Here is a 60,194-nt window from a genome sequence, read left to right as displayed (position 1 = left end):
ATTATTATAAATAACAATACAGTTAAAATCAATTAAAACAATAAGTAATAGGAAACAGGAAATTATTGTTATTGTTATTATTACTTTTAACCTCCAGAGGAGGCTGCACGTCTCCCAAAACCACCATTCCCAGAATTCCATAGCACCGAGCCAGGGCAGTCTAGGTGTCAAAAGCAGGACGATTTCTGCAGCGTAATGAGTGATCTTACCTTTATGCTTATTTCTAGGGCTATTTGCGGGAGTGGAAAAACGCTGAGTCACGCTTACTCGAGGGAGGGGCAGATCTCGAGGAGGGAATGCGCGCGCGCGCGCGCGGAAGAACCCCCTCCCGCCCCCTCCCCAAGTTGCGTCACAAGAAGAAAGGGCGTGGCTTCTCGGATTGTGACGCAGCCCGGGGCTATATATATCCGAGGCGCAAGGGGGCTTGGGTTAGAACGTTGTGCGCGACCCTAAGCGAGGGAGGTTCCTGCTTCAACAGTGATTGGACGGAACCCAACCCGCTCGGGCCTAAGCTCACCATCCTCCTGCTCCGCTGCAGCCTCTGCCTCGGCGCTCCCTCTTTGCCGCCAACAGACCGCTATTAACGCCGCTGCCATGGCCTCCTCTCCTTCCCAGGTGCGCCAGAACTACCACCAGGACTGCGAAGCCGCCATCAACAGGCAGATCAACCTGGAGCTCTACGCCTCCTATGTGTATCTCAGCATGGTGAGCGTTCCCCGGGGGCTGGGAAGAGGGAAGGCAGGCAGGCAGGCCTCCTCCCCCTGCTGCACTGTGCCTACGAGCCATTTCATAGGGTCTCCCTAGCAAGATTGATTCAGAGGGGGGTTGCCATTGCCATCCTCTGAGGCTGAGAGAGTGTGACTTGCCCAAGGCCACCTTCCCAGAGCGTTTACATGGCCGAGCCGGGATTCGAACCCTGGCCTCCAGAGTCATAGTCTGATAATAATTGTATTAATTATTATTTTATTAATTATATTTATTATTATTATATTTATTATTATTATTATTTTGTTATTATAAAATAATAAATACAATAATTTATTATTTTATTAAATAATATTAATAATATTAATATGCTTTATTTTATTTATTATTTTATATAATAAAATCATTATATAACAATAATATTATTAATTAATATTAATAATAAATAAAATTTGGGAATTCCCCTTGGACGCAAGGCTGAAATTGGAGGACACGTCCTGGAAAGGAGGAAGCTTTTTGTCACCCTGCCCCGTTAGCCCCCCCCCCCAGAGTCTATGAACCGACCACGTGTGTCTTGTATGCCTTCATGTTCTTTTTCTAACTTAAGAGCCTATACATGTAAATGCATGCTGCTTAGTCATGCTCAAAACAGAGGACATTTGGGAATTCCTCCTGGACAGAAGGTTGAAATGGAGGATGTGTCACTATGGGACCAGATATGTCCTCCTTTTCCAGGACATGTCTTCCATTTCAATCTTCTATCCAGGAGGAAATCCCAAATGTCCTCCATTTTGAGCATGGCTAAGAAGCATCCTTCTCTGAAGATGCCAGTCACAGATGCCTGCAAAACATCAGGAATAAACTCATCTAGAACAAAACTTTTTTTAATGGTATTTATACCCCGCTCTTCAGCCCTAAAGGCTCTCAGAGCGGCATACAATTATTATTATTTTTAATTAGATGTTTTCCTTCCCTAATAATAATAGTCCAGGCTCAAACGACTACGCCACTCAAGAGGAAGGCAATGGCAAGCCTCCTCTGAACAGACCTTGCCAAGAAAACCCCGTTAATAGGTTGATGGCCTTTGGGTCGCCATTAGTTGGGAAGGCACAGAGGAAGAAGAAGAGGTCCCCTCCAGGGCTTCCCCCCCTCCTCCTCCTGGCTGAGAGAGTAGTAAACAACAGCCCCGTCTCCGCCTCCATTTCTCAGGAAACCACGGTGGCAGTGAGCTCTTTCACCGCATGCTGCCTTGATAGGGAGCCCATAGTTGGGCAAGACTTCCCCATCAAAAACAAGGCACACTTCTGTGGCTTTTTGGGTTAGTCTGGCTTGCCCAACAGGAGCCCTGGTGGCACAGTGGTTAAATGCTTCTACTCCAGCCACTCACTCACAAACCACAAGGTTGTGAGTCCAATTCCAGCCAGAGACTCAGGATCAACTGAGCCTTGCATCCTTCTGTATGTTGCTAAAATGAGTACCCAGCTTATTGGTGACAGTTAGCTTATACATTGTAAACTGCTTAGGGAGTGCTTAAGTGCACTAATAAGCGGAATAGAAATGTATTTGCTATTGCTAACTGTGGTTTTTTTCTCCACCCCATAAACCACTGGCACAGCTATCCATCTCCCCATCCTTGTATACAGTTATTCTTGTTAAGGATTTAGCTGCCTCTTCGTGGTTTGAGTGTTGGGGACCACTTGGCCATGAAACCCACTGGGTGACCTTAGTCAAGTCACACTCTCTCCACCCCAGGGGAAGGCAATAGCAAACCTGCTCTGAACAAAATCTTGCCAAGAAAATGATTTAAAGGTGCACAATGCACACACACACACACACACACACACTCTCTCTCTCCTTGATATTTGCACCCCATGCAGATCCTGATGGGAAGAGGATGTTACTAAAATCCAGCCTTAGAAATGACGTGGGACTCCTGGCTTTCTAGCTTACTGGTGGGCTGAGCCGGGATTTGAACCCTGGCCTTTTATAAAATGGCAAAATCAAGGTTTGCTTAATATTATCAAGTCATGAATAGTTGAATCTGTGGATAAAAAAATCTGGATTCAGAGTGCTGACTGTACCTTGTGCAAAGGGATCTTGTAGCACTGTGCATCTGAGGAAGTAGAACTCGGTCCAAAACACACTGCAGAAATAATCCAGTTTGAGACTGCTTTAACTGCCCTGGCTCAGTGCTAGGGAATTCTGGGAACTGTATTTTTGTAAGACATTTAGCCTACTCTGTCAGAGAGGTCTGATGCCGCAACAAACTACAGTTCCCAGAATTTCCTAGCTCTGAGACAGGGCAGTTAAAGCAGCCTCACAGTGGATTATTTCTACAGATGCTGCAACATCTCTCATACAGTTAGTCTCAAAGGTGCTACAAGGTTCCTTGGCCTACTGATATTCCATGCTAACATGGCTGTGTCTCTGAAGACTTATGCTGTAGTGGTTGAGGCTTGATAGAAGGTGGTATTGGCTCCTGTTTGTTGTAGCTCCTTTGTGCGCAGAAGCCCTAGCGCTTATCTTTGTAGCTAAGGGTGATTGCACTTTAATTGACTTTGTACCTTTCCCCAGGATGTTTGTTTGCTGGCATTTGTGCTGGTTTTGAACATAACTAGAAGTTTTCTCAAAGCTGTTACTTGCCACTTTTGTACTCTCTAGTCCGTAACTTTGAGAGGAGGCTGAGAGGGCAGAGTGACCTTGTTGGGAATAGCAACCTTTAGTGGGATATTCAGTTGGAGCATAAGAAGAGCGCCCTTGGCTCAATCCAAAGGCATATATGTCTTGTTTTTACTGCCCTCAACTCCACTTTGACTGTCTCTCATGAATGAGAGACTACCAAATCAACCTTCAGATCACACTGTCATCAACAGCGCTCAAGACTTGTGTTAACAGTATGGTTAAGGTATGGTTGTAAACATACCTTAGCAGTTGCATGTTAAAAGATGTTTTTCCAAGTTAGCTGTATGTTAAAAGCACCGCTTCCAAACATTAGAAGAATTTGCAAATCTTAATTGGAACCAGATGGTTTTAAATACAGATTTTTTTGATACAGATAGTTAGACTTGACTGTCAGGGGACAGTCCAGCTCTTTCAGCCCTAGAGCCTTTTGTGATGTTAACTATTAATTGGCAGGTAGAATGCAACTTACGACTAACTCTTAATTTGAAGGACATATATAAGAAACTTAAGTAACCAAACTGCATTGTGCAATTAACTCCCAATAGTTCATCAGACAAATGACATCTAAAATGGAAGGTGTTTTCCCAGCACTTTTACACTTTTTTTTTTTTTTTTTTGCATAAATTGTATATTTTACAAGATCTAAATCTGATAGAGTGACTGGTTAGGAGTTTAAACCTGCTAAGTGAATGCAACAGTTGGATGCTTAGGATAATTTCTCAGACAGAGATGTTTGTTGGTAAATTATTTCCAAGCCACAATATCAGTATTGACCATCCTAACTTACTGAATTCCTAGAATGTAAGAAATTCTTACTTTATAGGCTCTCAGATCTGAGATGGCTTTCAGCACTTACTTTTTAATGCATCTGCAAGAAAGAAATTGATTTTTAGACCTGTGGCACCAGTACATCTGAAACAGTGGTGGGCAAAGCGTAATGTTGTTGGACTGCAGCTCCAAGCATTTCTTACCTTTAATGGATAGGATTGCTGTTAGTTACATTCTTAACAACATCTGTAGGGTCACAGTCTGTCCTCTTGGAAGGCTTAGTTTTATATGTTGCACTAGATACAGATCGTAGTAAACCCTGTAACACAGCTAGTTTGACAGGGTTGTTGTAAAGAAGTTGTGTGAGACAACAGGTGGTAGGAAAATACATGCACCAGATCAGTAGCAGAAAGTTCTGTTTAGTTAGCAGAAGAAATGGGGACACAGAACCGGGCCTCAGGGCTGATTGATTCCTTGAAAGCCCAAATCGAAACAATCTCTGCTTTCTTTTTCAGTCCTACTATTTTGACCGCGATGATGTGGCCCTAAAGAACTTCGCCAAGTACTTCCTGCATCAGTCCCATGAGGAGCGTGAGCATGCAGAGAAGCTTATGAAACTGCAGAACAATAGGGGTGGTCGCATTTTCCTTCAGGACATCAAGGTGAGGCAAACTGGTGTTGCAGGTGTTGCAATTGAGACATCGTTGTTGGTCTTTGAGTAAAGATCCAATTTTAAACTATGCACTTCATTGTTTACAGTACTCAGGAATTAGACATGGAGAGGGTTATGAAGAGAGTTATGTAGAGGATTATGAAAATCAAATGTGAGGGAAGCTATGCATATCAGTATCCACACTGATGTGCGTCTTTCAGTGTGCAGGAAACAGTGAGGAGAGGATTCAAAACTGGATTTGCCTGCAAGGATGAATCTATACTGTAGAAATACAGTTTGACACCACTTTAGCTGCCATGGTTCCAACCTACAGAATCCTGGGATTTGTAGTTTTGTGAGGCACCAGCACTCTGGCAGAGACTAAAGATTTTGTAAAACTACAAATCCCAGGATTCCATAGGGTGGAGCTACAGCACTTAAAGTGGTGTCAAATTGTATTAGTTCACAGTGTAGATGCTCTTCAAGTCTGAAGTGGTATAGTCTGGCAGCACGTAATGCCATGTGAAGGTGCTTAAGGTGTCCTGCCTTGATGCTATACTTTATTCCAGGGAATCATGTGTTTGATCAGTATTATTCATTGATGTATAATAACTGGGCAGGCTTGAAATACAGATTGTTCAGCACACTGTTGATTAGTGACCTTGCTTTCCAAAAGAGTGTTGGATCGGTTTACACTAGCCAACAGTGAGGCTTCTCCTGTACTGTAGACAACAGTGTTTCAGAATCCTTTGCAGTTCACATGGGTTCTTGACAGATAAGCTGACCTTGACAGGATTTCTAGAGAGAGGGAGCTAAAAAAAACACTGAATTGTTGTTGCCAGATGATATGCTCCTCTCCTACAAGACTAGCATATTCTTATGAAAATGCAGCTTGAGAATGTGGCTGCCATGGAAGCTGTAGCACTGGATGATCTCAGGGTAACTACCTAAACAGAAAGCCTTCCTAGTTCAGATACTGATACTCTGTTGCACTTCAGCGATGAACAAGTGTATTATTTGGAAGGAAAAAAAAATACCAGCAGGCTGGGAGAGCAAAAGGGGGATGAGGTTTGGGAAGGTCTGATTATAAGAAGCTTAGCACATATCAAGATTATCTTTAAAATTATTTGGTTTTTGAGCATAAGCTGTTTAAAGTTATGTTTAGCAAGCTGCTCAGCTGCCCTGCTGTTGTAGTTGGTGGCTGCACTTCCTTCCCTGAGTAGATTGTGGTGGAAGCGGAAGCGGAGATGGTTTGAGGCTGCAGTTCTTGGGAGTAGTTGTGGAGCCAGGTGTGTCACAAGGCCCTTGGGGTCAATAGAGCACTTTATCTTGGTACCTAACCTGAGAGCAACAATTCAAAGTTCTTTCTTAGCCGAAAGACTTATCAGGATACTGTCCAATTGTTCTGTAATAGTCGTACACTGTTAATTCTTGGTATTGCTATGCCTCAGAATTGATGATGGAAAGAAAATATTCTGATTATTTTATTAGAAACCAGATCGTGATGATTGGGAAAGTGGCCTGACAGCAATGGAATGCGCTTTACACTTGGAAAAGAATGTGAACCAATCACTTCTGGATCTGCACAAATTGGCAACTGAAAAAAATGACCCCCATGTAAGTATTGATTAACATAAGTTACACGCTTGGATATGTCGCTGATCATGGTGTTATTAAGAAATAACAGGTACAGCACAGTTTGGAAATGGATTTGTTAAGTGAGGCCACACATGAAAATTGAGCTAGTAGAGAAGTAGCATATCAAGCTAACAGGCAGGAATGTTTGTGCTCATTTACTCTGGGTCTATAACAGAAGTACGATTAATATAGCTGTCCATCGTTTTAAATGGTCGGTAGACTAATTCAATAAATTGATCTATGCATCTGTGATCTAATAGAGGTATTCAGATGTTGTACAACTTCAGCTCCCACTATTCTTCACCATTGCATGTGCTAGCTGGATCTCTTGAGACTTGCAGTACTTCAGCATGTGGAAGGCCATGTGATTTTTACTCATAGTGGACAAAGTGTATTGGGGAATACAAAGTTCAGCATCACAATTACTGCTCTGCGTTCATGTTTTAAAACTCAGACTGCCCACATGTTTCAGGATGTATGTACAAAGTGTATGAAGATTTCAGAAATCAAAGATTGTTATAAATAGATATTAGTAGATGTGGCTTCAGATTCCTTGTTCTTTTATGATGAACAATATGGAAAAAAAAACTACCAGCAGAGTTTGCACATGCAGCAGATGTTGGTTCTTTGGTACAGAATGTGGATTGCTTGAGTGCAGAACATTTGCTTCTTAGCATGTATTATACACAGGTCTGTGTACTGTAAATCATGTTGTACTCCTTCAGTGGCTGCCATTTAATGGTGCTTGTAAATGTTTTGTACTACATCTGCATGAGGAGAAAAAAAGAACCGGAACAGAAACTGGCAGTTCCTCCTTGGCCTCAGGCTTTGCTCATTACACTTTAAGAAGCTCTTTACTCTTGCTTATGGTGAGGATAAGTCTCGCTTTGGCTGAATCAGTAGCGACATGCCTAATGCATCTTTTCTCTTCCAGTTATGTGACTTCATTGAAACTCACTACCTGGATGAGCAGGTCAAATCCATTAAAGAGCTGGGTGACCATGTGACCAACCTGCGCAAGATGGGAGCACCAAAATCTGGAATGGCAGAGTACCTCTTTGACAAGCACACCCTGGGAGAAAGTGACAATGAGAATTAAATGCTTCCCACGAAAAAGCTTCAGTGAGACTCATTACCATCTTCAGCTGTGCATGTTTATTTGGTTTCTCCCTTAACATTGTCCATAATTGTATAAAAACAACTTTTGTTCTTTTTTGTGTTATATCTTATGCCCAATAAAGTGATTTGGTTCCAATTTTCAGTTGTACTGCAGTATATAAGGAATAAAACTGGGAAGGCTGTAAGTTTGTTTGGGGAGGGGGGGAGAAACTCTTCTGACTCACAGCACATTGAACTGAGAAGACACACATAAAACTACTGTGCTTAAACTAGTGTGGAGCATTCTACTCCCACTGCATTCTTCAGATGTCATGCCTAGGAGAAATGGCTGCCATACACAGAGACAGCCACAACCTCAGTATCTTGTATAAAGTAAGCTGTACCCTACAGGATAAATTCTACAATACATGAGAAGCCCTTAAAAACAACAACTCTGTTTTAGAGTGATGTTACCTGGTCTACAGTCTTTAGATGGCTTTTATTTCTGTGCACAGCTGTCTCCCAAGTGGTAAGCATGAGTCATTCTCCATTAAAATGCAGTAGATTAGTTACTACATTATACAGTCATCCCTTGATATTTGCGGATTTGACTATTCACAGATTTCATTAATATGTTCTCTCTAGGTCCTCCAGTGCAACTCTGTGGTCAACTTTAACTAAAAGTTGCACTGAAAGACCATTTGTAGCTACTCCAGTGCCATTCTATGGTCAGTGTATGTTGGACATTGATCACAGAGTTGCACTGGAGGACCTAGAGATTCCTAGAGAGGTGTCCTCTCAGGTAAAAACAATGTTTTTGTTATTTGCACTTTTTCCATATTCATGGGGGTCTTGTTCCCCTAACCCTAGCGAATATGGAGGGACAACTGTATATTATCCTGATGGTTTATTGTGGCCTTAAGGGTAGGAATGTTAAGACAAGTAAAAATGGGACCTCTCTGTAGCTGGTACTATATATTGCAATACAGTTATGTAACATCGGGCCCATTTCTGGCAGATAGTACTGTAGCAATTTCTGACGGATAGTACTGATGCTTTCATTGGCAGCCTGCACCCGCCCCTTTCCCAGATGGATCGGGGCCTGAGTTGCCACAGCGGCAGCCCCGGAGGCCCCAATCTGCCGCTTTTCCTGGCCCTGGGGAAACTGCAAAAGGCCGCTTCCCCGCGGCCTGGAAAGGGGGTGTCCTTGGGGCTTCATGCCCCAAGGACACCCCAACAGCAGCGGGGAGAGAGAGAAAGGGGCCACTTGGCCCCTTTCTATCGCTGGTGTGGCAGTTTAAAGGCCGCAGCAGAAGGAGCTCCAAAACAGAGCTCCTGGTACCGTTAAAAGGGTGCCACAAGCGCCCTTCAGCGGTGCCAAGACATAATGGCTGTGCTGCGCCGTTTGGCCATGACACGGCCGTTACGTCAAAATGTCTGCACCCGTGGGAACAGGGTGCCACCATTTTTTACATACTCCATACGTACTAAGGTTGCAGGCATCTAAAAGAGACGCCCCCAGGCAATCCTAGTACGTATGGAGTACGTACAAAATGGCCCATCTGGACAGGGCCATAGTTAGCTAAGTGGAAGATGTGATCTGGGCTTTAAGAGCTATAGTTTATTGCTGTTATATTCAACTGGATAGCTTCATAATAGCAGTCCGAGCTAGAAGTCAAATAGCTCCCATAAAATGGTGCCTTTCTGTGCCAAACTTTTGAAACAATGATTCATCTGAAAGTCTCATTTTGTTCATGTTTATCTCACTTTTTTCCTGAAGAGCACTGAAAGAAAGTCCTGTGCTGTGCACTAAAACAAACTGAACCACATGCCTGAATTTTTGCTGCCTTACAGAATTGTTAGAAGGAGGTGTAAGGAACTGGGGTGGGGGGTTGGATTATGCTGAGAATCCTTCATCTTGGGTCATTTGTATAATCTCAGAAGTTTCCAATAAAAACAGAAATGGGATTGCTCCCCTTCTCCAAAATGAAACTGCTCTTGTCAGGTGTTGTTAAAATCTCTACTCATGTGGAATATAGACAGCCCTGCCTATACCTAAAGCTTGCCTCTGGCTTCACCCTCAAAACAAATTGCACCCTTTGATATCAAGACTGTTCCATGACTTAAAGCCTCTCTGCACTTTGTTGCTTTCTAAATATTGCTTTCTTAGATTGTATGCCACAGGCAGGCTTTCTTTTATATATTTATGGTTTTAGTACAGTGCTGTGCAAATCTACAGCGCTATATAAATAATAATAATGATAATGATAATAATAATTCAGCTATATTCTTTCTGTAACTAGGATTAAGGGAGCAGACCATGCTCTTTCTAGGAGGACAGACTAGCTTTTTCCTTAGCGTGACTCTCTTTGTAACCATTGTTTGTGCATTTGTCTGGTGCATACTTGGACCAAAAAAGTATACTGGAAGTAGTAGGGTTTGCTCCCTTGACATCCTGATAACCAGAGCAGGGCCTTCCAGATTCTTTTGATCCTCAGCTGCTAAAAGCTCTGGCTAACATGGCCATTGTGTGAGAAATTCTAGGAGCTGAAACCCCAGACATCTAGAAGTCAAGGGTTTTGAACCACTGCAGTAGAGTTTTTTCCCCCCCAAGACTCGCTATGAGGTGAAAATAAGTTGCTTCAGATATTGCTACCTAAAATTCTACATTTACTAGTAGCAGTTGCCTGGCTGTAGGCAGCAGTTTGTTCAAGATCATAGATGAAATAAACACAATTCTGCAATTCCGAGTTCTGTATTTTAATGGGAGTGGGCATGCACATCTGATGTCATTTTGAGTTATTAGGAACTGAAACTTCTTCATTCGGCTTCATTTGTCACTTTAGTTTTAGAAATTGATAATAGACACATTTACATAAAAGCTTGATATGAGCATGACATTTCCTTTGCTAATGCTTGTTTCAGAATGGAATGTAAGTGCAAAAACCCTGTGTATAATGACATCAAGGAGTTTGGGCTGAGCAAAACCTTGTGTATAATCTGCTTTGCAACTGACCTAGGCAGCCAATGTCATGTTTATCCGGCAAAGAATTTATAACTGCTTGAGTCTTAAATCTTCCTACCCATTTATTTGTAATAAATAGTGTTGTGGTGCATACAGAGAAAAGCTTTAAGAAACAAGGTACATTTCCCCTGCAGTCTTAAAACTTAAAACATATATCACTTGCTTATCCAAAAAGATAATCTATTTCTCAAAGTGCTAAGAAAACAGTGTGTGAGGACCTGTTTGTGGCAAAGGAGGGACTGATCAGTTAAGACTATCCCCTGGCATCTCAACATCTTTTCATGCAGTCAGGTAGGTTATAAGATTAGTTTTCTAGATCCAAAGGGAGGCTTTTTGAGATTCACGCTCGCTCCTGTTATCTGTAGCACACTGCAGAGTAAGAGATCCCATTGTTTCTTTTACTCTCAGGATCCTGTGGAGGCCCACAGAATGGGAGTGAGGGAGATCAGTACTGAACTGGATCTTTCTACTCTGTGGAGCACAGAATGGTGGTAACAGCCAGGCACACTTCAGGCATTGCATCACAGGTTGGGAATCTCTGTGATATGATCTATGTACTCCAGACAGTAAAGACTGATATGCCCTTGAGACAGGTGAAATTAGCTGGCCGTGTTCCAAGCTGATTCGTTCAATCCATCTCCTCCAGTGTGATAGTTTTTTGTAAATCCTAAGGATCTGTGTTGTGCTTGGCTCTTGCTTGAAGCACTGAACCCAGTTTTTATGCTTCCCAGCCTAGTTCAAAAGTTCAAACGTAGGTTGTGCAAATGGGGGTGGGATGAAAATCATTGACATGGTTGGAGAATTAACCATGCAGTTTGGCCCTTGATCCATATCTAAAACAAGGTTCACAGCACTGGTAATTCACTTCTATTCTTTGGTACATTCAAATGGCAAAACAAAATTTATCACACACTGAAATCGGTTGCTTACTGGAATTAGAGCTATCCTACCTTGTAAGGCTGCAGTACCATGAATGGCTCTTAACATGATTGTTCATGGAAACATGTGTATTTATGGAAGGAACTATTCAGATTAAGAAAGTGGGTATTCTCAATTGTTTTTTGTTTTTGTAGTTCATAGTGATTCTGGTACCCCCCAAAAGGCTGAGCACCAATGAAGCATATTAAAAAAACACCATCCCATTGCCCTAATGAGAGAAAAAAAACAGAGAGCCCATTGCACCTAGTTATCCCTGTCTCCCTTCCCTTCATCAGCGGTGTTCTCACTGGTTTCCATGATCACTTCCATTAGGCCCACAAGGTCTCCTTCTGCTAGAGAGATGCCAGAGTCATTGGGTGATGGGCTGGCTGCCTTCCTCTGATCCTTGGTGTGATAAGAAGCAGTGGTTCCTCCACTTGCCATATCTCTCATCACGGCCCCGGCTACCACAGGGGAATCCTGCTGTGTGATTCCAGGAGAAGACTCAGAGCTGGGACCAGCATTTGCTTTGCCCAGCTGGGCTCTCTCGAGCACTGGGGAGGTCAGTGGTGTGAATGAAAAGAAAGTAGTTGGGCCATTACTGTTAGGAGTCTTGATGCCGTAGCTATGAAGGAAACTGGTGTGCTCTGAGTTTGGCGTTCCTGCATTGTCTGGAGTCCTTCGGAGCTGTTGGAGGCCTTTCATACTGTTCAAACTCTTGGCTTTGGTCTGCATCTCAGAATTGGGAGACTCAGTAAAGAAAGGAAATCTGGGACTTGCTGAGTCTCCTGAGGAGAGAGCTCCTCCTGGGCTTCCGAGAGGCAAAGCCTCTTTCGACCTATTGGTTGTGTTTTTTGCCTCCCCTTCGATGGTCACTGCCAGTGAGTCTGAAACTTGGTTCTTTTCTGCTGGCCAAACAAAGGTTTCTCTGCCTCCTGAGCCAAGGGAGTTCTGACTTTTGTCCATATCACTGGCTCTGAAGGGAGATTGGCTAGCAGAGTTGTCCCTCAAGGAAGCTGAACAGGCAGCAATACTGGCAAGAGCAGGAGGCTTCTTGCGGCCTTGACGTCTGGATGGGAAGATCATCGGAATGGAGCTGATGGGCGTTTGAGGAGCACTGTAGAAGCCGGGCCTCTCATAGAATGAGGTTGACATGAATGCATCAAGCTCTCTCAGTTTACTGGCTGTGTTGTCCCATTGATCTTGGGAACTGAAATCTGGTGGGGAGCAATCTCCCCTTTGCTGGTTAATACTTGTGGGGCTACCAGGTTTCCCCACATCTGGGTAAGCATAATAAGGGGAAGGAGGCACATTTTCATTTCTCCGACGCATCAGGTTCATTCTTGATGACCTGGAGAAACTGGGGGACTGGACATTCAAGAAGCGGCCAATGTGGCCTAACAATGGTGTTGAGTGATTTGCTTCCTCATTCTCTTTAATCTGTTCAAGGGGTTGGAATTCCATCTCTTCTCTCTGCATACTGAAGAAAGAAAAAAAAAAGGCCATGACATATAGTGATGGATATGCAAAACATTTTAAAAGTGAGATGACTTAAAGCTGGATTTCAGAGAACTTTTGTCCAATCAGATATTTTGGACTTCAATTCCTAGAAGGCCTAGCCAGCATGGTGATTGTAAAGGATTGTGGGAAATGTAGGCCAAACAATCAGGAGGGCCAAAGTTTCTCCACCCTGCTTTAAATTTTTATAGCTCCGTTCAGGGAAGCATTCCCAGGCATTGCATGATTGTTATCTGATGTTATTTTAAATTGTTGTCTGCCCTATTTTATTGAATGTTAACATTAACTAATATGTATTATTTAATTGTTTTTTGTGGGTTTTTTGGGCTATGTGGCCATGTTCTATAAGAGTTTATTCCTGACGTTTCTAGAACATGGCCACATAGCCCAAAAAACCCACAAAAAACTATGGATGACGGCCAGGAAAGCCTTTGACTTCATATTTTTTCATTATTTGCGTAGAATGTATGCCATAGGCAGATTTATTTTATCTATTTTAATTGTATGTACAGTGCTGTGTAAATTTACAGCGCTTTATATATAAAGCTTAATAATAATAATAATAATAATAATAATAATAATAATTGTGCCAACACCAGGTTTTGAAGAGCTCTCAAGAGGAAAAATACCTTCAATGGGTCCCTTGACTGTCACTATTGGTGATCTCACTCTGGAAAGACCACCTTCCCCTTGCAGCTACTGGAAATGCTACTGTTGTAGTGTTCCTACTATTGCTGCCAGTTGCTCACCAATCACAGAGCCAATGATCAGACAGTAGGTAGAAGCAGCCCAATTTAGGAATGTTACTTTTTGGGGATTGATACTCCCAGAATTCTCCAGTTGGCACTAACTGAGGGATTCTGTGACTTGCAATCCCCAAAAGGAACATTTCTAAATTCTTTTAATATAGTTCCCCATTCTTCCTCACTACCATGGCTTCTCATGCATCTATTCATCTACTCTGGGACAACGGAAGAAGTGAGTAAGCAGACAGAGGAGTTTATCAAATGGGAGGAATTTCTCTTAAATTCGAATGAAAAGAAAGTGGGACCAGAACGCATTCACTTAAAGTCGCTAGTTTCGCACAATTACGTGAATACGCATTGCATTCGAACTGGCTCTCCATTGCCCGAAAATAGCATGCCATTGCCCGAATTTGCATGTGGCAGTCTATCACGCAATAATGTCAAATCACATGATTGCATTCGGACTGACTTCCCATTGCCCGAATTTGCGTGTGGCAGTCTATCATGCAATAAAGTGAAATCACATTCGGACTGACTTCCCATTGCCCGAATTTGTGTGTAGTGGGTTATCATGCAATAATGTTAAACCCCATGATTGCGTTCAGATTGCCATCGGATTATACTTCCAATTCCCCTTGTCTGATAAATTCCAGAGAAAGCAAGAAGAAGGAGGCACAGAATTAGAGGCCTCTCATCATTGGTCATTAATTGGTCACTGGCTTTGGTAGGATCTGACCGTGCCAATCCGTCAAAACATGCCAACCCCTGATTCCGGTGCCCAATATGAATTCAGTGCTCTTTGATTATAACAGGCCCAAATTAATTGTTGCCTATTGCTGTCCAAATACGTTTTTTCTAATTCAAGGAAAGAGGAACAACGGGGAAAGCAGCAAATGATATCCCTCCCCATTTTTAAAAAATTGAAACTTTGTATCTTGCTTTTTTTTCTGAGATGAAACTCTGCATGTCTTGAAACTGTAAAATATTTACTGTTATTATGTGCCTTCAAGCCGACTAAGCTTAAGGCAACTTTCTCATAGGGTTTTCTGGGCAACATTGATTTAGAAAGGGTTTGCCATTTCCTTCTTCTGAGGCAGAGTGTGTAACTTGCCTAAGATCACCCAGTGGGTTTCCATGGCCAAGATGGGTTTATGAACACTGGCCTCCCAGTTTTCTAGTCCAACCCAAACCACTCCACCACACGGGATCTGAACATTTTGTTTCCATCTGGAATGGAACGGGACCTTTCACATGTGTGGTAAACATAGTAACCAGTACACTCCAGAAACCCAACCTAAACAAACCAAACTGAAATTTTGCATCCAGAAAAGCTGGAGTGCATGAAAATGTTCATCTCTTTCTTAAGACTCAGAGCACCATTCTCATTCTAGTCCCCCAGGGATGATGAGATAAGTGTGTGGCACAACAGCTTATTTCCCAGTCAACGCCTTCATAACTTTGAGCAGTACTAATCCTTTTACTGCCTGCAGACAACAAGGTGAGGTGCTATAAACGTAGAGCAAAGGATAGGGCTTGGCAGCTCATTACACACAATTTAAGTATATGAGGGTTGGATGACTAAGGTTGTACTGGCCAAAAAAAAAAAAAAGCTTCAGTGTGCATCAAAACAGCCAAACAGAATGTTTTGATAAAGGGTGATCCACAAAGAGGGGCATGAGCTTTAGAAGAATTTTGTCTGTATTGTCAGGGATTGAAAAAATTACCTGTTTTGAACTACAAGTCCCCCAATCCCCCAACCAACATGGCTAGTTTCTGGGACTTATAGTCCAAAAGTCTTCTTTCCAAACTCTGAATCCTGTGTGCTAATAACAAAATCATTCTCCAATGGTAAATTCTTATGTAATTAGAATGCCACCATACAGAGAGAAATGGTTGGTGTCAAGAAACCTCAAAGTACTGTTGTGATGTTGTGTGTTTTCAAATCATTTCCCACCATATCATAGCATTCCCCCTTGCCCAAGATTTATTCAGAGGGAGTTTGTGATTGCCTTCTCTAAAGCTGCAAAAGTGTGACTTGCTCAAAATCACCCAGTGGGGTTTACACCATGGTCTCCAGAGTCCTAAACAAGCATTCAAAGCACTAGATCACACTGACTCCCAGCCCAAGTCCAAGTACTGAAGTACAAATTCCAGGCAAGCAGCTGTATCTGTTATAGCAAAACCGGAAAAGCAAAAGCAAAGAAAAAAACATCTATCCAAACCCAAACAGTTTTGTGGCACCTTACATTCTGATTAGTTTATTATGGCATAAGCTCTCGTGGGCTATAGCTCACTTCATCAGAGCCATTCAAAATATTTATTCCATGATTTAAAAAAAATTCTAGTAATTAAAAAAAATACTAGGGGAGAAAATCCTAAAACTGCTCTGTGAGGACTGGCCATCCACAGTGCAAATGAAATTCTGCCTGACTGAAGATGTCAGATGATGTGTGTGGTTGTATGTGTGGACGAATGCTGTAATGGGAAGAAGGCGTTGTTGGGTGGAGCAGCAAACAGGAACAATCCAAACAACAGTGTTTTATTGAAGTTTCCACTAATTTTCCCAACTGTTTTTTTAAAAGCTTCTCATGAAACTTTCAAGAGCAACACATTTATTGTGTCATGTATCCATAAGCAAGCGTCTACATCAGATATATTCCCTGTGGCAGGCAGACTATAAGCTCTACATGTTTTAAGCAACTTCACTTGCCTGATGTCAAAGGTTGAGCCAAGGAAAGATGGCCGCTTATAATCTGCTGTTGCTGCTGTATAAGGCGGTTGTGGGTCCGACTCATTCCAATATGGATCCTTCTGCAGGGTGGGCAAATCCCAGTGCATTTCATCCACTGCCATAAGGGAGACCTGCCAAGAGACAGAATGACACATACCATGTGAAACATGGTGGCCCTAGCTATGTATGTGCTATGTGCTGTATGAAAGTGCAGTCTCTTCCAGTAGGTTTATCCAGATGATTTTAAATTGTGTTGAGATGCTGAATTTAAAATGTGGACTGTTTTAAAATGTGTATGTCTTATTTGTCCTTTTAAACTGTTGTGTGTTTTAATTAATGTTGTTCATTGCTGATTTATTATTGCTCCCCACCTCAATCCATGCAGAGAGGTGGGTAAGAAATTAATATATTATTATTATTATTATTATTATTATTATTATTATTATTAGACTTCCCCCCCACCCAACCATTTCTAGGAAAACATCCATTTCTAGTAATTTGGAGGCAGTTAGAATGTTACAAACAAAGACATTGTGAAGATGGGAGAGTTTTTTTTTCAGTTGAGCGTGCTGGACAGCTTACGATAACAAAGCAGCATGTAGATAACCATGTTTTGTGGCTTGCCACCACTATCTCAACAATTTCTTCTTTGGGGAAGGTGGGAGTCCCAAGCAGACAGCAGAAATGGGAGTTCTATTTCCCCATTGCACAGTGGTTTACAAGTTATGCAGGTTTGCTTGAGGACTCAGAATGGTGGAATGAGTTGCCATTGAAAGCTTAGGAAGAATCATGAGTTTAATAAAGTTCAAAGGGGGTGATTAAAGTGCAGGAAAGGCAGTAGGAGCAGAGACTGCACAGAGGAAGGTGAACATGGGAGACCTCAAGAGCGAATTTTCCAATCTGTGAAAATGATTTTGTTATCAAAGGAAACTCAAAGGTCATATATTGAAATAATGAATTCAGACACATAGCCGTGTTAGTCTGGAATATCGGTATGCACCTTTGTAGCACCTTTGAGACTATGTGAAAGAAGATGTAGCATAAGCTTTCATAGACTTGGTCTACTTACTTAGATGCATAAAGAAGTTAGCATGTGCCAGTCTTTAACGTGTGCATTTCTGGGAGATATGTGCCTTTCTGGGAGAAATATTAGCTAGAGCTAGAAAAGAAGTAACTTTCTGGGGATCCCCCAACCAGTCATTGAGGATTATGTATTCTGGGAGATGTAGTCCAAAAACAACTTTTCTGAGCTCCACTATTAACATTATACAGGTTGAGTCTCTCTTACCCAGAATTCTGAAAGCCAAAATTATCACAAACAAAACCCAAAACATTTTTCATGGGTGGCTGAGATAGCGACACCTTTGCTTTCTGATGGTTCAGGGTACACAACCTTTGTTTCATGCATAAAGTTATTACAAAAATTGTATAAAATTAACTTCAGGGTATAAGGTGTATATGAAACTTAAATGAATTTTGTGTTTAGACTTGTGTCCCATCTCCAAGATTATATACATATATGCAAATAGAAGAATTCCCAAATCCAAAACCATAATATCCAAACCCCAAAACATTTCTGGTCCCAACCATTTCAGAAAAGGGATACTCAATCTGTATGACATTTATTTTCAAAGCCATGTTTGAGGCCACTGAACTGCTAAGAATGAATCTGACAATTAAGAACAATATGACTAGCCCTAAATTCTGTCCTGATATAGTCTCTGCTTATTTTCACAGTATGTATACTGAGAACATCTGTCCCACTTGTCTGAGATGTCCAAAATGGGAAAGAATTACCCCACAGGAAGATGTTCTTAAAAGTAGGCCTCCAATTTACCTGAAGATTCCTGTCAATAAGCCAGTTGGTTTCAAAGTCATCATCATCCTCTCCAAAGGGATTGATGAGCTGTTCAGCTACCTGTGCAATGAGAATGATGAAAGCATGATGCACCAAGGTTTAATAGTTGTATGTCCAAATGACACTCAGTCCTAGCTTTGGGACCCTAAGCACAGGCAAATACAGTTTAATCAGTGAACTGCATGATTCCCTGTTTCAAATTACAACAACTAAAATTAAAAAAATAATTTCCAAATATCCTCCTTTCCTTGATCACTTGTGTTTATTTTTAACAATTTGTCTAGGTTTTGGAAAGAGTCTAAAGCTTTTGCTTCTACAGGTGTTTTTTGGCATTGGGCATGATGCTAGGCTATTGGTGTGTGTAAATCTATTTGTATTTCTGTATTGATTTTCTCTTAAAAAAAAGAACACACACACTTTCAACACAATCCAAATGTGTGTGGTTGTGTATAAGAGAAGCTTTTACTCACAAAACTTTTGAATAGGAGAATGGACACGTAATTACAATTTCTTTAAAAATGCTTTGTGATGTACCTTACATAGGAGGTTTCCTAAAAATGATCCATGGTGACAGGAAAATAAATGGCTTTTGAACTGGGATGTGGGAGATCTACTCCTACTAGGTAACCCTGGGCTTGTCTCTTTCTCTGTCTCTCAGCCAGACCTAATTCACAAGTTTGATGTAATGTTAAAGGGGGAGAGCTGTTTCTGTCAACATGAGTTCATTGAAGAGAAGGTAAATATAAATTGAAGTAAAAATTATTTAGCAGTAAAATTTTGTATTTATGGCAATACAATATTTCCTTATCTAGAGAATGAGATAAAAGATTAACCAAGCAAAATGGCTTGGGATGTAGTGGAGAAAAGAGATGTGTGCATACGTGGTTGTGTTAATATTTTTTTTCAAAAAATAAAAGGTCAGCTGAGAATATTCTTGCATATTTCCTATCTTCAGTTCCTTTTTCTTTTCTAAAAAAAAACAGTCTCACTTCTGGTGAGCCTCTCAAGAAGAAAAGCTCCTTGTGGCATGATCTACAGAGGCAAGGCACAGGGAGAGGTTAAGTAGATGAGATTATGAGTGAGGGGGAAAGGGAGAGGAAAAGAAAGTGTTTTGGTGGTGTTGATGAGAAATGGGATTTTCAAAAATTAATGTAATTTGTTGCAGTCAGCCCTCTATATCCATGGATCCTGGTCTTTGAATCAAATGCCAATGGATACCAAGGGCCCACTGTACTTTTCTCCCAAATTCAAAATAAAGGTGGTGGTGGTGGTAGTAAAATCACTGATGGCATTCTCCAACATCATTCTTCTGAGGGCTTCAGTGCAGGTTGTTAACTCAAGCATAAACACTAATTAAACATAATCATAAAATGATTAAAAATTTCCCACTTCTAATATAAATCTAATTAGATTTTTTGGCTTCTTAATGATTAACAAAAGGCAGCAATCATTTTCTAATGTCTTTCCTATCTTTGGGCAGACCTATGTTTGAACCAACAGGACTGCCCATTGTCTGTCATCTACTCTAGTATATCAAACAGGAGAAATTTCTCTTAAATTCGAATGAAAAGTGGGGCCAGAACGCATTCACTTAAAGTTGCAAGTTTTGCGCAATTACGTGAATACGCATTGCATTTGAACTGGCTTCCCATTGCCCAAAAATAGCATGCCATTGTCTGAATTTGCATGTGGCAGTCTATCACGCAATAACGTGAAACCACATGATTGCATTCGGACTGACTTCCCATTGCCCAAATTTGTGTGTAGTGGGTTATCATGCAATAACGTTAAACCCCATGATTGTGTTCAAATTGCCATCAGATTATACTTCCAATTCCCCTTGTCTGATAAACTCCTAAGTAATTCCTCTATGTAATGCACAAAAATGGCTGGGGTCTGGTGGAAATGGAAATCAATGCTTTTGCTTTTGCTACTTGAAAACCAACTGCCCTAGGAGGTAGAACCTCCCCAGGAATTAATCATTTCCCCTTTGAACTGACCTTTAGCCAGCCTGCATAAAAGAAAAATTGCAGGAAGGTGAAGACAGGCACAAAAAGGTCCATCTCATGGCCAGGATACCCCTTTGCTGGGTCCAGGAATTGACGTCCAATTAAGCAAGCCAGGAAGAAGCTGTAAACAGCTACTGTGACCACCTTGGAGAAAGAGACAGTTAGGACCCATCATGGTTTGCAGGAGTTAGGCTGTTGCTGCAAAATGGTTATGAACTGTGACTCATAATAACAATGTTCCTAGAACGGTTATCTACACTTAAGATATAATTCTTTATCCTCAACATATGTATAAATGTATTACATGTCACTTGCTGTACAGTAGGTGATTTTGTGTAATACAAATTTGCATCTAGGGACCAGATGTCATTAGGAATTTGTAGCAAGAAAATAATGCATGTTAACATATTCAGGGGTAGCTGTGTTGACATAGAGCCAGGAGGTATAGTGGTTTTCGTTTTGGACTGTGACTTTAGAGACCAGGGTTCGATTCCCAGCTTGGCCATGAAACCCACTGGGTGGCCTTGGGCAAGCCATACTCTTTCAGCTGCAGGACAAGGCAATGGTGAACCTCCTCTGAACAAAAGTTGCCATGAAAACCCCATGATAGTTTTGCCTTAGGGTCACCATAAGTCAGAAACAACTTGTAGGCACACAACAGCAACACCAGTACACATTACATGCACCCTAATGTTCCCACCAATGCCATTTCTAGCTTGATTCTTTTTCTTCTTCCTCCAGTACTTTACCACATGCTTCATTCAAGTTATGGGAAAAAATATATCTTGGTATGGTTAGGACTAGTAAAACATCAAGAGGAAGCTAGGTTTTTCCAATGGAGGAAGAAAAGAAAATCCCCAGACGTTTGAAGGCTCACTTCCTTTTTTACTTTGGGCAATTTAGAACATTTGTCCTAAATTATTTACCGATTCATCAGATCTGGAATTTCAGGGTTTCTATTTCTAATCTTTCTATACTTTTACCTGTCAAATATAGGAATCACTAAGCAATGTGACTGTTAATTATTCCATATAGTATCTGCATCATTTGAAATGTGAATCTTTCTCAGATTTGAGCTTTTGTGAATATCAGTTGTCATTATCCAGGTCCCTAATGACTGCAGAAAACCCCCCCACATAATTTATATAGTTTGCCTCTACTAGCATACAGGTTTCATTACCAGTTTTTTCAACATTGTTAAGTTAGTAGCCTAACCACCAAATGACATTGTTTGGGAAAGTATTCATTAATTCTTAGGGCCCTTTCACACTACACAATTATAGCACTATGATTCCACTTCAACTGCCATGGCTGTATCCTATGCAATCTTGGGATTTAGGGAGAAGCATTAAGCATTTAGAGTACTCAGACAGAAAGCTCCTCTAGTGTCCCACCAAACTACAGACCCCACGATGTTGCCATGGCAGTTAAAGTGTTCTCATAGTTCTACAACTATGCAGTATAAAAGGGCCTTTAGAAACAAATCAATCTTCCACTGATCTGGTGCTGGGACTGGCATGTTATGGCAAAACAACCCAATTTGTTTGTCTTTAGCTGACTGAGGCTGCATCTGCACTGCAAAATTAATGCAATTTGACGCTGCTTTAACTGCCATGGCTCAATGCTATTGAATTCTGAAGTTTGAAGTTTTGTGAGATATTTGCCTTTTCTGTCAGAGAACTCTGGTACCACAACATGCTACAAATCGCAGGATCCCTTAGGATAGAGCTATGGCAATTAAATCAGTGTCAAACTACATTCATTCTACAGTGTGGCAGCAGCCTGAGCTATTTGGTGTTGACTACCTCCTCCACCAGCACTAGCAAGCAGGATTCTAGGTATACAACCCAACAGGTGAAAGAGCAGCATGGAATGAAGGCTGGAGTGGGAGATGGACAAAACCACTTGTGCCTTACAGGTCTCTTTCACACTACACAGTTAGAGCACCTTAGAGCACAGTTAGACTTCATCCTATGGAACTGTAGGTCTTGTAGTTTCATGAAGTATTGAGTTATCAGCCAGAAAGTTCTAGTGTCTCACTAAACTATAAATCCCAGAATTCTGTAGGATGTAGCTGTGGCAGATGAAATATCAGATTGTATAGTATAAAAGAGCACAATGAATTTCAAAGCCCTGAAAGAGAATATGGGTGTTCCCAAACCTGCCCTACATGTACTCTGCTCTTTCTAGACCTTGCTCTAACAGAAAAGCTGTTGTTCTCACTAGTGATGCTTAGATAGATAATTATTCTCCTAGTTGTCCTAGCAAATTGACTACTCAGGAAATGGCAAATGGACAAATGAGTCTGTTCAGTATCCCAGAAAGACTGATTGGGTTCATCATGAAACCAAGGGCTGTTCCATACCATTTTGGTGTCAAAGGCTGAGCAGCAAATGATTCCTACCCCTCTGGTCACCCCACATCAATCCAAGTCAAGATACAGAGTCTCCTCAACCATGATAGGTAGCACATGGGACAGAACTTCCCACAAACATTTCTCCCGATTCCTGATTGTAAAACATAGTAAAAATAAAAGTATGTATTGTAAAAATTTTCTGCTCCCCATCCAAAGAAGCCTCTGTCTTTCTAATGATATTGCTAACTCTCACACTTATCCACAGTTGTCAGGAAAACAGCAAATATTGTTGTTTCTAACTGAGTATGTTCTTATTTTCAGATTATAAACCCATTGGGACAGCTGGAACATCCTTTGTTCTTTTTAATTTTTGTAAAAGCACACAAATAGGATTGATAGGTACAGGAGTATAGATCTTAGACAAGAACTCCCCAGTTCTGCTTGCTCACAGGGCAAGTCATGTAAGATTTACTGATGAATCTGAATTTTGGGCCTCGTTTCTGGCTATCTTTGGCCACACAACTTTCAGTTTCATCTATCAGTTTGAAATTCTACCTTCTCCATCTGCCTGTGCCAAACCAAACCAGGCTTACTGGAACACAGATGTGTGTAAATATGCATATAGAAAGAAAGAAATTGAATGTCAAGGTCTCATCTCTTGCTCTTTTAAGAAAGCACCACATGGTGTATGATAACAATAAGGTTCCAATAGAGTATGGAGGGGGGGCAATATCCACACTACACAATTATAGCACTTTGCTATTACTTAAGCTACCATGGTTCCATCCTATGGAATCCTGGGATTTATAATTTTGTGAGATAACAGAACTCTTTCCTAGACCACCCTTGTACTGTAATGCAGGGGACTTCAGTAGAGAATTGTTAGCAAAATGACATATCCCAGAATTGTGTAGAATGAAGCCATGGTAATTAAAGTGGTATCAGGCTGCTATAATTGTACATTGTGAATACTGTGTGTATGCATGCTTAAACACACATCTGTTGCTGCATGCATGCTCTTGTGTGTACACTTCCATGTCCATTCTATGTATATGTCCATAACGTTCATCTGTTTTTGATCCTGGCTTTCAGGAGTCTTTCGTTTTCAGAGAAATTTTTATTAATCTTAATGGTCTTCAGGGACAGGAATCCTTTGGTATACAACAGAATCTAACAGAGTACATTATCTAAGCAGCTGAATTTCAGAACACAAAAGTTGGGATGGGCACCATACGGTCTGCCCTGTGGCTGCAGTTTGGGCGGTGCTGGACAGTTAACATGCTTGGTGTCTAAGGCAGATAACAGCCTTCCCCACAAAGTGGTTCATCCCACTGAATGTTGTGCTATGAATATGACAATAGCTAGTTCAAGCTAAAGCAACTGGTAGGTTTGTCATATGTTGATATGCACAGAGAACTGGAAAGGCAGAATGGATCCTTGTTGGTTCTACTGGACCTTTCAGCAGCTTTCCATAACATCAACCATGGTATCCTTCTGGGCCACCTTACTGGGATGGGTCCTGAAGGCATTGCTTTACTGTGGCTCTGTTCCTTCCTGGAGGGGCAATAAGGTGGTGCTGGGCATTTTTGTATGGCTTCCTGGCTATTAGCCTGTGGGACGATTCAGGGTTCTGTTTTGCCCCCATTCTATTTTATATATACATGAAACTGCTAGGAGAGGCTGTCTGGAGTTTTCGGGTGCAGTGCCATCAATATATGGATGATACCCAACTCTAATACTCTTTTCCACTCCAATCCAAGGAGACTGTCCTGGTCCTAAACCAGTGTTTATCATCAGCAATGGACTGAATGTGGGCAAAAAAATTGAAGCTTAACCCAGACATGAAAGAGGTGCTCTTCGTCAGTTGGAAGTCAGATGAGAAAATAAGACTTCAGCCTGTCTTACAAGAGGCTACACTCCCTATGAAAACACAGGTTCACAGTTTGGGTGTACTCCTGGGCTCAGTCTTGAACCTGGAGGCCCAGATTTCTGCCATGGCCAGGAATGCTTTTACACATTTAAAGCTTGTGCATCAACTGCACCTGTTCCTTGAGACACCAGATCCAGCCAGAATGGTACATGCTTTAGTTATACCCTGCTTGGACTACTGGAACACACTATGCATGGGGCTGTCTTTGAAGGGTGTTTGGAAACTTCAGCTGGCCTAAAGAACTGCAGCCAGACTGTCAACTGAGGCAAGTTACAAACACAATGAACTGTTTCAAAGCGTCCCCAGAAATGGCGTCCTCTGGAACCGAATTGGGACGCGATGGGAACGCGCGGCGGCGGCGGCCCCCCGTGCGATAAAGTCGCGTTTTGGGCCCCATCCGGGGCCCATCGCGTTCCGTGCACGCCCCCGCTCGCCCCCGTTAGAACGCGCTGGGGAACGGTTTAACCCCCATGCGATAAAGCTCAGTATTATGCTTCTGTTGAAACAGCTCCACTGGCTGCCAGTTTGTTACCAGGCATAATTGAAAGTGCTGGTTATGACCTAGAAAGCCCCATACGGCTCAGAATCCAGGCTCACTGGCAGACCAGATCTCTCTATATGAATTGGCCTGGAGCTCTGAAATCATCAGGAGAAGCCCTTCTCTCAGTCCCACCTCCATTACAAGCACGATTGGTGGGGACACAAGAGAGGTCCTTCTCAGTGGCTGCTTATAGACTCTGGAACTCCCTTTCCAGGGAGGCCAGAATGCCCCCCCTCCTTATTGTCCTTTGTCAGCAGGCTAAAATCTTTTGTTCAGAAAGACATTTAAAACAGAAAGTTTTTAAAGAATGGGCTAGGGGGTGCTGTTTTGTTTCAAATGAACTATATTATAGAGCTTTAAAATCTTTATAATTGCACTTTATTCTTTTACTAAAGTGTGAATTGTTTTAATATTGAAAATAGTTTAATTCTATTTTAATCCTCTATTTTTGCATGTTTTATTTGTACAGTGCTCCCTCCCCTTACGTAGGGATCCATTCTGGATCCCTCTGTGTAAGGGGAAATCAGCGTATGCTGAAGCCCCATAGGAACTAATGGGGCTTGTGCCCGTAGCACACGGTTGTGTGGTGGTGCGCACGCTCCATTAGTTCTTCCAGGGTGCGCAACAGGCTCTTCCGGCGTGGCTTTCAGCATATGCTGAAAGCCACGTATGGTGCGCTCATGTAAAACGCAGGTGCGCTGTATTGGTTTTTAAAATTGTGAATTGCTATGAGTTCCAATTTTGGGGGTAAAGAGGGATATAAATAAATAAATAAATTAAATTTGCTCAGATACAAATAAGGAACAAACAGCATTTGTCTTTTAAAATCCCTTCAAATATTTCTGACGAACTATAAGTGTAGGTGGAAAAATGCCCTTTGCATGTATCTACATGTGTGCCTATTGCAATTTGAGTAAATTGTGTTTGGCGCACCAGGGATTTATTTATGAGATTCACAAATGAGGGGTTATGCTTGAAGATTATAGAGCTGTGATATGCTTGACACAAGTCAGTTTCTTTGGAATGCACGCTTTACCTTGTTGTTCTGTGCCTTCAAGTAGTTTACAACTTTACATCAGCATTTGTCTTTAAAAACCTCTAAAATCTTTGAGGAACTATAAGCGTAGGTGGAAAAATGCGCTTTGCACATATCTGTAAGTGTACTTATTGCAACTTCAATAAACTGTATTTGGCACACTAGAGATTTATTTATGAGATTTACAAATGAGGGGTTATGCTGGAAGATTATAGAGCTATGGGAACACTTAACACAAATCAGTTTCCCTGAAATGCATGGTTTACCATGCTGTTAAGTGCAGTAACAGTCACCACTTTTGTTTCCAGTTCATGGCAAGCTGTAATACAATAACCTCTGCTTGGAAACAAGGATAATTCATAACAAAATCCATTTCTCACCTGGGTATAGACCAATGGAATGCTGATCCAATCATACCCATAGAGTCGACCACACTGACTGCGCAGAGTGTTCATTTCCTGGAGTCATTGAGGAAGACCAAGTATTACTTGAGGAAAAGAGCATTCAACACAGTGCTCTCATCGTCTTTTGCAGAGTGAGCTATTGCATGTTAAGAGCTGTTTTAGATGCTGCATCATAAATGGAACCCCTGCTTCAGCTATGCTATATCAGTCAATCTTGTCCTGATAGTTCATTCCTATTAATTTAAATCAATATTATTACGCATATTTAATAGCCATGCGTTACACATGGAATGTGGAATCTTGCACAGAAAATGGCTTCCTGAAATCTAACTTGATGCTAAACAATCACATATAAGTTTCTAGCAGTCAGAAGGAAAAACCCACAAAAAAAAAAACCACAATCAGAAGGATGGTTAACCAAACATTGAAAATGGATTGTTTTTGTTTTGGAGGATCCAAATGCTAATGGATCTTGAGCAAAAACTCCACTTGTGAATAACACTAGTCCCTCCACAGTAGGCTAAAACATATTTCTCCCCTAGGCTTCAACTTAGTTTGGAGACCTGGTGAAAAGCTTGTGACACTGATCTGCTTTACAAGTTTGTGGTAGGATTTATCAATCTAGTGCATTTGAAGTACTTTGAATGCTATCTATTGCAATATTTAATTAAATCCTGATTTCAGCCCACTCTCAAGCAGAATGGCAGGTAGATCTCAAAAGAGTTTATTTTCTTTTTTATCCGCTTTCTTCACTGTGCAGCTCTCACATCCATACATGATGATGGGGAATACAATGGCCTGGATGCTTCTAACTTTAGTGCTCACTTGTATATCTTCACTCTTGTCTAAGAAAGCACACCATGGCCTAAATTCTGTTGTTAGTCCTCACTAGAGTAGCACCACCGAATCAATGGGATTTACTTATATATTGGCTCACCAATCAACAATTAATTGAGTGGGTAGATCCTAGTTGGGAGTAAACAACAGGATGCCAGCCACTGTGTTTTTTTCACATCCACTTACAAATATAAAACTCACATTCAAGATGCCTTGGAGAAGAACACTGTCACGGATCCGGCCATCATTACGGGCCTTCACTGCCAAGTTTGAGAACCATACACAGGGAATCCAAAACTTGTTATGTGGTGAATTCACACTGTCAAACTTCTTGTGTTCTTCTGGAGTCATCAGGCCTGTGCAGAAGAGAAGATGGAGGAAAGAGGAAGCAAAAATTACAGGTACCCTGTCCTTATACTTGAAGGGGAAAAATGTATTTGTTAGCTTTCAAAACACTTTGTGGAGACCACAAAATGCTGATTTTCTACTTTGGGGCAGCACTCAGAAAAGCAACATTTTTGAACTGTGACTCTCAGAAACCCAAGCCCACTTGGCCAATAGGCATTATAGATGGATGATTCTGAAAGTTATGGTCCAAAAAGTTATTTTTCCAAGGTGTGATTTGGGGCTGCCAGTCCTGAGCCTGTAAAGTCATATCCATGTCAGGAAACCTAATCAATACAATCAGATTATTGAATCGATTTTTACTACTGGAAATGAAATGAGAGGGGAAAACAAGGAGGGAACCGAGTTCACTTAAATAAGCTCTGGGTGTGAATCAAGCCATTTTTAAAGAATAGTTCTACACCCAAATGGACACACTGGTTTCCACTCATCTGACCAATGGAGACAAATGAATGATTCTATGATTCTAACTCATACAGTTTAATCAGTGAAACATATGAATCCCACCCCTGTTTCAATGCCTTTTGCAAGTTATTGCAAACCAAAAATAAAAATACAATCAGCCCTTGATATCCACAGATTTTTTATCCACAGATTCAACCATTCATAAATTCCAAAAAACAAACCTTGATTTTGCTATTTTGTATAAGAAACACTATTTCACTACACCATTTTGTTTAATGGGACTTAAGAATCCACAGATTTTGGTATTACAGTGGATAGAGGTTCTGGAACCAAACCCCAGAGGATATCAAGGGCTTACTGTAACCTCCAAATATGTATCTTTCCAATCTCTGATCGGTTATATTTTAAAGCAATTTTCTAAGCTTTGATAAGGGGTCTAGAAATTTGTCTGCTTTTAATTCGGGGCTATATGCAGCTCCCTGCACTAGTTTTTGTAGCCCTTACCTCTTCCAAATGGCCTGTTACAGACAGCCAAAATAAAGCTGCTTCGAGTCACAGTGGAGGTATGGTGTTTCAATGATGCATGCGTCCTAAGAGTCCAGAAGTCGCACCAAAGCCACGCTCCAGCCTTAAGGACTGGAGCGTGGCTTTGGTGTGGCGTCTGGACTCTTAGGACGCATGCATCATTGAAACACCATACCTCCACTGTGACTCGAAGCAGCTTTATTTTGGCTGTCTGTAACAGGCCTTTGTCTCTGCTGCTCCCACCCTCCCCCTCAATAAAAAAGGCAAATTTGGAAGCTTTCAGGAGTGGCAATTCACTTTTTAAATAGGTTACAGGATACCCCTCCTCTGTTTCATATTAAAAAGACATTTTTCAAAACCAGAAGTGAAACCTCAGTCAGTTCAAGTAGTTGGTTTTTGGTTTCTTCTTCTTATTATTATTTTTGGCAGACTGCAACTCTTGAAAGTCCCTAGGAACATGAAATTGTCCCTGTAAGGTTGTGAAAGCCGGACAATTAGATGGAAAGACAATAAACTAATTTGCAATGTGGTGCTGCAGCTGGAGAAGAGTTCTGTGGGTACTGTGGACTGCTACAAAGGAAATAAATGGGTCCTAGAGCAAAGCAGGCCTGAACTCTCCTTAAAAGCTAGGATGACTAAACTGAAGTTATGGTACTTTGGAGAGGTATGTTTCACTAGAAAAGGTGATAATGCTAGGAAAAGTGAAATACAGTAGGAAAAGAGGTAAAGTCCATTATGGATGGGCAAACCCAGTCAAGGAAATCATGGCCCTGAGTTTGCAAGACCTTTGTAAGGCTGTTCATAATTGGATGTCTTGGAGGGTTCTCATTCATTCTGAACCAAATTTGATGACAATTAGCAATAATAAGAAATCAATTGAACTTGCCCATTCTTTCCTTAATGCCTATTTTTGCCTCCATAAGGAGTTTGATGTTGTTGCTATGTGTCTTAACGTTAACTTCTACTTATGGCAACCCTATCTAAGAGTTTTCTTGGGAAGATTTGGTCGGAGGAGGTTTGCCATTGCCTTCTTTTAAGGCTGCATGTACATTTATGATTTGCCCAAGGTGAAATCTTGGAACTTTGGTTGAAAACCAGTTGGTTTCCATGCCTGAATGTGGATTTGAATCTTCATCTGGCAAAGTCCTAGTCCAACACTCAAACCACGACCACACACTGGCTTTCATTCATAAGGGCTAGAAGGCCTTCTTTTCTTCTTCTTTGAATGGAAAACGAAGTATCTTAAGATTCAGAATTCTAAGCTTGAGGCTAAATCCTATTTTAGCAAAGAATGGTGGAATACACACTGGCTACTCCTTACCGAGCATGAAAACATGTAATAGTGTAGTCACAGTTTGTGCTTGTTGGAGGGTTAGGCAGATAGCAGTAACTGTAAGCTACACACCATTTCAGTATTTACAAACCCAGTGTTCAGAGATTTAGGGAAATTCAGCTCACACTTGCTCCCAACATGGTGCACTTTTACCATGCTCACTGGCAAAAAAGTTTGCAAGCCACAGAAAAAAATTTGCTCTTCAGCTTGCATACAGCTGTTTTAATAACCATCAAATCTGTTAGTCCTCTGTAGCTGGTTTGGACTTTAGAAGAAAGAAATGAAAAGCAGGTTACATGCAAAGGATCTGTTTTATGTCCACCTCCCCTTGCTGAAGAAAGCCATTACAAATGGCTTAAAATCTTTTTAGATGGCTGTCTTTTTATATCCAAATCAAATCTGATTACAAAAGTGCTAGTGCCTTGGTGGCAAAGAACAACATCAGATCTCTTGCATTGCCAGCTGGTGCTCTTTATTTGTCACAGTGCCTGACTGTCGCCCACAGTGGAATATTCCAGTGCTTTAAAAAAGAGAGAGAGAGTCATACTCCCACGCAAACAGAAAAGTGTAGCAAGCAGAAGGAGAAATGGGCATCAGACTGCGCCACAATGTTAGAAATAAACAGAAAGAAAGTTTTCACATTTTTGTTTGTTTGTTGCTGTTGTTGTTGATACACATGACTGCAACTTTATAAGTATCATGTCTTCAAGGCCAATGCAAATGTCTGCTTAGATCAATAGCAAGAATGGGCAAATATGGAAGGTTAGGGAAGAGCATTAGTCCTGTAGGAAACCTTGGGGAAAGAAAGAAAGAAAGAAAGAAAGAAAGAAAGAAAGAAAGAAAGAAAGTCCCTCTAAAGGGCATGGATGACATTTTCACCATGTTTTAGTCATTTCCTGTTCATTTCTTCTTTCAAGAAAGGCTTCTCCTGTACCTAAATTGGCCCAGGGATAGGGATGTCATATCCCGGCGGCCCCCGGGACAAATCCGCTTTTGGGGGCCCCCTCCCGGTCCTGGTCCGGTTTGGCCCCCAGCTTGGGGCCCGCACAGTGCCAACCCACCTTCCCCCACCTCCCCGCATGGCCGCGCCACCCACCTCCTCCTCCTCCTCTGTTCCAGGCCGCGCGGCCGCTTGGAGGAGGCGAAGGAGGAGGCGGTGTGCGTCCTGAGCGCGGCCGCATGGCCTGGAATGGAGGAGGAGGTGGGTGGCGCAGCCGTGCGGGGAGGCTGGGGAGGGGGCAGGGAGGCGGGGAGGGGGCGCGGGCACGCGCAGGAGGCGCACTTTCTCCTCCTCCTCCTCCTCCTCCATTCCAGGCCGCGCGGCCGCGTGGAAGAAGCAAAGGAGGAGGTGGTGCGCCTCCTGTGTGCGCCCGGGCCCCCCCCCCTCCTCCTCCTCCTCCTCCTCCTCCTCCTCCGTTCCTTCCAGGCCACCCAGCAAATGAAGGAGGGGGAGAAGGAGGAGGAGGAAAAGGAGGAGGGGGGAGGAGGAGGAGGAGTAAGAAGAAGGAGAAGGAGAAGAAGAAGAGGAGGAGGAGGAGGTGGTGGTGGTGGTGGTGAGTGAGTGGCCAGAGGCCTCAAGGTGGCTTTTTTTTTTTGGGGGGGGGTCTTTTAATGCTAACAAGTCTCCCTTATTTTGACAATGATAGTGTGGTGGTGATGATGATATGAGTCAGCTTCAGAGACATGCAGGCACTGTTTCTGAAGCCGAGAGAGTGTCACCTTCCAAAGTGCATTTTCTGTGTGTTTTTTGTTCTTTAATGGTGATACTGATATCAGAAAGCCTCTGAGGCATGGCCAATGTAAGTTGCTGTGATTTTTACAAACTCATGCGCAGTGAAGAAAAACCAAAGTCCCTTGACCAAGTACACACTTCTGAGAAGTACAGTTGAATCCGAGGGCAAACCCACTTCTTGTTAAACCACCTTGACATATTCAGTATGAATGCATAGCATGTTCAGTGTGAAACTCAAAGAGTTTGGTTATCGAATAAGCCTCTGAAATATGCAAGGGGCCATGTTAAAATAAGGCCATGTTCAATGCCCAAATGTGCTGTTTGGAATGGGGGGAGGGGAGGTTGGCCAAAAAGGAAAGTACATTTCTGTCATCTGTCTAGGAATAATGCCCAAATGTCCTCCATTTTGATCATGCCTAAGAAACATGAATTTATATTAACATTTTTTTAAAACCATCAAATTTTTTGTGTGTCCTCCATTTTTATAAATGTGCCCTACATTTGAAAATTTTGTCCTACATTTGTCCTACATTTGTCCCGGTTTGGAGGTCCAGACTTATGGCAACCCTACCCAGGGAGGCTTCAAAATGTGCACCTTCCCCACTGGATATTTTGGGGCATTTAGGGACAAAATATTATTTTTAAAATTTTGCCTTTTTTTTAACCCTATGGGGACCTGAAGGCCACACTTTGGCCACCTCTGCTCTACAGGTTAAAGAACCATTCATAAACATTAAAAAAAATGCTGAGGTGCTTCCTAAGAGTGGAAAGAAGCCCAAAACATATTTGGGGCATTCAAAAACTACAACAAGGGATTGGTATAGTTTGGAGACCATGTTGCCATTGAGGTAGGACTTTGGGGTACACGTCTAAGGCCCCACTCAGCAAGAGGAACCCACAGATATAGCAGGTCTGATTATCCACATTTTGAAGCAAGGAAAGGAATATGCATAAGAAGTTCTCAGAAGATCATTCTCTCCAGAGTCAAGAAAATGATCTTACTGAAAGGCAGTGTGATACTTAAATTAGACTGTTGGGCTGGACTTTTGGAAATTCAAGTTCAAGTCTTCAGTGGATTGTAATAGCTTGGGGGCCAATTTATTCTATATAGGAACAATAGTGAGTAACCTTGGGGCCTAGCTTCTTGCTCTCAGACCAATCTATTGTTTATACTCATGTATAAGTCTAGAAATTTTAGTCAAAAATGACCCCCAAAACCTGGGTCAGCTTATCCACAGGTGACTGTAAGTACTATACACACACATATATAGAACCATCCCCTTCTCTGAGTAGAGTGGTGAAAAGTGAGAGCTTAGTCTGTCCTGGGAGAATCTAAAAGAAGCACTGATCCCCTCTCCTCTCTCCACCATGTTGCCACTTCTGATCCTTTTTGAATGTCTTGGTGGGGAAACAGTGATGGCAGCAGCCCTTTGTCAGTTCCCTTCAAATACTGCTGAGAGGAATTGGGTTTTGAAGGATGTGAATAAGAGATTTGTGTATGTTTGTCAGCTTTTCTGGGTTAAAATCAGAATTATGACATTAAAGTTAAAGGCTGTAATCAGTGCTAACATCATTGACTTTTTTTTTTGCTTTGTCATTATATCCTTTTTAACATGCTGCATTTTGTTTGCTCTGCTTGCTCCTGGTTGCTTCCCCCACATATTGCACAGCCACCATTTACCATAGTTCTCTCTTCATCCATTCAGCCTTTAGGACGGGCACAAACAATTATTCCTGTCAGAATTTTGTAAGTTCTTTGGCATCATTTTCCTTTGCTTTGCCCTTTACATCTTTTGTTACATGCCCCTAAGTTTTACCCTCGACTTATCCATGAATCATATCAAAAACCCTAATTTTGGCCCCAAAACCTGCCCTTGACTTATACATGAGGTTGACTTATAGTCAAGTATATACTGTATTTCATACGTCTATTTTGTAGGTCAAGTGTGAAGGAGGCAACCATCTATGCTATCTTAAGCTCAATGGAAGAAAGACCCTTTAACACCACATACTTGTAGCACTATGAGTTTACATTAACTGTCATGGTAATGTCCCATGGAATCTTGGGATTTCCAATTTGGAGAGGGGCATTTAGAATTTTCAGCCAGAAATAAGGAAGACATGAGACACATTCACACTACACATTTACAGCAGTATGATTCCACTACCATGATTCTGTCCCATGGAATCTTGGGATTTGCAATATATGGAGGGGCCTTCAGAATTCTCAGTCAGAGAGCTCTAGTGACTCTGACCAAACTAGAAATCCTAAGGCTCCCTAGGAAGCAAGCATGACAATTAAAGTGGAATCATAGCACTATAACAGCATATGTATTTAGGATCTTAAGTACTACCGCTGCTACTACATACTATCACTTCCATACCACAACACTAGGGCTTCTTTTAGGCAGCAAGACACTTATCTGGCTTACCTGCTTACCTCCTAAGAGCCAGCTAGAAAACAAATAAAGGAACAGTCTTTCAGCCAGCAGTGTTCATGGTATTATGACAAACCTCAGCAGAGAAACCATTCTGGCAAAGATGTGCAGATTCAGGTGTTATGGCAGAAAGCACAGGTGTCTACACATTAACACAGTGTCTCTGTGGTGGATCTTTTGTTGTTGCTATGTCATCTGGACCAGCATTCTTCAATGTGGCACTCTCTAGAGGTGGCTGGGGACAACAAACCGCATCATACTCAGTCATCATGTGCTGCTGCTTGTCTGAAGATGGTGAGTTTGTAGTTCATTACATCCAGAAAGCATAATGGAACAAACAATGGTTGTAAAGAGGTTCTATGTCTGCTGTTAGCATCAATGATGATTCCCCATGGAGCACAGAGATAGGACTTCTTACATAATGGACTGGATCTATGTTTTGTATGCTTCCTTCCACCTACATGAGGCAGGAATCATGTGGCCCACCAGATATTCCTGGATTGCAGCTCCAAACATTCCTAGCCAGCAAGGCCACTAGTAAGGACTGCTGGAGCTGAAGTTCAATAACATCTGGTGGCTCCTCAATCCTTCCGCCTTCACTAAAAAAGAAAAGAAAGGAAAGGAAGAACAGCAACAAAACCAGTACAGGGTGTGAAGCTCTCAAATTGCACTGAGCTACTAAATGATGACTCCAGCATGGAAACACTCATTGAGCAACAGATATTTCTAAAGGCCTGAATTATTATCCCAGTAAAACTACCTCCTCCCACTCGCTCCAAACTGAAGCATCTACTGGTACTGCTCTTTTGTGTTACCAGTTGTGGAGATATTTGTGTTACATAGCTGGTGGGGAGAGGTTACATGTGCAACCCCCTCACATCAGAAGGGTTTGTACATTTCAAAGGAAAATTGCTCTAACTCTGCTTCATTTTCCATAATCAGCATTTGAGGCAGTGCGTTTTTTATCCAGCAGGTGGCAGGGTGGCCTGGCATCATCTTGTCAGATGAGGAGTGCTGCTGTTGCAACTGCAGTAGTGCTGGCATCTCTTTTCTTTGCTCCTTTGTTGCATGGAAGATTTATAATATTCAGTTAACATTTAATATGTTCCTTTCATACCATGGAATTTTGGGGGTGGGTGGGGGTGGGGAGAGAGTGTGCCTCTTTTAGTCCCTGTGCATGTTTACTCAGAAGTACCGTAATTCCCACTGAATTTAGTGGTGGAACATACCCGGCCTAAAGGAAGCAGATCTCATCTGATCATGCAAGCTAAGCCTGGTTAGTACTTAGTCAGCCCTGGTTAGTACTTAGATGGGAGGCTGACAATGAATACCAGGTGCTGTGGACTATATTTCAGAGGAAGGAACTGAGGGGGGGGGGGGAACTGCCTAAGAAAACCCTATGAAATTAATGGTGTCACCATAAGTCGACAGGTGACTTGAAGGCACATTCACACACACATCTCCCAGATATGTGTGTATAGGACAAAAGTCTGCCTTGTCACCTTTCTTTTCTTGATGTTTTGTGCTGCAGTCTATGCCCACTTATTTGAGAATAATCCCCATTGAATTCAACAGAGTTTTATCATGAATTTAAGGAGGAGATCAGCATGTGTTTCATAGACTATAGCAAAGCCCTTGACCGCATAGATAATGAAAAACAATGGAACACTCTTAAAGACATGAGAGTGCCACTACATTTGATGGTCCTGATGAGGAATCTGTATTTAGGACTAAAAGCTAACGTTAGAGAATATGAAGAAACAGAATAGCTCCAAATTGGCAAAGGGGTCAGACAAGGCTGCATACTATCACACTATTTGTTCAACATGTATGCAGAAAATATCATATGAAGAGCAGGCTTAGACTCAGAAGAAGGTGGAGTGAATATAGGAGGAAGGAACATCAACAAACTAAGATATGCTGATGGCATCATACTACTACTGGAAAACATCACAGACTTGGAACAATTACTAAGGAAGGTAAAAGAAGAAAGTGCAAAGGCAGCCTTACTGCTGAGCATAAAGAACATAAAAATTATGACCATGGAGGAACTACATAAATTCAACTTAGATAATGAGAAAATTGAAATAAAGAATTCCCTTACCTTGGTTCAAACATTGATCAGAATGGAGACTGCAGTCAAGAAATCAAAAGAATACTGGGGATAGGAAGAGTAGCCAGGAAAGAACTAGACAAGTTCCTAAAGAGTAAAAATACTGAACACTAAGGTTATTAAAACACTAAACACTAAAGATATATAAGAGAATATTAAAGTTAGAATTGTTCAATACATGTACAGATGTGAGAGCTAGACAGTGAAGAAAGATGATAGGAATAAAATCAACCCATTTGAGAGGTAGTGCTGGAGAAGAGTGCTAAGGATACCATGGACAGCCAAAAAGACAAACAAATGGGTTCAAGAACAGATCAAGCCTGACCTCTCCCTGGAAGCCAAGATCAGTCCGCCTCCTCGCCGGACTCCGCAGCCAGAGCCGCGCTTCTGCCGGGCGGCCTCCTCCCGGGGTGTCGGAGGTGCGCATCTGCGCACCGCCCCGGGAGTGCCGCCCACGGACTGAAGGGGCACCGTTGCGGGACTCTTTATTAGGCTGCTTTGGCACTTTGCGGCAGCCGGGAGCGGGCCCTTTAAAGACTCCTGGGGGGAAGACAGGGAGAGTGCTCGCCAGGTGAGAGCGGCGAGCTTAAAAGCCGGGCGTCCGGACCTTCCTGCCACGCCCCCTCCGCCTCCTCGCTGGACTCCGCAGCCAGAGCTGCGCTTCTGCCGGGCGGCCTCCTCCCGGGGTGTCGGAGGTGCGCATCTGCGCACCGCCCCGGGAGTGCCGCCCACGGACTGAAGGGGCACCGTTGTGGGACTCCGCAACTGCGCAGCTGCGCAGTCTTTGCTGGGCTTGGGAGGTTGTGGGTTAGCCTAGAGCAGAGGATGCCTGTGGTGGCTAACCTCTGCTCTTTAAATTGCTGGTGTAGGGTGGGGGGAGGTCATGGACGCAGGGGATGCATGGGCTGGGGAGGAAGGGGATAACATCACTTTGAGCGGAGCTCCTATTGAGGTTGTGTGGGGCAGGGGGAGGTATGGCGGTGGGAGGAGGGACTTGCGTTCCAGGGGAAGGCGAGATCGATGCTTCATATCTATCTCCCCTTCCTGTCCCTCTCCCAACCTAAGGGACCTGAGGGTCACTCCAACCGTGCCACAAACCCTGTCGCTGCTCCTGTGCAATGCCAGATCGATCAACAAGTCCCACATCCTCCACGATCTGTTGGAGGACCAAGGTTGCGATCTGGCTTGCATTACCGAGACCTGGCTTGGGCCTGAAGGGGATGCTGTGTGGGCTCAGGCCCTGCCTGCCGGGTTCTCAGTGAAGGACCAGCCCAGGTTAGGTGGGCGGGGTGTGTGTGGCCTTGATAAATAGGAACACCGTGTCCCTCACTAGGAACCACATCCGACAGACGTCCTATATCGAGTGTATTTACTTGACCCTAAAGGCGAGGGACAGTCTAGGGATTCTGTTGGTGTATCGGCCACCCCGTGCGCTAACGGACTCCCTTAACGAGCTGACACAGCTGGTCGCTGAACTGATGCTGGAGACGCCCAGGCTACTCGTCCTGGGCGACTTCAACATCTCCCTCACGGCCAGCTATGTTCCACCCGGTGCAGCTCGCGAATTCATGAATACCATGGCGGCCATGGGCCTGTCCCAGCTGATTCTGGGTCCTACGCATTGTGCGGGTAATACTCTCGATTTGGTCTTCTGTTCTGATGCGGAAAATCCGTGGGTGGAAATATCTAATATTTCCCCCCTGCCATGGATGGATCATTTCCTGGTTGAGGCGAAAATCAAGGTCTCTACCCAGATCCCTCCCGGGGGTGGTGGACCTATTAGGATGGTCCACCCTCGAAGGCTAATGGAACCCAAAAGGTTCCAGGAAGCCCTAGAGGGACACATGGTTGGAAGTGATGGCGATTCTGTTGATGCCCTGACTGGTATCTGGAATACCGGTCTCTCGAGGGCTATACACAGTATCGCTCCCAAGCGCCCTCTCAGACCCGCTTCCAAACGTAAGCCCTGGTATACGGAAGATCTCCGGGCAAGGAAGCGGGAGCTGCGATGGCTAGAGTACCGTTGGCGGAAACACCTTCGCTTAGACGACAAGACTCTCCTAGCCCAACTGTTAGAGGACTATGGAGAGGCGATACGAGCAGCAAAGAATTCATTCTATGGTGCTCGTATCGCGTCCGCGGAGTCGCGTCCAGCAGAGTTGTTCAGGGTAGTCAGGGAGCTAACTCAGCTCCCTCCTGCTCTGAACCAGATCCTTGAACCTTCTAAGGCCTGCTGTGACCAATTTAACAACTTCTTCGCGGATAAAACTTCTCGGATAAGCGAAGGTCTTAACGCCGACATTCAAGCAGAACCTAGGGTAGAGGCATCCAGGGCCTCCGTGGACTTTATTAAACTGGATCGGTTTGAGTTGGTAAGTACCGATGATGTGGACAAGATCCTCGGAAGTGTTCGGAAGACAACCTGCTCTCTCGATCCCTGTCCCTCGTGGCTAGCAGCCCAGGGGGGACCGGCTGTAACTTTATTGTTACGCCGGATTATTAATACATCTTTGAGGGAAGGGCAATTTCCATCTGACCTTAAATTGGCCATTGTAAAACCTTTATTAAAAAAGCCCTCCCTCGACCCCCTGGTATATAATAATTACCGTCCAGTTTCACTGCTGCCATTTTTGGGGAAGGTGATCGAGAGGGCGGTTGCAATCCAGCTTCAGGCGGTCTTGGATGAAACGGATTATCTGGACCCATTTCAAACTGGCTTTCGGGCGGGTTACGGAGTTGAGACGGCCATGGTCGCCTTGGTCGATGATCTCCATCTGGGCATCGACAGGGGAAGCGTGTCCCTGTTGGTGCTCTTGGACATCTCAGCGGCTTTCGATACCATAGACCATGGTATCCTTCTGGGGCGTCTAGCAGAGGTAGGAGTCGGTGGCACTGCGCTCCAGTGGTTCCGCTCCTATCTCTCTGGAAGGTCCCAGATGGTGCAGCTGGGAGACGTGTGCTCCGATGAGAGGGCCCTTAAAACTGGGGTCCCTCAAGGAGCCATTCTGTCTCCCATGCTATTTAACATTTACATGAAACCGCTGGGAGAGATCATCCGGAGACACGGGGCGCGGGGTTATCAGTACGCTGATGACACCCAAATAATCTTCTCTATGTCTCCGACTGATGCAGTGACTGAGGATGGCGTCTCTCCTCTCGTGGCCTGTCTGGAGTCAGTAATGGGCTGGATGAGGGAAAACCGACTCAAGCTGAATCCAGAGAAAACGGAGGTACTCGTGATAGGTTCCCCTGGTCCAGGAATGGCGGTGGTTCCACCTGTCCTGAACGGGGTCACGCTCCCTGTGAAGGACTCCGTTCGCAGTCTGGGGGTGCTTCTTGACTCGTCCCTTCGCCTGACTGCTCAGGTGAATGTGACGGTCAAGAGCACCTGTCATCAGCTTCGGCTTATTCGCCAGCTGCGCCCATACCTGGCCCAGAGAGACCTTGAAACTGTGGTACACGCCCTGGTAACCTCGAGACTGGATTTCTGCAATGTACTCTACATGGGGCAACCCTTATACCAAACCCGGAGGCTTCAAATGGTGCAGAACATGGCAGCCAGGCTGGTCACTGGTACGTCCAGGGCCAGCCATATAACACCGGTATTAAAAGATCTCCATTGGCTGCCCATTCGCTTCCGGGCGCAATATAAGGTGTTGGTGATGACCTATAAAGCCCTAAATGGCTTGGGCCCAGGATACCTGAAGGACCGCCTCTCCCCATACATTCCGCCCCGCACCCTCAGAACATCTGGGCAGCAACTACTTAGGGTTCCCGGGGCGAGGTTTGTCTCCACCACCAGGAGGACATTTTCCATCGCCGCCCCGGCCCTTTGGAACACGCTGCCCATAGAGCTCCGCTCAGCTACCTCCCTGGCCCAATTTAGACGGGATTTAAAGACCTTCCTGTTTGGGATTGCATTCCCTGACTAAGGTCCTTTAGGCCTCCTTCCGCCGCACTGGCAACGGGACTGGCTAACCTGGGGCCTTTTGTTTTTATGTTTTATGTAATCGCTGTATGATTTTAATGTTTATTGTTTATTGTATTTTTAATTGCTGTAAACCGCCCTGATCTGATGGAAGGGCGGTATATAAATAAAAATTTTATTATTTATTTATTTATGAAACTGAGTCTGTTGTACTTTGGCCACATCATGAGAAGGGAGAACTCATTAGAAAAAATAATAATGCTAGGGAAGGTACAAAGCAGCAGAGAGGGAAGAAGACTGCATACCAGGTGGACCTACTCAATTAGGAAAGTCATGGCCCTGAATCTACAGGACCTGAGGGCAAGGGGGCTTGAGGATGTTTCATCCACTGGTTTACCATGAGTTGTGGTCAACTCAAGGGCAGTTAACAACAACAACAATAACATATATGGAAGCAGACTAAGTCTATGAAAGCTTATGCTACAACCTACACAGTCTTAAAGGTGTTACAAGATCACATTGTATTGTGCTATTGTTACTGCTTTTGCTGTTAGATTTCTGTGAATAGGACAGGACTATGGCTGCAGCTCTGCCTTAAGAAAATATCTGGCTGAAATGTTTGGACTATTAACAAAAGAATACTAATAGCCCAGGATATTCAGCTGTCTTAGTGGGAGCTTATTGTTAGGACCTGAGCAGAACACTTGATAATAGGGTGACTTGGAGGTCTCATTCATAGGGTCGCCATGGGTCAAAGTCAACTGGATGGCAGTTAACATCATGTGGCCCTCAAAATGTTGCTGGGTTGCAACTCCCGGCAGCCTTGGTCAACATAGTAAATGGTGAAGAATGCTGGGAGATGTGGCCCATCTGGAGTGGCATGCAGTTACCAGAAACACAAGATGATTATGCGTGGAAAAAAAATAGAAGGTGCAGTTCTTGAGAGTCACAGTGAGAAACTGAGTTTTGGGGGTCCAGTAAGCTAGCAGGATCAAGGCACAAATGAGTGTTTCTCTGCAGATTTGATGTAGAGAAGAATAGTATTTGGCTGTCTCTTGTAGAGTTTCAGCAGTGCCTCCATCTACATCCAACCTATAGATTTGTAAATCAAGCAAAACACCAGAATACTCTAGTGACCTTCTTCAAAAGGAAATAAAACCTAAGGAAGTGGTGCGGCCCTGTAACTTTTTCATTATGCAAAAAATAGGGAGAGTACAAGTCCCATAAAACTAGCTGTAACTTTTAATAAAGGATGAGAGAGAGGCAGGCACTCCCACCCACCCACCCACCTCCCAGTCCTACTGGTGGGCTGCACTGTTGTATTTGGGAGCACATGAACTCCAAATCTGACATCTTCAATTTGTTCTCCCACAGGTATGTTGGAGTACTACTCCCTTCAACCTCACCACTGGATTGGACCTGATGGAAGTTATAATCCAACACATATGGAAGGCAGCAAATGGGAGAGATCCAGTGAAAGTATTGAAGTCACCATGGATATCTTCACTTGCAACATAAAAAAGTAGACCCACATCTAGTATATTTTGTAGGTCATGACCATGATGTCGTGTACCTGCTGTCACAATATGGTCTATGCTGGGAAACCGCTTGAAGACAGCAGTGCTGACAGAGCGCAAGATGAGCACACTCAGTAGATTGATGTAGCGCATCAGTGTACGTCGCAAAAGGCGCCCATACTCATCCTTCCCATCCACACTACTGGAGACCAGGTTCATAATGCGGTCAGGCCATGGGATGCTCTCATACTGTCCCCACCAGCGGGACACCACTAAGGTAACATAAAAGCCTAGAATGGAAATGTGACAGTCAGTCATAACAAAAGCATTGCCTGTTACCTGTGGGCATTTATCATGTATCCAATTATTCTTTAACTGTCCTGTTTCTGTGGCTGGTTCTCTACCAATGGAATTTAATTTGGGAGAAGGGGTGAAGGCCCCAAATTTCTTTGCAAAGCAAACAATAAAAAGTAGAAGTTTAAATCTATTGTTAACTTCAACTAGAACAGAATCATTTACATAAAAAGAATCATATTATTAGTGATGCTGGCTAATAAATCCTATTATTTTCAATGAGCTGGGACCATCACTGTATTTAGCCTGCACTGTACCTATTTATATGGACAGAATTTGGCATGAAATGGTAGAAGAAAAGAGAGTAGAAGTAGAGGTAGAAGAAAACACTCTGGGTTTTATTCCAGACTTTAAATGAAATATCCAAAGTGCTCAATCTGTTTTAGAAACAGAGTTCAGCAACTTGGACAGATCCTTTAAAATCAAGAATAAAACATGAAGTAGATTCACTGAATGCTTGACATGGAAGTCACTGGCTTTCATTGAAAGAAATATGCATACACACACACCCTAGCAACAACAGCAACATCAGACATCTTATTAACAAGACTTTCTCTTTGTTTGTTTTTGAATATTCACAAGATGTTGCCTGTGCATGTTCACGTTTTTTCTGTGACAACAAAGAGTAGCCACAGGACTGAGCTGCAAATGGTACCTTCTCCCCAGTGGCATCACTGGGTGTCACCCAGTGTGGGTGCCTGGAAAGGCCTGCTGAGGAGGGAGCAGTGGTAGCCTGCCTTGTCCTGCCCTTCCTCTCTCTCCGCCTTGCTCCCCAGCTCCCCTGGCTGCCCACTCAGCCACTCGCCTACTGCCCAGCCAGACCTGGAAAGGGCTGCCAAGTGGCAGCAGTGGCCTACCCTGCCCTCCCTCCCCATCTTCTGTTGCACTTGCTTGCCTGGCCATTGCCCAGCCCCCTCCCCAGCCACTGCCCACCCAGAGCCGTAAAAGGCTGCCAGGGCCGAGCAGCTGGGCAAGCAAGACAGTGGGAGAGGCCGGAAGGGATTTGTGTTCACTTCTCCATCTCTGGTGTCTTGGCTCCCTTGGTTGAGAGACAGGGCAACTGAGAAGCCAGGAGGGGCATGCACTGCCACTCTTTCCCCCCTGCCTTGGCTCCCTTGGCTAAGAAGCAGGGGGCTGCCAGCAGAAGCACTGTGCACCACTCCCGAACAGCAGGAGTAGGGCCTGGCCATGTGTTATCCTCCTCTGAGGTGTCACCTGGTGTGGTATGCAGCCGCTCACCCTCCTAGTGACACCTCTGCTTCTCACTGCTGCTCATGGAAGACAATCAGTCATTCTGGCCCATGAGGATGTAAAACTCACAAGCACCACTCTTCCATCCTGGCGGTAACAATACAGTAACACAACTAAGTGAGTAGCTAGTGGACTGCTGTCCTCTGAAGACATCCCAAATCTGCTTTCTAGCCCTTATTAATGGTAGGAACAGCCCTGAGTATCCTTTTCAAAGAAAGAAAGCAGAAATTCATTGGAAACCACATTATTTGCTTGGCACTTGATGACTCGTGTGCTAACTCTCGAGGTGGTAGTACCTAGATTTGTGAGATCTTCATTTGTGAGGACTGCTGAGTACCTGTTATTGTGAAAGAGATCCCTGCCTTTCTTTTACTTAATGAGACTTGGTTAGAAAGGTCACTGTCATTCTGTGTCATCTTCGCAGACTGGGGATCACTGTGGAAAAGCCCAGACAAATTCCCCAAAAGAAAGGCAAAACAACAGTTTGTAGGTAGCTACATTTTAAGGAAATAATGCGGGAAATACCATACCCTCAGACTGTCCCAGTTTAGCAGGGGCAATCCTGATGAATTAGCTGCTTTTAAAATATCCCAGGGGCCATTCAGACTACCTTTTGCACCGAATTGCAACCCGGTTTAAAAGTGGGAAGTTCCCCTTGGCACTGGGTTTTGCACACCCGGATTGGGGTTTTGCACACCAGATCCAGGGAAAATCCTCCTCAGCATGGGGTTTCTTCCAGTCGGCTTATTTCAATTGCAGCAAACTGAATTCAAATTGCAATAGCAGTTTCCACTCAATTAACACAGCAGGGAGGAGAGGAGAGGAAGGGGCAGAATGTTGTCCTTTTTAGACTCAGGCAAAAGCAAACAGCTGCAGCCTGTCTTAGCTTGCTCATTAATATTTTTGCCATCTTGAACACACACTGATAGCTAATAGCTGCCACCATTGTTTGCAAAGATGCCTGACTTTGACTTTGTTATTTTAATTTATACATTCTATGGATTAAAATTACAAATTATATACAGTGGACCCTTGTTATACGCTGGGGTTTGGTTCCAAGATCCCCCGTGTATAACAAAATCTGTGTATGCTCAAGTCCCATTAAATATAATGACATAGCAAAATGGTGTCCCTAATAAAAAATGGAACATCAAGGTAAATTTATACTTTTTTGGAACATTTTCAAACCGTGTATGCTTAAATCCGTGTATAAAAAATCCGTGTATAAGAAGGGCCGACTGTAGTCTATAAATTAAAATAGCAATGTCATAGTCTGCCTGTCTTTGTTCCCCCAAGATTTTGTAAACTTAAAGCATGGTAGACAACTTTAGGGGGGTCTGAAAGCCATTTTTTCTGGCTCTGGAACTCTTTATCAGCCATCCAGACTACCAAAAAGGGAGTGCGGAAAAGCAAGAGAGAAAAAACAGTGCAAAAAGCCAGAGGTCCCTGATGGATTTTGGAAAAACACCTTTTTTGATGTTAAAGGAGGGAGAACTACAACCTATTTAAAAGGTGAATTGCTGCTATTAAGAGTTAATTCACCCTTTCATCCCACTCCACAAAGCCATAGTAGTGGAGTCGAAGACCACAAAAGCTGCACTGGGAAGTTGAACACAACACCAGGTCCACATTTTGTCTACCTCTAACTTTTTAAATAAAAAGTAATTAATACATTTATCTTCCATACTCTCCAACATTTTGCAGATTAAAACCAAGACTTATGAGAACGCAACATCAGAATGCAATCAAGATAGCAAAAGCTATTAATGAGGAATGTTACACAAGCTGGGAGAAGCTGCAGCAGTTTGCTTTTATCTGAATCCACTGGGAAGGGCAAGACTCTGCCCCCTCATTTCCTCTCGCGCTGGCTCAATTAGCTGAGCACAAGCTACTTTTCTACTTTGAACTCAGGTTTCCATCAACTGAAATAAGCTGAGAACAAAGGGGAAAGTGAGGGGAATAGACAGAAAGCAGAACCTTTCAAAAGTATCTGAAACAGTGCAATAGCATGACAGAGGATTAATCAGGACTGTCCCTGACAAATTGGGACAGTTGGAGGGTATGATATTCAGATTCTGGTGAAGCTAATGTGAAATGAGCCTACAAGAGAGAGTGAGCCAAAAATAAATTCAGCGCAGCACACCTTCCAAGACAGTCACTACCACTAACTTCATTAAAGGGGATATTATTTAATTATTTAATTTAAAACAAAGTCCAGGGGAGGGTGGGAGCCACTTTGGTTTTCCTTCTTCCACAACCCAAGTACTTTGGTTCTGGCTGTTGTTATGAATATGACAAACAGAAACAAAATAAAGGCCAAAGTTTCATACCATTCTCTTAATTTCCCCATTCCTTACCAAGCACAAAGGACACAGGTATCAGTTCAGCATAACTATCGCAGTACAGGGCCAGTTTCTCGAACATCAGCCTTTGGCTCTCATTCAGAATCAACCTGGAATGGAAACACAGGAAAATATTCCCAGTTTCAAAACAGCAAGGGGGATTTCTTGCAAAGGCCAGTGATGAAATCCTCATTAAGGATCTTCCTTCATATCTAGTGGTTTTTTTAATTATTTTTTTTAAAAAACTGTCTTTGCAGAAAGGAAGGCAACAAATGCACATATATTTTGATTTACTATGTGCATCTGTGGTATCATCTATCAAAGCAAAACCTTTGTTGTAAAAATGTCACCTTTTTATCTGACCCACTCCAAAGGCAAGACTTTGCACCTGAGGAAAAAATGGTAATTTTTATGGCAGCATGTTTATTTGTGGTTTATTATAGGGTATAGTTGTTCACTGATTCCTATCAGCTATTATCCCTGAAGTTCCTAGTGGCAAAAAGTAATAGGACTGCATTCCTCAACCCCAGTGCTGGCTTTTTGTTTTGTCCTGAGTTTCTTAAACCAATGTTTGATGACTGTGCGAGTACTTATTGTATAGCCCCAGTGCAAGACTGGACATGTAACCACACTTTCTGTAATTACTGTGGATCCTTGTTATCCACCGGGGTTGGGTTCCAGGATCCTCTGTGGATAGCAAACTCCGTGAATGTTCAAGTTTCATTCAATACCAATGGTGTCCCTTACATAAAATGGCAAAATCAAGGTTTTCTTTCTGGAATTTATATATTTTTAAAGTATTTTCAAGCTGTGGGTGCTTAAATCTATGTATAAAAAATTCATGGATAAGGAGGGCTGTATTTAATTTGGATTTCTTTTTTATTGCTTAGGTTGTGTAAATAAGGTTCTGAGGTATGGTCTGTTGTTGCTTTTTAATTGTATTTCTATAGGGTGAGGATAGGCTTGCCATATCCCGGTGGGGGGCGTGACTTTCCCAGTTTTGGACCATGCCTCACGGTCACGGTCCGGTTTTGCCTCTCTCCTGGGATGGGTCTCCCCCCCCGGTTAGAGCGCAGCCGCTCTTACTTGCCACCGCCATTTTTTTTGTTTGTGCGGTGGCTCTTGCCGCCACCGCCAATGCGGCTGTTGATGTGCCCCCCCCTGGCCACCGCCCGCGCCACCGTCGCGGCCTTTGGCACCCACCCGGGCCCCTGTGCCCCGCGCGCCCACACTCCCAGTTCTGCTGTGGCGCGCGCAAGGCTCTATCGGAGGCTGGAGCTCCTCCTATGGCTGGCAGGCTGGCCACGTGGGCCGTTGAGGGACTGAGGCAGTGGGCAAAGGTGGACAGCGAGAAGCAGCCGCAGCAGCAGCAGCAGAAGCAGCCGACCACCCGCCTCTACCTCCTCCTCCTTTGCTGCCTCCTCCGCACGCTCCCTTTCCATGGCCGCGGCTGCTCATGCAGCCGGCCGGCTACCCTCTTCCTCCTCCTCCTCCATGCCCTTCTTTCCACGCTTCACGTGCCGGCCTAAAAAGGGAGCTTGTCCCCTTAAGGAGGCAGAGCCTCGGAGGAGGAGGCGGAATGGAGGAGGACTCTGGGCGAGGGGAAAGGGCTCTTTCCTGGCCCCATATGGCTCCAAGCAGCAAGAGAGTGCTTCCTACTCATTTAGGTTTTTAGGACTTCAACTCCCAGAAGCCTCAGCCAGTTTAGCCAACTACCAGGGATTCTGGGAGCTGTAGTCCAAAACAGCTGGAGAGCCCAAGTTTGGGAATCACTGACAAGACGAAAAGCAGGAGGAGGAGAGTGGTCATTTCCGGTCAGCCTTCTTTATTTATTTCTTTTTTCAGGGCAGGGTTGTGTAAAAGAGTCAGTCTGGATTCAGTGTATTTATTTTTATTTTATTTTATTTGTGGTTAATTTGATTACTAAAAATATATAAGTTTCCCTTGGTTTTTTATTTTATTTTTGGTTAATTTGATTACTAAAAATATATAAGTTTCCCTTGTTTTTTATTTTATTTTTGGTTAATTTTATTACTAATAATATATAAGTTTGCCTGTCTAGGAATAATGCCAAAATGTCCTCCATTTTGATCACACCTAAGAAACATGCATTTATATTAACATTAAAAAAAAAATCATCAAATTTTTCGCATGTCCTCCATTTTTAAAAAATGTGCCCTACATTTGAAAATGTTGTCCTACATTTGTCCTACATTTGTCCCGGTTTAGAGGTCTTGACTTATGGCAACCCTAGGTGAGGAGTACCATTGCTGCCTCTAGAAAAATGCATGTGCTGAGGGAAATGGACCCCAGTTTGTGACTGAGGGTGCATCTACACTGTAGAAATAATTCAGTTTGGCACTAACTGCCATGCCTCAATCCTACAGAATCCTGGGTTTTGTGGGGGGGGGGGGGGCATTAAAAAGTGGGCCTTCCCCATTTACTGGGATTAGGGGTGCAGAACTCCCATGAAAGTGAAAAAACTACAAATAATAAAACACTATTTTTTTAACCTGAGAGAACACTTCTCTACGAATCTCTAGGTCCTCAAATGCAAGTCTGTTGTCAACATTTGCTGGACGTTGATCATAGAATTGCACTGGAAGACCCACAAATGCCTAGGGAAGTGTTTTTTCTAGGAACCTCTAGGTCCTCCTGAACAATTTCTGGTGGATGTTGACCACAGATTCAAGCTGGAGTACCTAGAGATTCCTAAAGAGAACATATTAATCAAATCCATGATTAATCAAACCCACAAAAGTCAAAGCCCCAAATGTGGATGGCTAACTGTAGTGAGGGGGAGGAGGGAAAGAGGAGAGGAGGGGACAATGATACTACATGACTGGCAATCTTGCAACTTCCTTGCAAATGACTTTTCACACCTGTGGTATTGTACGATTACCAGTTCATTGAGGGGTTTCCTCCGTGCATGCTTTTCTCTTCTCTTGCAATTGTGGCTGAATCTTTTTATAGAATGGTGTTTGAATAAGCAAGCAACTCTGCTGACCTGCAGAGGGAGATCACTTGGGATAGTATCCCTCACCCATCTCAACTTGTGTGACTTAACCTGCTGGCTAGAGAGCTTACTGGCTCATTTCTTCCCTCCCTCTCACCCTCGGCTCCTGCTTCTTCTCTGAAGGTCTGGGGAGAAAAGAGAAACCTTTTTTTACTTAAAAGTCAAAATCAAAATCTGCTATCTTTTAAAAGAATGGGAAAACTCCAAAACTGATGCATTTGTCTAATAGGATTATTTCACTCTTTGTTTTGCTGTGTAGTGCATTATGTTATGCCATTTTTCTACTCATATGTGTGGGAAGTTGTTGATTTTTTGGAAGGGGCTGACCTCACTTGCTGTTGCCTGAAATTATTCCTGGAGCAGGGAAGGGAGTCTCAGATCTAGTAACTGTTGTCTAAGGGTCACAAAGCCCTTTAGATGTTGTTGGACTGAAACTAACAGCAGCCCTTGCTGGCATAGTCAATTTGAGGAATGTTAAGAGTTGCAGTTTAACAATATTTAGATCAGTGCTACCCAAAGACTCATGAACCAGTGCTAGTCTGCCAGTTTGGGGCACATTTCCAGGGGTAAAAACACAGTTGTAGCCTATGGGTACAAATAGGGTGCCAGTTCCTGGGGGGGGGGGGCGGGGGATGCTGCCTGTCTCCCACATCAAGCAGCATGAGAAGTGCTGATTTGGAGGGCAGCATGGTTTTCATTAGCCAGCATGGTAGGGTGGTTTGAACATTGGATTATGACTCTGGAGACCAGGGTTTGAATCCTGGCTCAGACAGACATGTAAGCTCACTGGGACAAATCACACTCTTTTAACTTCAGAGGATGGTCAGGGAAAACCCCCTCTGAAGAAGATTACCAGGAAAACCCCATCATGGTGTTCATCTTACAGTTGCCATAAATTGGAGATAACTTGTAGGCACATGATGACAACAACAACATCGTTCTCATCCCTGTAGGACAGTGGGTCCTTGGTATCCGCTGGGGTTTGGTTCCAGGACCCATTGTGGATACCAAAATCCATGTACAGTATGTTCAAATGCCATTATATACAATGATGTAGTAAAGTGGTATCCCTTATATAAAATAGCAAAATCAAGGTTTGCTTTTTGAAATTTACATATTTTTAAAATGTTTTCAAGCCATGGATGCCTGAATCCATGGATAAAAAAAAATCATGGATATGCAGGGCTGGTTGTAGTCACATTTAACAGGAGTGACAGAGGTACAGCTACTCTCCCTTTCCTTCCCTTAACAACCATACTGTCTCCTCATTAGCTACAGGTCAAATTTTTATAATTTATTTATTTATTGTGTTTATATCCTAGCTCTCTCTAGAAATGGGACTCAGAGTAGGTCATAGTAATAATGAATGAAGAATACAGTTAAAACACCAAACAAACTTCAGATGTTATATACAGACTAAAAGTTAATGGCACAATTAACAATACAATCTCTCTCTCTGCCTTGCATTAATGTCCACCAAACAGTACTTGTAGAAGTCATGTGTGCCATGTCTAAAATATGGTGGTTGTTATTGTGCTTAACTTCCAACACTTATAAATGAAAACTGGGGAAAATGTGTCGATGGCCTGTTACAGACAGCCAAAATAAAGCTGCTTCGAGTCACAGTGGAGGTATGGTGTTTCAATGATGCATGAGTCCTAAGAGTCCAGAAGCCACACCAAAGCCACACTCCAGTCCTTAGGGCTGGAGCATGGCTTTGGTGCGACTTCTGGACTCTTAGAACGCATGCATCATTGAAACACCAAACCTCCACTGTGACTCGAAGCAGCTTTATTTTGGCTGGCTGTAACAGGCGGTATGTAAGCTCAAAGTGTTGTGAGGATGGCAAAAGTTATTAATGAGAAAGAACACACAAGCTAGGAGACACTGCAGCAATTTGCTTTTGTCTGAGCCTATTGGGAACAGAAATTTCCCACCCTATCCTCCCCTCTCCAGTCTGTTGAGTTTATTGAATACAATCATTTTTTTAAATGTTTTAATTTAGGAGCTTATTGCACAGCTTTTAAAATCAATTTACCGCTCCCAAATTGAATTCCAATTTGGGTTGCAACAAGATCTTATCGCATGGATTTTTGCTGCTGCTGCTGCTGCTGGGCGTGTGCCCATGTAACTTCTGAATAGAATCCAAGTTCAGCTGACCGATTTGCAAAGGAACTTTCAACCGAGCTAAGTTTGAAACGGAACATGTATAAGAAATGGAAAAAGGGGGAAATCACAAAAAAGGAACTCAAAGAAATAGCAGGCATTTGTAAGGGTAAAGTCAGAAAAGCTAAAGCGCAGAATGAACTCAGGCTTGCTAGAGAGGTTAAAAAGAATAAAAAGGGATTTTTTGGATATGTCCGCAGCAAAAGGAAGAAAAAGGAAACGGTAGGGCCACTGCATGGAGAAGATGGCAAAATGCTAACAGAAGACAGAGAAAAGGCAGAATTACTCAAAACCTTCTTTGCCTCAGTCTTCTCAGAAAAGGCAAAGGGTGCTCAACCTGAGGATAATGAAGCAGAGGACAGAATAGGGGAATTTCAGCACAGAATAAGTAAAGAGATAGTAGAGGAATACTTTGTTAATCTAAATGAATTTAAGTCTCCAGGACCAGATGAACTACATCCAAGGGTACTAAAAGAACTGGCAAATGTAATATTGGAGCCATTGGCAATCATATTTGAAAACTCCTGGAAAACAGCAGAAATCCCAGCAGACTGGAGGAGGGCAAACGTTGTCCCCATCTTCAAAAAGGGGAAAAAAGAGGATCCCAACAATTATCGTCCAGTCAGCCTGACATCAATACCAGGAAAGATTCTAGAGCAGATCATTAAACAGAGAGTCTGTGAACATCTAGAAGGCAATGCCATAATCACAAAAAGTCAACATGGGTTTCAGAGAAACAAGTCATGCCAGACAAATCTGATCTCTTTCTTTGATAAAATTACCAGCTTGGTAGATGAAGGGAATGCTGTGGATATAGTATATCTTGATTTCAGTAAGGCCTTTGACAAGGTTTCCCATGACATTCTTGCAAACAAGCTTGTAAAATGTGGGCTAGACAAAGGAACTGTTAAATGGATCTGTAATTGGTTGACCGGCCAAACCCAAAGGGTGCTCAACAATGGTTCCTTTTCATCCTGGAGGGAAGTGACCAGTGGGGTCCCTCAGGGCTCTGCCCTGGGCCCAGTGTTATTCAACATCTTTATCAATTACCTGGATGACAGAATTGGGAGCATACTTATCAAATTTGCAGATGACAACAATTAGGAGGAATAGCTAGTACTCCAGAGGACAGGATCAACATTCAAAATGAATAGACTAGAAAGCTGGGCCAAAGCTAACAAAATGAAATTCAACACGGAGAAAAGGTATTACACTTAGGGCAGAAAAATAAAATGCACAGATATAGGATGGGTGACACCTGGCTGAATGAAACTACGTGTGAAAGGGATCTAGGAGTCCAAGTAGACCACAAGTTGAACATGAGTCAACAGTGCGATGCGGCAGCTAAAAAGGTCAATGCAATTTTAGGCTGCATCAATAAAAGTATAGTGTCTAGATCAAGAGAAGTAATAGTGCCACTGTATTCTGCTCTGGTCAGGCCCCACCTGGAATATTGTGTCCAGTTCTGGGCACCACAATTCAAAAAGGACATTGAGAAACTGGAGCGTGTCCAGAGGAGGGCAACTAAAATGGTGAACGGTCTGGAAACCTTGCCCTATGAGGAACAACTCAGGGAGCTGGGTATGTTTAGCCTGGAGAAGAGAAGGTTAAGAGGTGATATGATAGTCCTGTTTAAATATTTGAAAGGATGTCATATTGAGGAGGGAGTAAGCTTGTTTTCTGCTGCTCTAGAGAACAGGACCCGGAACAATGGATGCAAGCTACAGGAAAAGAGATTCCACCTCAACATTAGGAAGAACTTCCTGACAGTAAGGGCTGTTTGACAGTGGAACACACTCCCTCAGAGTGTAGTGGAGTCTCCTTCCTTGGAGGTCTTTAAGCAGAGGCTAGATTGCCATCTGCTGGGGATGCTTTGAGTTGGATTTCCTGCATGGCAGGGGGTTGGACTGGATGGCCCGTGCGGTCTCTTCCAACTCTATGATTCTATGATTCTATCTAGAAGTTACACAGGGTGCACCTACCCAGTGAGGGCAAAAATCCATGTGATAGGATCTGGATGCAGGCCGGATTAGAGTTCAATTAGGGAGTGGTAAATTGATTTTAAAAGTTGTGTGATAAACTCCTTAGTTTGCCACAACTGAAGTAGCTGAGGGCAAAGGGCAATTTGGGAGGAGGAGAATCAAACTGGGGCATTTTAAAGGCAGCTGAAAAAGTGGGGTGGCAGAGGATTATTTGGGACAGTCCCCCAGTTGGCGGGTACAGCTGTGTCATATTTCTAGTGATGCTGCAGAAAGAAAGGAAGAATCTTTTGGGCTTAGCCAACATACTGAAGCTCACCTGTAGACGAGGCTGATGCCAAAGTAGAAAGAGACGAAGATGAAGAACTCACAATAAAGGAGCTTGTAGATGCTTCCTTTCCATCGAAGCAGGAGCTGGGAGAAAGTGCCCAGGCGTGCGTCTGCGACACGATATGTATATGTCACTGTCATCACAAGACGTGCTAGAAAGAAATAGCAGTGAGGTGAGACTGAAGGCCCACTGAGATGAAGGAGGAGACACTGAAAGTCTAAACCTGTTCTGGTGAGCCTGGCAATGGGACAAACTGGGTAAACTTGTATGTGCTTTAACTTCAGAAAAGGATGCGGGAATGTAGCCTCTAGGTATCCAACAGATTGGCAAAGAATGTTGATTTAGGCACACTTGCAGCCTGACTTATTCCTATACAGAGATTGCTTTGATGTGACTGTATTGTGAAAATGTTTCTCAGGAGATTGCAACTCGCAGCCCTTGGTTCATTTCCCAAAGTGCTCTGCGAGCACTAACCCTGACTCTAGACCTTTAAGAAAAGTGATATTCCTTCCCTAACAGCTCCTTAGATAGGAGGAAAGTAGGGAGACACCTGGGGAGAGAGAAATGGGGGTGGCAGAAGTAGAAGGAAAATAGTGGTCCTATCCAGTTTTGGCTTTGGCTTTGGCTCTGCCCATCACTGCTTTTGACTCCTGCCACCGGAAGCATATGGCTTCTGATATGCTATTGCTAAGGGAATATGGTTCTTGAGGGGCGGGGGGGGGGGGGGAGTTCTTTGTATACATTAATTTATATGAAATGCAGGAAAATGAGTGGCTTTCTATTATCATGCATGATGATATTTGTTCACATACAATTTCTTATAATTTTTTTATTACGCCATCTAAGTATTTGAAGGGAGTCCAGGGCTTTCTGATTTTCATATGCAAATCACAGCCTTTTCCAAAAAATGAGGACATCACAATACATATGGACATATAAAGCATTCTAGAGGAATCACAAACCAACTCGCTGACCAATTTGGTGCTTTTACAGTACTTGGGAAAACCAGAGCAGCTGTTATTGTGGATGGAGTTCATGATAAAACTTAAAAACAGCAACTGCTACCACAAACAGACTTCAAAAAGCTTTTGTTGAACGGCAGAGAATGAATTTAAAAATAATAGTGATAGGAGGTAGGCATAATAATGGAGAGGTAACATTGGGGGAGAAATGCAGGATACAAGTGGGGGGAATCTAATGGAGTGGGGAATTGGGCCATGGGAATAAAAAAAGCATAACAAAAGTAGTTTATTAATCAGTACTGTAACTCTTGGCTGGACTGCTGCCCAGGCAATAGTTTACACTTGAAAGGGAACATTAAAGCATCTTGATCCTCAGAAGAGCCTTTCCCACAAAGCTCTAGACAGGCCCTCTGTAACATTGCTCTGGATTGCTGGTCTTGGATGATGGGGGACTGGGAGGGGACTGCAGATATTGCTGGACTCCAGCTCCAGGCAAATCCTAGCCACTGTGGCCAATTGTGAGGGATGACAGGCATAGTAGTGCAGCATCTGGAGGACCACAGGTCCACCTCCCCCTGTAGAGTGGAGAACATGGAGCATGTAAAGAGGTGGGAGAGACCTACTCCATCTTTCTTCCCATCCTCCACACTTCTGAGATATGCACAAATGATTCCTGACAAAGAGAAAGAGTTAATGTAGAAACTCGATGAAGCACTGTCTGTGGCTCAATGTTTTATATCTTGTAGGTTTCATAATATCCCTCTGTGAGGTGGATTTCCTGGCTCAGCTACATCATTGCCTGGAATTGCTCAACATGATGAATAGTCCTCCCAAATAACTAGTGTTTATATTCTTGTAGATCTACCCACATTTTCGCTGAAAGTGGCTTGAAGATTATTCCGACATACCATGCCAAAAAAACATACCATAAAGTTGCTGTGTGGCAGTCAATTTACCTGTGAAGAGTGGCTCAGGGCCCAAAATAAGCTTATGAAAGAAATGTCCATCTTCTTCCCTACAACCATCCTGCCAAATAATCCTTGGGTACTGACTGTATTGGTAGCAAGAGAAGACCAGTCTAGTCAGTGGCTGTTATACTGTAATGCTGCAGCCAGATAACTAATTTTGATTCCTCAAGTGATCCTCAATGCTACTCAACAGGATTTCCCACCATGGAATAAATTAGAATATGCACATGAACAATGCCCCCTCTCTCTTCTCCTAGATGGGTGGTAATGGCACCCATCCTAATGAAATACATGCTATGCTTATTTACCATTTAAACAAGGGGCAGGGGAACATGCAAGATAGCCAGGGATGAAGTGAGAGAGAAAGAAGCTGCAGTCTTGATGATATCCATATGACCACAAGTTGCTCACCCTGATTTAATCTAAGAACAACAGTATTCCCCTTACTTGCTCTGTGTTTTAAACCAGCCGTTTGAATTGGAAGCTCACATCAGTTCCCACGAAGATCATACCTGGACAGTAGGAGGAAAGTCATACACATATGGTCTATAGTATTATAACACCCCCTCTCAAGCAAGCTAAATATATTGGCACTGATTCTTCTATGATAACAGGAAAATGAATTGTGCCTATAGTATTGGCCCCATGTAGACAATACTGGGGAGCCAGCATGGTGTAGTGGTTTGAGTGTTGCACTTTGACTCTGGAGACCAGGGTTTAAATCCTGGCTCAGCCATGGAAATCAACTGGGTGACTATTGGCAAGTCACAGCCTCTCACCCTCAGAAGATGGCAATGGCAAAACCCCTCTGAAGAAACGTGCCAAGAAAACCCCATGATAGGTTTGCCTTAGGGTCGCCATGTCAGAAATGACTTTAAGGCATACAACAACAACAACAACAACATAATATTGTCCTCAGATCCAGATGGTCACTCCCATTAGTATATTTGCCTGCTTGTCTATAATTGATATCCCACTTTTTTTTTTCCAAATGGGACCCAATGTGTCTGATAAAGCAAGGATGGTAAACCTCTGACTTTCCAGATATTTTGGACTCCAACTCCCTGAAGCCTCAGCCAACCTGGCCAAAGATAAGGGATTATTTAGACTATAATCCAAATATCTGGATGGCAAAAGGTTCAGTAGGGTACTTCTGTGTGGGCAAGGATGCGTGTCTGCACTGGGAACAGATGTGGCAAATGACTTATACAGAAAGATCTGTCTTACAGGATTTGGAGGACTAAGATACAGGAGGTAAAGTAGTTTAATAGGAACAGGGGGAAGATGCCTTTTACCATGCCTAACTAGTCCAGTGTTGGTGATACTATCACCTGCTCTCCAGGGTTTCAGGGAGGATTTTACTGAGTTCTGCCAGTAGATGCCACTGACTGAACCTTGGATTTCTGTTGCTAAAATGAGGCCGCTCAGTTTGAATAGCACAAAATGTAGGATATGCATTATTTCAGATAGTCACAGCATCTAGTCTTTGGAGGTTCACTTATTTTTTCTGCATTACTGACTGAGAATAGCTTTAATAAAGAGACTGAACTGGAATGAGACAAATCTTTGGACCACAATAACAGAATATTCCATTTTTATGGGTATGCAAGTGACTGGCAATATTCAACACATATGTTATCCAGGTCAGCACTTTCTAAAATAGGTATAGTATAGTACTCTAGACAGACAAGCTAAAGAGCGGTATCATCATCATCATCATCATCATCATCATCATCATCATCATCTCCTGTCTTTATCCCAACTCAGGACTCAGAGTGCCTTATGATATTTAAAACAAACATAGTTTAAAATGCACAGCATACAAAAGTTTAAAATTCTGATTGTTTAAAGAACTAGCTCCAGCTCAGGGTGAGATTAGACCTGACAACTGATTTATTTATTTATTTTAAAATCATTTTTATATCTTAACACGATGACAAATAAATTTTATACATATATCTGAAACAAGTGTATATAAACAACAACACCAAAACAAATTGACAACTGATTCAGAGCTGCACACACACTGTTCTGTTTATGACAATTTCAGTGATGAGAACACATTTGTTTTTTCCACCACTTGGAAAAGATTTTTCACAGTACAAACTCCCAAGTCCTGCAGCTAACATGTTCAGTAGCTGTGCTAGTGGAGGAATTCTGGGAATTACAGGTTAAAAAGTTTTCCAGACTGATTGAAAGTATGGAATGGAGACTGGCTTAGAAATGTCTAGACACAAACCAGGGCAAACTTTCCTTCCCCTTGGTTGCACTATTTTTTGGGAAGTCTACTCTTTTCCTTTCTATTGTATTTTGTACAGTACGTCCAAATAGCGTGCTTACATTAAAAAAAAAACAAGCAATTTCCTGTGCTTAGTACATGACACTTAATACTAGAAAGGATCGCAAAGATTGTTGTCCTGGCTGACATTGGGATAGAGTTTTACTGAACTGAGGCCACTTCTATGATCATCCTGCAGAGATGCCAGTCTTCAGAACCATTCTAAATGTGAAGGGAGCTCAGCACAGGCAGCTTAGTTGTTATTAGTTTTGCCTACTTCCAGGTACTTACAAGAAAAGAGCAAATCACTTCCCCTTCTGTTATCAAACATGCTTAAATAAGAAGACTCTTGCAAGGTTACTTGAGAGTAAGTGATACTGAACATACAGAGGGCACTTCTGCATAAATGTGGAAGAGCCCTCCATGGGTTTAGTGAAGCTTACCCGCAAGTAAAGGCACATAAAATAGATTGCACACACTTTATTATTCCTAGGGACATTATCACATGAGAAGAATGTCTCTCAATTTTGAAAGAAAAGAAAGTAGGGCCAATTCAGAAATGAACACAAGTACATCAATGGTTATCACACTACAGAAGAACACAGCGCCTAGCCCAAAGCTAAAGTAGTGCAAATACAAAAGAAATTATCATATGAGTATGTACCCTTCGTAGTCTAGAATTCGAATTAGCATCCCTGCACATGTGCAGTGAGGGCAGAATCGGATTGTGACCTTTTTTGCACTTCTGGCGCTTGCCTCTGGTTCCCGTGGTTTTGCCTTGTTTCACGTTATTTGTTCATTCATTACCCTTTATTTCACGTTATTTAGGCAATTCATAGAATCATAGAATCATAGAATCATAGAATCGTAGAGTTGGAAGAGACCACTAGGGCCATCCAGTCCAACCCCCTGCCATGCAGGAAATCCAATTCAAAGCATCCCTGACAGATGGCCGTCCAGCCTTTGTTTAAAGACCTCCAAGGAAGAAGACTCTATCACCCTCCGAGGGAGTGCATTCCACTGTCGAACAGCCCTTACTGTCAGGAAGTTCCTCCTAATGTTGAGGTGGAATCTCTTTTCCTGGAGCTTGCATCCATTGTTCCGGGTCCTGTTCTCTGGAGCAGCAGAAAACAAGCTTGCTCCCTCTTCAATATGACATCCTTTCAAATATTTAAACAGGGATATCATATCACCTCTTAACCTTCTTTTCTCCAGGCTAAACATCCCCAGCTCCCTAAGTCGTTCCTCATAGGGCATGGTTTCCAGACCCTTCACCATTTTTGTCGCCCTCCTTTGGACACGCTCCAGTTTCTCAATGTCCTTTCTGAATTGTGGCGCCCAGAACTGGACACAATATTCTAGGTGGGGCCTGACCAGAGCAGAATACAGTGGCACTATTACTTCTATTAATAAAATTAATAGTATTAATAATTACTTCTAATAACACTATTCATGTTATTTGTTCATTTATTGCCCCTTATTTCACATTATTTAGGCAATTCACCAATTCAAAACCAGTCCAAAGGAACCTTGTACTTGGTTTGAGCATTGGACTATAACTCTAGAAGGCAGGGATCGAATCCCACTGAGTGACCTGGTGCAAGTCACACTCTCTCAGCCTCTTCAGAAAATGGCAATGGCTAACCCCACCTGAATCAAACTGCCAAGAAAACCTTGTGACAGGGTCGCAAAGGAGAGCCCTGGCCAATCCCTTCCCTCCAGTTGGAGAGAATGAGTTTGCAAAGGGAAAGAGCCGGAAAGGGCTGAGAGGAAGAGGGAGGGAGGCAGAGCATGTGTGTCTCTGATAGGAGGGCTGCTTCATCCCCCAAACAGCTCCAGAAGTACTCAGAGAGGAGAGAAATGCCCCCCACACCCAGAGGGAGGGAGGGAGGAAAAAATTGCAGCCAGCAAAGGAATTTGAGAATTGTAGTCTGATTCGAAGGCAATCCAAGGGCAACCAGGACACGCATTCTATACTGGCAAATTTGAATCAAATGCAACTTTGGAGTGGAACAGGATTTGTAAATTCTGTATTTCCCTGAATTTACACATCTCTCGGTTGACCCTGGATTGGGTTCAAATTGTCCTAGCATTGATTTTGATTACGTGTGATAACCTCTCATGCATAAACGTGAATCCGGGATCACACTGCATTGACCCTCCAATTTCCCTCAATTTCCCCCGTGTGATAACGTTCTTAGTATTTGATCATTTCATATACTTTTAATGTACATTTACTATACTGGTAACACCTGGGGAATATTAACTATACAGGAGTCTTGGCTGCCCAATTTTGCAAAATTATTGGGAGTGGGGGGTATTCAGCTTTCCCAAACTAGTTGGGGGGGCAAGCCCCCCCAGTCCACCTAGGGACCTTATCACACTAGATGAATCCCACTCAGAAATGGTGTTTAAAAGTAGAAAAAACCTGCAAATGTGGGAGGTTTTCCAGACAATGTTTCTACCAAACAGCAATAATGTGAAAATAGACCTAAAAGAAAGTGGACAGAAATGACACCTTTTTACTTTCGGGAAGTTCCCAAAAGAAAAAAGGTGGGGTTTTTTTGTCCACTTTCTGTTCACTTTATTTTCACATTATTGCTGTTTGGTGTAAATGCGTCTGAAAAACCTCCCGTATTTGCCAGGTTTTTCTACTTTTAAAATCCTGTTTCTGAGTGGGATTTGTCTAGTGTGATAGT

At 43.0% G+C, this 60,194-nt stretch overlaps 2 protein-coding genes across 2 annotated transcripts; one reads left to right on the top strand and one right to left on the bottom strand.

The window, feature by feature from the left end:
- The first annotated feature begins 415 nt into the window (after positions 1 to 415).
- LOC149314274 (ferritin heavy chain) lies at positions 416 to 7,700 on the top strand. The gene is made up of 4 exons (XM_089520776.1): positions 416 to 705; positions 4,671 to 4,817; positions 6,299 to 6,424; positions 7,380 to 7,700. The coding sequence occupies exons 1-4, from the start codon at positions 595 to 597 to the stop codon at positions 7,542 to 7,544; spliced, it is 549 nt and encodes a 182-aa protein (XP_089376902.1). The 5' UTR covers positions 416 to 594; the 3' UTR covers positions 7,545 to 7,700.
- Positions 7,701 to 10,294: 2,594 nt separating this feature from the next.
- LOC149314273 (bestrophin-1-like) lies at positions 10,295 to 55,702 on the bottom strand. The gene is made up of 10 exons (XM_089523419.1): positions 55,665 to 55,702; positions 53,276 to 53,438; positions 45,811 to 45,905; positions 41,905 to 42,138; positions 27,654 to 27,808; positions 26,592 to 26,669; positions 20,340 to 20,492; positions 18,319 to 18,399; positions 16,461 to 16,612; positions 10,295 to 12,966 (listed from the first exon to the last, which is right to left on the bottom strand). Exons 2-10 carry the CDS (start codon positions 53,425 to 53,427, stop codon positions 11,751 to 11,753), a joined length of 2,316 nt encoding a protein of 771 aa, XP_089379545.1. The 5' UTR covers positions 53,428 to 53,438; positions 55,665 to 55,702; the 3' UTR covers positions 10,295 to 11,750.
- Positions 55,703 to 60,194: the final 4,492 nt, after the last annotated feature.

The sequence above is a fragment of the Sceloporus occidentalis genome, unplaced genomic scaffold (assembly GCF_023333645.1).
Source record: "Sceloporus occidentalis isolate IW3139 unplaced genomic scaffold, rSceOcc1.0.p SCAF_4, whole genome shotgun sequence".
Classification (NCBI taxonomy): Eukaryota; Metazoa; Chordata; class Lepidosauria; order Squamata; family Phrynosomatidae; genus Sceloporus; species Sceloporus occidentalis.
This window is presented reverse-complemented; position numbering and strand designations above follow the sequence as displayed.

What these genes read in the sequence shown, in the direction of transcription:
- LOC149314274 (XM_089520776.1), top strand. Translation starts at nt 595, where the DNA reads ATGGCCTCCTCTCCTTCCCAGGTGCGCCAGAACTACCACCAGGACTGC. An exon ending in CCTATGTGTATCTCAGCATG is followed by an intron (nt 706 to 4,670) that starts GTGAGCGTTCCC and finishes TTTCTTTTTCAG; the next exon opens with TCCTACTATTTTGACCGCGA. An exon ending in TTTTCCTTCAGGACATCAAG is followed by an intron (nt 4,818 to 6,298) that starts GTGAGGCAAACT and finishes TTATTTTATTAG; the next exon opens with AAACCAGATCGTGATGATTG.
- LOC149314273 (XM_089523419.1), bottom strand. Translation starts at nt 53,427, where the DNA reads ATGACAGTGACATATACATATCGTGTCGCAGACGCACGCCTGGGCACT. An exon ending in GGCATCAGCCTCGTCTACAG is followed by an intron (nt 45,906 to 53,275) that starts GTGAGCTTCAGT and finishes TTTCCATTCCAG; the next exon opens with GTTGATTCTGAATGAGAGCC. An exon ending in AGACCATATTGTGACAGCAG is followed by an intron (nt 27,809 to 41,904) that starts GTACACGACATC and finishes TCTTCTGCACAG; the next exon opens with GCCTGATGACTCCAGAAGAA.